At 36.7% G+C, this 72,089-nt stretch overlaps 1 protein-coding gene across 1 annotated transcript; it reads left to right on the top strand.

Annotated features, from left to right (window-relative positions):
* The first annotated feature begins 38,174 nt into the window (after positions 1 to 38,174).
* shox (shox homeobox) lies at positions 38,175 to 46,646 on the top strand. Its single transcript, XM_065251929.1, has 6 exons — positions 38,175 to 38,553; positions 39,924 to 40,132; positions 42,527 to 42,584; positions 42,752 to 42,840; positions 44,324 to 44,539; positions 44,831 to 46,646. Exons 1-6 carry the CDS (start codon positions 38,301 to 38,303, stop codon positions 44,918 to 44,920), a joined length of 915 nt encoding a protein of 304 aa, XP_065108001.1. The 5' UTR covers positions 38,175 to 38,300; the 3' UTR covers positions 44,921 to 46,646.
* The last annotated feature ends 25,443 nt before the right edge of the window (positions 46,647 to 72,089 follow it).

Below are 72,089 nucleotides of genomic sequence, written 5' to 3'. Positions count from 1 at the left end.
GAGGCCCATTCCCAAGGGTACAGGGGGGCTGGGGCTATCAGCAACAGCCCTGTCAACAGGGAGGCCAGGTAACTGGTGGCTGCCGCTGCGTGTCTTTGGTGGCTAATGGGGGAAGAGCCTTTTCTTGATCGTTTTTGCTGCAGCAAACCCTCCGTTCTCGGACAGAATAATTTGTTCCCAATTTGCATGGTCAGATGTTTCGGGGAAAGGCTCGGGGACTTGTTGGAGCAGGTGGCGTTCAGAACCTCTTCCAGATGCAGCTTGGTTTGGCCGAAGACTCGTTCTCTGTCCATGGTCTTAAACCACAACATTGCAGCTTAACAGGGAACAACAGAGAACTCGTCTTATGTTTTTCTGTAAAATGGGAATTGAAATCACTACTGGTTAGAGGTTTGGCAGCTGCCCCAGTCAGCGCTGCTGGTTAATATGCATGTAAAATTGATCAGGAAGACAAAACGAAATAGTGATTTTTTTCACAGCGGTTCCATTTTTTTATTGCAGTGGTTCCTTTTATTGATGTCGAAGAACATCTGGTAATGAATGAAAAAATATAAATATGCATTTGAATCTACCCTTTAGCAATTGAATAATGAACAAAGAAATAACACCATGCTATTAACTTTAAGACCCTGTAAATTTGCTTTTTATGTTAATGTTTTGTACGTTACAAAGACTTTGAACTATGTAGTATTGAGTAAGGTCATTAACAGTTATTCTCCATTTTTAAGTTCAGGATTTTTGGGCGGACCTAAAATGATGACTTGATGATGCACTGGAGCCACTAATTATGGCCCCACCCCTAACACAATCGCGAACATCTAGGTTGCACCTTTCTCACAAGTGGGCGTGGTTTCATCACAGATAGCAGACACCCCCTCAGCGTTTTTTCCAAGAATAACTTATTTTTTGTACTTGCCAGTTTTTATCATTCAATTTAGCTTCCCTGTAAAAACAAAATTTGGCACTTACATATTTTAAGTATTATCAACTTTTTATCTTGACTAGTGATAAAATAAAGTTGAAACAATCTAATTCAACTTTATTTCATAAGTTACAGTGTAGCAACTCATAATGCAATAACCGCACATAATGTAAAAGTAAAGTAATACATTATTATTGTAATGAAATGCTCATAGTGTAATAATTATCTCTAAAAAATATTACATTATAAGCCCACCAAAAACATTGTCATACTGTAATAGGCTTTTTAAACATTGCACACTTATTATTAGTGATGCTTGAATTTATGCAAAGCATCACTATTATTATACATCGTAGAGACATGCAATGGAATGCCAATTCTCTTCCTAGCAACCAAACAGAGAACCATAGCAACATTGTAGAGATCTGGGTAATCTTGTTTCATTGGTGGATGCCGATTTAATCCTTAGCAACCACCTCCGGTACCCTAGCAACTACATAGCAACAGCCTAGCAACCACCCAGGATACCCTAGCAACTGCATAGCAACCAAGCGTGCCACACAAGCTCTGAAAAGTGAAGCCAAAACGTCTAGATCGCCCCCCCAGTGACTGGTCCCAGTATAGGTCATAAACCCCGCCTCCCCCGTGTTATTCATTGGGACTTGAGATAAACGAAACAATTTAATTACACTTCATTTATCTTTTTTCCGAAGCTGGTTTCTGTCATTAACTGTAGTTTTTATCACGCTAATGTAAATTCAAATTTTTTTAAAAATAAGTTTGATTTTAGTTAGCGACACCCTAAAGCTATTTTGGGGATTTTCGCCTGGATTTGGACTACCCAATTTCAAAAGATTCCCATACCCACATGCAGAGGTTTACATACAAATGTTTGGTATCATTTTACAGGAAACCCTTTGAAATGACATAAAACACTGTTGAAAGTGCTAAACATGTTTGTATGTGATATCAGTCCTCTAATAAACACCAAAATAAATAGGCGCTTTTTGATGTTTTTTTTTTCCTAAAGTTTTTATTTGAAAGTATATAACTCTGGCCCTGGGTATCTCAGCTCCCTGCAGACAGTTTTGTTTGATTCAAGCAATTGTCAGCTTACAGAGAAAAAAGGAATTTTTTCTCTATCATAATCTATGCAAAGGTTATTTTACTCCAACTGAAGGGAGGAATAATACCCTTTTTGTATACAATTTCTCCTTAAAAACATTTGAAGTGCTCCCATAACCACATACAGTGGAATAAATGCAATTTCTTTATATCATTTTAAAGAAAACCCTTTGAAGTTACATAAAAAGCTGCTGTTTGTGACAAATATTTTTATTTATGTTGTTTTTCATATGATGAAACACCAAATTTTCTTTTTTATGTTGTAAATACTGTCTTTGATAGTGTATAACTCTGGTTCTGTGTGCTCTAGCAGACTGCAGACAGTTCTGGTTGTTAGCAGCAGCAGACAGTAAACACCCAAAAAAAGAATGAACTCTTTAGCATGTTGCATTCAAAAGTTATTCTCATTTTACTGAAGGGTGCGAAAATACATTTTTCATATAAATATTAATTTTTTGTTTTGCACATATAATAAATAGCAAGGGACTAATTATGCACACAACCAAAGAAAATGCTGTGAATGGACTCATTGTTTAGAGTAGGACCTAAAATAAAAGATGGTGTATCATTTGTGGCTATATGTGCTATCTGAGGCAGTTCACACTCAAGTTTCACATATGTTTGGAAAAGACCATTTTTTCCTTATTATTCATTCGATGATTGTTGGATATGGGGGGGTGATAGTGTAAATAAGTGTAAACAACTTTCTTACAGTAAAAGATATGTCAAAGTGATGCATATCTGCAGAAAGTAGAGACTCTAAGCTTTCAAACAATATCTCATATGTGTTACTGGGGTCCATGACGGAGCATTACAAATTTAAATAATTTTTTATATTAAGTCAAAATACGAAATTTTGGACCCGGGACAGGGTCCTCAGGGTTGAAGAGGTTAATTAATGATATAAAAATGGTGGTGTCACATCATGATTGACAGCTGTGATATGCGCATTCTGCGAGAGTGAGAATTTGATTGGGGCTTTGATTTCGCGGCTTTACTTCCAGCTCACTACTGCGCATGATATTGTCCTGAAATCACTACTGCGCAGACTCAAGACCCAAGATGTCAGCGCCGTATCTGGATACTGGCGGCTTTACTTTTCACCAATGGAAGAGAGCGAACGGGCGTCGTTTATCTTTTTTTTACAGTCTATGATAGCAACAAACTAGCAACCACCTAGCAACAGCTTAGCCACCACCCTGTGTACAATAGCAACTGCAGAGCAACAACTTAGAAACCAAATAAAATAACCTATAGCAATCGTTTAGCAGGACCTAATACAACTACCAAGTTTTATTATTATTATTGTACAAATACAAGCAAAAGACACAACTAAATATTTTATTTTCCACCTGCATACCACAGTAGGAAATGTAAAAAACAGGGATTAAAAATAAATAACAAGAAAATAAAAACTATAAGTATTATTAAGTTTGTGGAAATTCGTGACCAACCGGGAAAAAGTACACAAAGTCACTTATGGCTTTAAATGTATGAGCTTGAATGGCATGAATCCAAAAACCATGGGCGCAATGTAACATTTGTTTATTTATATTAAAAAAATAATTATAATATTGTAAACATTGTTTCAAGTTTTTTGCTGGTAATACTTAAAGGTGTAAACAGATTTTTCACTGGTGTAACAAACTGAGAACACATTTAATATATGACTTTAAACGGACTTTAAAGTAGGAAGTTTGCAAGTATGCTTTTTAAAAGGGATAGTTCACCCAGAAATAAAAATTCTGACATCATTCACACACTCTCATGTTGTTCTAAACTTGTATGAGTTTCTTTCGTCTGATGAATACAAAAGAAGATCATTTGAAAAATGATAGTAAGCACAGGTATGACTTCAATAGTAGGAATACCATGGAAGTCAAGAGGTACTGTCAACTGTGTGCTTACCATCATAGCTATAAGTCTTTAGTTACAGTAGATAATCCATGATTTGTTACTTGATCTGGTGGCAAGCAGTATACGGGTACATGTGATTAAACAAAAAATATGTGCAGTGCAAGATGTCATAAAAAATTTTGTCAGAAATATTTAAGTATATTTACCTCCTAAAAGCAAACTTTTTTAAGATTAAGGTGTACACATATTAATGGCCTTAAAGCTAATAGACATAGACTGACATTTGCAAAATGATTGTTTCAATTTTGTCTGTGTCTATGAAACAATCCTTAAATAGAGAGGACAGTGGTGTTCTTTCAAGACACAAAACCTTCAGACAGACTGCTTGAAACAGTGAATCATGTCTATAAAGTGCCTCATATATTAATCAGAGCTGTACCTCTGTCTGGACAGCCACAAATGGTTACATGACATCAAGCTCTCAAATCCTCAACAAGGTGCCCAATAACTTGTGAGCAGGAGCCAAATGACTACAGTATATGGCAGAAGAATAAACATTCTCTCCTTAGCCCGAGGTCCCACTTTTCATCTGTCAAGCATGCTTTAATAATTAATCTGTTTAATACACACTGAAGTATCTGCCGGAGATGACTTGAAGCCCTCCACACGAACCAGCAGCCTCCCACCGAGGCTGTTCCTGAGATGAAGCATACAGGCTGAATTCTGGCCCCCAAAACTGAATGAATCCTTACCATGTAGACACACATATGGATACCTCCCCTGTGTGTACTGTATGTGTCCAATGGATAGAGCATAAATTAAACGCGTTTCTTTCCCTGCAGCGCAAAAATGATGCGAGATTAAGCCCATGAATATATACATGGGCCAGCGGTGACCTGTCTGGAGATTGCTGATTTCCCAGCGGGCCCTGCTGACACGCCGGGGCTCGGGCCTTGACGGAGGTGGGGAAATCCAAGCGCGAGTCCAAATTGAACCTAATCTCATCACTCATTGTGCTAAGGAAGACATGAAATTACACAATAGCCTTAATCGACCAGGAGCCGTCGTTTATTCGACGTGGAGCTTTTGAGCTTCCCTCGAGTCACGTTTACGGTCTTCATGTTAAAAGAGAGATGATTCAGATTGCAATTTTTCTCTCAGGAAGCCTTTAATAATGTCTTCTTGAACAATCAGAGGGTTAATGTGGTAAGGAATGAAACAATCATAAACCAATAGAGCTCATCCGGCGTCCACGTTCTATGGTAATCCAGGAAGATCCCACTCCGGCGGGCCCGGGATGAGCAGGCATTGCGGTGAAGCGCGTCTCCACCGTCACAAGGAAGGATTCAATCAGTCCCCCGGGGTTGATTACAGCCATCTCAAAGTTTGGGCTCCCCCACTAACAGGTGCTTCTTATTACGTCGAGAGGAAGCCGTCGGTGAAACGGTCATTAGCCATGTGACTGACATGGGCCTTGCTGAGCTGGCTGTGCTGGGAAACCTCATCCTCTGTGATTGAATGCCCACGGGCGTCCGTCATAGACATCAGATTCACTATGCGCTCTGCCTCTCAAAAACACATTTAGAATTAAAATGACCACATTCACCAGTAGGAGTTATTTTCATCAGGAGTTAGGAATGCGGTGCCAAATCAATTCATGGCATAAAGACGTATTCTGATTTAGGAATCACAAAACACCTGGTGGCAAAACAATATTTGTATACAGTATTATAAGTTCACCATGAACAAAACACCCTTTGTTTTCTTTTTTTACACTCTAAAATGCTGGATTGTTTCAACACATGGTTGCGTAAAAAACATTGGCGTTAAGGATCTGCTTACATGACGTTTTCAACTGAAAACGGAAAAGTTTTATATGGTTTGGCTGTTTGTTTGACTGTCCTGAAAATGAAAACTATCAAAGATGTGATTCAAAGTGCAAACTGTCGAGAACGATGGCTTGTCGTCTCCCTGTAACTAAACACATACTGTATCTGTGGTAAGGGTGACGTCATGCGCATGTGTTAAAGGATTAGTCAATTTTCTTTAAAAAATCCAGATCATTTACTCACCACCATATCATCCAAAATGTTGATGTCTTTCTTTGTTCAGTCGAGAAGAAATTATGTTTTTTGAGGAAAACATTCCAGGATTTTTCTCATTTTAATGGACCCCAACACTTAACAGTTTTAGTGCAGTTTAAAATTGCAGTTGCAAAGGACTCTTAACGATCCCAAATGAGGCATAAGGGTCTTATCTAGCGAATGTCGAGTACGAGTCAAGACCAAGTCCTTAAACATCAAGTCCGAGTCCAAGTCCGAGTCCAAAAGGGTCCGAGTTGGACTCAAGTGCGAGTTCATAAAGGCCGAGTCCAAGTCGAGTCCGCCCGAGTCCAGAAAGTAATTAAATTGAAAAAATATACAAAATTTGTATTGTAAATGGTTACTTTCTATTAATACTTTAACCTTTCAACCCATTTAACCAATGGAAATATAAAAATTTAATAAAAATACCTCTATTACATCTTGTCCTTGCCATTGAACATTTTTATTCTATGTCAACTAGTTTCCTATCAAAACTGATTTCAAAGAAAAGAAAGGGATATAGAGGTATCTTCTTTTTACCAGATGTCTTGCAAATAAATTCTCTATGATTTTCGTAAGCAAAACAAATTATTGCTGACTTTGAGGACATCGTGCTAGCCACGCATTGATGTGTGTTATGTGTTTGTCTGCAAGTATGATGCGACTGGCTGCTGCCTGCCAGTGTGTTGCAGTAAAATATCAGGAGGGGAGACGGTCCCGTACACACTGCATATTAAATTGGGTTGTCACTTCACCTTTTAATGCTTAATCCTGTTCTGTACACACACACTTCAGTAATTTACGCTATTTACGTACAAAAAAGCCGAGGACCTGGCAACACTGCAAGACCGCGCGCTGTGAAGCAGCCTCACAAAAGAAGCGTACAATACACAACGCCCGGACGGAGGTTCATTGCAAAACACAATGCTGTTAGATTATTTTGGTCAAAGCTGTGAGTGATAAGCACGCGAGTCGGCAGAACGTTGCTATGGTTATCTCTGTGTCAATTATCACATTTTCGGGAGTGAGCCTTGTTCCATACAGACATGAAACAAACATTTAGGGGATTCACTCCCGCATTTAAATGCGGTTGTCACTCTCGAAAGTTTGCAGTGTGTACGAGACGAGACATTAATTAATTTCTCATCTCAAGTTAATGTTGCACATGACGTGGACTAGACTGTACTCGGGATATTTTCAGAGTCCAAAATGTCCAAGTCCGTGTCAAGTCCGAGTACAAATTCACCCGAGTGCGTGACAAGTCCGAGTTCATTCAAAATTGGACTCGAGTCCGGACTCGAGTCCGAGTCCAAGTTCGAGTACCCCAACTCTATGGATGACGTATGCGAAACTACGCCCCAGTGTTTACAAGTGTGAAGAAAGAGGACCACTCCGACGTTGTTGTATGTGGAATGATACTAATTAATGTCTTTGTGTCAGTTTATTGTTTACAATGGTACGCAAATGTGCATTTCATATATGTGACACGTGACCTTTCGACGTCAATACGCAATTACGTGAGGTCGCGCTGGCGCGTCACATGACCGGAGGAAGACGAGAAGTTGTGGTTTAAAAGTGCATATTTTTATTTTTCTTGCCAAAAATGACAATCGTTTCCCTAGATAAGACTCTTATGCCTCTTTTGGGATCATTTAGAGTCCTTTGAAACTGCAATTTTAAACTGCATTAAAACTGGTTAGTGTTGAGGTCCATTAAAGCAGTGGTTCTTAACGTTATTCCTGGAGGCCCACTGCCCTGCACATTTTGTATGTCTCCCTTATTTAACACACCTGATTCAAATCATCAGCTCATTAGAAGAGATCTCAATGAACTAAACTGAGTCTGCCAGATAAAAGAGACATACAAAACATGCAGGGCAGTGGGCCTCCAGGAATAACGTTAAGAACCACTGCATTAAAGTCCATTAAAATGAGAAAAATTCTGGAATGTTTCCTCAAAAAACATAATTTCTTCTCGACTGAAGAAAGAAAGACATCAACAATTTGATCCTGCCCATGCAAATCTTTTTGACGTTATTTTACCCTCATAATCTTTGTTGTGTAAACGTAGCCTAACTTAACCTAGAAATCTCCATTCATGGGTTGAAACAACTCAGCATACTGTACGTTATTATTAAATCCAGCAGTTTGATTTGTCCATATTTTACTCAACGATGGGCTAAAACAATCCATAATTTTTAAAAGTGTATCAAGTTTCAAAAAGTCACTATTAAAATATCATAAAAGCAGTATATAAAACGTGCCATACTTCTACTCATCAAAGTCATACAATTGCTCAATGGGAGTTACAGATGGACATTTCATTAAATGTCAATATTCACTAAAAACACTATGGCTTGATGTAACTGATGTCCTACCAATGTCATAAGAGCCATGTGTGATTAGAAAGCTATGGAAGAGGTGAATATTACCACTGAATAGCAACCCAGATGACTTGGAATGCAGTTTTATGGTGGACTTGGACTACTTTTATGATGCTTTTAAAGTGATTTAGTGACAGTTTTTGGAGTTGGATAGCTCATGATCACTGCGCTGTAAAAATACTGAGATGTTTTTAACCCATTTTTGTGTAAAATATGGACAAACCCAAAAGCTGGTTTAAATTAACCTATAGAAAATGTCCACATTTGACCCCAACAGTTTAGCATAGGTTAATTTAAACCCACTTATTTGGTTCGAGCATATCTTACCCAACCATGTGTTGAATATACTTTAACCATTTTTTGTACATATGAAGAGTTTGGTTCCAAAACGCACTAAATCCATTTGACTAATTTTGGTAAAAATGTGTTTTCTATACCAAGAAAGTGACAAGATGAAAACCACTATTTTCTGTTACAAACTTTTACATAGCATCTTTAGGTTATAATAACATTAAAAATTTAAATACATAATTTGATTTTCAAAGATTTATTATAAAAACTGATTATTTTGTCCGCAAAATGCAATAAATCCATGACAATTTTTTTTTAAAGTGCTATAAATCTATTGAATCAATATATAAATGTGCATTCATCAAAACACTTACTACACTGTCATTGCTGCTGTCATCCTTGGGATGTCGTCGCTGAACTTTTTTGACAGCGATCAGCTGTTAAATGTTTTGGTCCTGCTCGATTTTCGTTGACTTTGAGTAAAACAATGGAAAGTTTTTCATAAGATCCTCTGGGGTCAATGTGTTAACATGAAAGAAGCTTGATGCAGTCATGTGAGAACAAGCAACAGCCGGCATTTTTCCTTCACCCGAGTGCCTCTCAAGTAAATTATTCGATTTTTATGGCTTATGTTTCTTCCCTGCCACAGAAAACCACCACAGGTTTATCAATGCCATCAAAAGTATTATTTTGTTTTTGTTTGTTTGTTGATCACGAAGTACAAAGTAGATGAGGAAAACTAGGATTCTGTGTGTATTCAACGCGCCTCCATTGTTGTTTACAAGGCGTGGAATGGTGCGCTGTGATTTGTTGAACATTTATTGCATTCTGTAGAGGAGGAATGGCGTTTGTCGCAGTTTGGGAAAAAAGGGCGAAAAGATGACAGAATAACACGGCGGATATCGGATTTTGCGTAAAATGAAGAATTGACTTTTTAATACTGACCTGACACAATATTGTTTTGGTGGTAACAATTTTTTTTAATAGCATTTTTGTGTTTTGGAACCAAACTCTTTACACAAGGTGAAGTAGCCTATAGTAGTTTTTATTTCTGTTGAACTAAGAGATCATTCACAGGAAAAGAGATAATCAAAACCTACATTTTTTTAATGTAACCCTTTATTTAAACAGACTAGTTTCATTTCATTGCCACTGTGAATATGTCTTGTGTACCTTTAATTTGTCCAACACACAACAGGTGTGGCCTAATGTCTCAAAGCAACAAAGAAATGTTTGGAATTTAGAAAAACACATAGAGGCTTGGGTACACCAAAGCTTCTATAGGCGATCATGTACCAGGAATGTCCTCGTTATGGGTGGCAATTATGGGTTTGCTTACTGCCGTGCATCTTACACAAAACCAATGAAACCATTGTGACCTACAACGCGTTGGCCGCTACAAGCCTGTCAAGTCCAAAAATAATTAGGCATCAAGATGAGGCCTTTTTTATTCATGTCAAGAAGCTCAGGAGACTCTGTAATGTAGTTAACATTCACGCATCATGAATTTTCATCACAGAACATGGGTTCACGTGCACACAGCAGAACAGAGCAACAGAGCTACAGAGAGGGCACACAATTACATGTACACATTGTAGATATCCATGGCCCGAAAGGAGATGATTCCTGTTAATCCAGGAAATTCAATAGGCCCTTTGTTTCATAATTAACATGGTTGTTACAGAATGTAGTTTTAGGTTGTTTTACAGCTTCTCTGCATTTTTTTTCTTCTATGGTTATGACAGACAGGTGGGTCATTATGCATAAATCAAATTTCGCATCTGTCAGTTTTTTGATGTTGTGCACTTCTAATGAATAAAAATTTTTGCAGTAAGTGTTCATAAGGGTTCAGTGTCTCCAGTGCTTGTCACCTTTTTATTACAAAACTCAAAACACACAAGCCAACAGGGTTAGTCCAGTAACTGCTTTTTGAGATAATTATATACACATTTGACTTTCACAACCTTTTTATAGGTCATCTGTAATAATTAACACAAGCTTTAATGTGGCTGTAATAAGGAATGGTCAATGGTCAACAATAAATATTTTATTGTGTATTTTCCTACAACTAGTCTGGCCCTCACCTCCACTGACCCTGACATTCCATGCAGCAAAGTGTCTGATATTAAAAAAAGACTTAGGTCATGCCTACCTAAGTAATATCATATGCTTCACATCAGAGCATGCTTCGGCTAGCCCAATTCTCACTGTATGGCAACTCCACTGACTCACAGCATGCATGCCTGTGGTCCACACACAGAAACACACATATCAATCACTCCCACAATCACTCACAACACATTTCCATGAACAGATGTGGGGAATCTGGTCATTTGATTCCCACTTTTTTTTGCACTATTACAGTCATATTTGTTCTTTGTTTTTAGTAGATGATCCTGTTTGTATGTCATTGCACTATCCTTAGTTTTATTGATCTGTCACAAAATCAGTCAGTGTGCAGTTTTAGGATTTTTTTAAGTACTCCAATGCTAGATTTGAGTATCCCTCCACAGGCTCACATGGCCCACGGAGCTTAAAATACAGCAGCACCGATAGTTTTATCACCCTGTTAAGAGGTCTTTATATTGCTGCAGTGAACATGCTCAATTACCCAGACTCCCCTGGGGCGTGAGGAAAACACACATCAGCTGGGCCTGATTTATTTCACTGTCCCACTGCTACCCCAAATTAACAGACACCCTCTGTAAGCAACAATGGGTCGCAACCAAGGCGTACCGTTTGAGACAATGTCTTCATTATTTTTTTAATCAAATCTTGACGAGCATTTATATTTTTCATACACTTACAGTGCCGACTTGAATGATTTCTTATGTTAGATCCGATCTTCAATGCTCACTGCTTTTGTTTCCATCAGAGAACGATGCGTTTCATTTAAATTACATCCCTGAAATTGAAGTTTTGTGGCTTTTAGTCAATGTTTGTTACCATCATGGCCAGCTAGGTAACACCATGGATTGGTTTCCAAGCTCCAAATGCATAAAAATAAATTTATGACAAAATTATCTTTTAGTAAACATGCACATTACCATCTTTCTCTTTCAGACCCCCCCCAAATGCATGACTTATCCTGCACAACAAAATTTTTGTCCAATCAAATTGTTTCTAAAATGCCCTTTCCATATTAGACAAAAGGGACAGGCACTCTTTCCCAAGCCTAATGTTGTAGGAAATAAATTAACACAGGAAGAAAACTTTATGATTTCCACATTTATTGGAAGAAATACATTAACTTTATCAATCTCTTGCTGAAGACACATTAGACATCTTGACCTATCAAGAATCTCCCTTAAAATAGTCAAGGCGGTGTCACTTTCATTCATGTTTATATGCAAATTAGGGCTGCATCCAAATTCACATAATGTGACAGTAGGTACTGAATTGGATACTCATCGACCGTTAAAACAGTACTATATAGTATGAATATGGATAGTATGAATGAATTCAGACGTACTACATCTGCCATGTTGATACATCATGTGACATACTTTATCATAACAACAAGTTAGTAATTAAGTGCATTGACGTTAAACAAGCACAATTTAACCACAAGGGACAGCTGTTTAATATATGTATTTGGATTTAGGCTGCGTTACCGCTTTCGGGCATTTTTGAAAAAAAAAACAACACCAGGAAGTAGTAGGTCATCTGGATAAGCTTCGCCTACTGTTTTTTACATACTATGAATTTGGACTACGCACCTCACCTACTGCTTTTTGCCTACAATATAGTATTGAAGTAGGCGCTTCCTTCAGATACAGCCTAGGAGTTTTTTATACTCACAAACTTTTAGTTACAGTAGGTTAATTGTTTCTGCATTCGCTTTGTTTTCCTGATAATCATTTGTTTCAATGGTTACTAATCATCCAGTACCTGTTTATAGGTTAGTTAGTTCTCTTTAGACGTGTTTGACTTGATTACTTTTTTAAAAAATCATAAAGATTCTGCTTTTGAATCGCTCTCTTGATACTTTGATGTCATTCGCCTGTCGGTTCTTGCGGCTCCACATGAAGTCCAACACACCTTTTGTGTATATATAACCACACTTGCATTTATGTTTTGTCGGTTATTCGTTGCAATTGAAATCGCTTACTTCCAAACTACATAGTAAGCTAATATCGGTATGCGAGGCAATAGTACACTCTCAGAAAAAAGTAGAGAGACCTAATATGTACCATTTAGCTACATATACCTCTAATGGCTCTTTTCCATTGCATAGTACCCCACGGTTTGGTTTGGGTCAGGTGGGGTCAGCTCACCTCACTTTGGCTTGGTTAGCTTTTCCATCGAGTTTAGTAACACTTTGGAATGAGAGGGATTATAGGCGTGTTGTTATATTTGCGCTGCTGTGACATCATACAAGTGAGAGTGTCAATTCCCATACATTCATTTATTTCTCAGTCCGCCACAAAATTTAAATTGATCACCACAAATAGATGTTTGCACATTGCGTTTATCACTACCTCTGTCTCACATGACAGTTTCTGTACAAACACCGTGTCGTTGCGCTCTGCTGAGCGCCATTTAAGTTGCAGCATATATGCGGACATGCGCGTCGTGAATGTACCACCACAAACTGCAAGCCTGGAAAAAAAAACTTATGGTGGTGCTGATTCTCAACCTGTGGATGTTTTTCATCGCTAAAAGGGAGTTTGGGAACTTACAGCAAAGCACAGATGACAACGTTTACTCGAGACAGCGCAAGCTAGCATGAAGGTAAAGCTAATCTTTTACATTATAGTGATGACGCTGGTAGTGACGATTCTCTCAGACCAATCAGTGATCTGCAGTGTTTTCGCATCATGTTTTAGTATCAGCTCGGGTCGCTTGGAACCCCCGACAGAGGTGGTACTAAAAAAAAGTATCGGGTACTACGTACTGCACCCAGTGGAAAAGCTCTCAAAATTAAGCTTACCCGACCCAAACCATGGGGTACCATGCAATGGAAAAGCACCATAAGGTAACTTATAGGTACTAATATCTACCTTTTAGGCACAAAAGTGTCCTTTTTGAAAAGGTACCGCCCCCATTGACAACTTTTGTATGTTCATGTACCTTTTTTCTGAGAGCGTATGTTCGAATTCATACATAAATTATTATCATGGATGTTCTGATTACATCATAGTTCAAAGTAAATTCTGGTCACATGACAATGAAAACACGGCAGATGCAGTATGTCCAAAATGTAAACCTACATACTACACCCACACATGCTAGAACTGAATACGACCCACCTCTTCCTTTTCCTAAAACATGACAGTTGAAGTGTAGTAGACTCACAGGAAGCGAGTGGTGGAAGATCTCAGGATGTCTTCTGCAACGTGTGGCCGAAAAACGTGCACACACGGACCTTTGTGATGCACAATACATTTCTTAGCACTTCGTTAGCTTGGCAGGAACCTTCGGCTTCGTGCCATTCCTGCCTTCATTACAATGCTCCGGTGTCTGCTGTCATCTTCTGCATCTCTTATGGCATATTTATTGATTCTTATTAATAGACTCTTGACTTAAAGTGTGACCCCATTAGATCATTCTATCTAAAGGCAGTCATGAGACTGCTCTGGTTCCCAGGAGAGATGCCAGGACCCGTCAGTGCTAATCAGCTGAAGTCCACAGCCAACCAGCAGGGGAAGGGGCGAGAAAGCGAAGAGAGAGAGAGAGGAGAGATGGATCAATGAGACCTCAGTGAACGCAGGGCCCTGCAAAGCAAAGTTGAAAAATTAGACCTCTTTCATGATCACAACAGGACATAACACCTCGATCGCAAAGGTTACTCGTTTTAGAAATTGCTTAGTTTGCAGATTTCAGAAATTATGTCACTCCTTTGCCTTTATATTAGAATGTATTGTGTGAAGTGTTATATATCTTAAAATGCAACTTGATGCACATACATACATAAGTTACACTGTATACATTTCTACTACATACACATTAATATATTTCTCTGTTCTTCTGACTAAACTCACTTAAGACTAGCAGTAAAAATATGCTATTTAAAGGTATCTGGAAGGAATAGTTTTGTGCTCTTTTGTGAATGTGAGTGTGTGTGGGGTAAACTGACCTATAATGTGGCTCCTCAATGTAGTTGAGTGCCTTTGTTGAATCTCTCTGGTTAACGTGTCACATCAAATGCTTTCATTAGCTCCCTCTGTTGTTATTATTCAGCGCCGGTGCTTTAAAACACTGTGCGCTCTCTGTCAGTGGCTCAACAATATGGAATAACAATTCCTCCACTCTCATTCCTCTTCAAACGCTTTCCTTTTTAAATAACAGATGTCTCACCTGAAGGAGGACGAGAGAAGAAAGACTCTCGCAAGGCTAATGAATACCGTCATCATTTGTCAAGTGAGACAGACCACCTATAAAAAGCCTTACCTAAATAATTCTCACTTTTAAGTGTATTCTTCAACATCTTCGCCTGTCCACACATGTGACATTATGCAACATCTAGCCGACAGAAATGGATTTGGGGGATTTTCAGTAATGGGAAGTGAAGTCACGGACATACTGTAGGTTCAGAAGATACACTATAGGGCAGGGGTCTCCAACATTTTGTGGGCAAGGGCTACCACAATGGATAAAACAATTTGGAGGGATATTTTTTGATATAGGCTACTCAAAACTTTTTTGTTTTAATTGTCAATTTTATTTTATTTTACTTGTTTTAGTATTGTTTAAAATGTTAACATACGTAAACCAAGCCAAGCTAATATGAAAAATATGTAATAAATAAATATTATAATTGAGACTATCAATAGAATGTGCTTTGGCGTGCACCTCACAGACTCTGTGTGCACCACATTTGAGACCTGCTATAGGCAATAAACATATATATAATATATGTGGATTTCAAATACACAAAAGTATTTAATTAAATTGTAGATTGCATCACTGTTGAATGCTTCATTCTGATTGGTTGACAAACCTTCTAAGGGTGTGCATTATTTATCAGTAAAAGCACACCTATAAAGTAGTTCCAAGTCTGTTGACTGCATTACAGTTCCATATCACTACGCCAAGTTTAACCGAAATAATGAATTTATTTAATAAAAAATAAAAATAAAGAATGCACTGTAAAAAAATACTTTTCTGCCTTCATTTTTTTGTTAAATGAACTCAGATTTATAAGTCATGTCAACAGAGATAAGTTGTCACAACTTATAAAATATAGTTGAGAAAAGTCAAATTAATTTTATAAGTTGTAACAACTCACCTGAAGTTATAACAACTCTAGTCAAGATAAATAATAGTAAGTTGAAATGACTTGTAAATCCGAGTTGATTCAACAAAAAATATTAATGGAGTAGTCCACTTTATAGATGGGGCCCATTGACTTACCATAGTATTTTTTTTCCTACTATAAAAAGTCATTGGACCCCATCTTTAAAGTGGACTACTCCTTTAAGGCAGCAAAGTATTTTTTACAGTGTGTGGTAGCGAAATAAATAAATTGAATATATATATATATTTTTTTAATAAGTAAACTAGAACAAATTAATAAATAAATAGTGATGACTATAAATATTGATAGACCTTGCTCACATTGTTTTCACTCATGCAAACACAAGTGCATGTTCTCTCTCTCTTTCTCTCTCTCTATCTCAAGCTGTAAAGTGTCATTTAGATGACTTTAGATGAGATGCATAAAAATTAGAACTACTCAGAAAAGCATTTTAAGGACAAAAATGGCCAAATGTCTTAAAATAAAACACCTGAACGATGTCGGTAGCCATGGTAAAAGTGGAATAATTGACTCTGGTCCTTAAAATTATTCGAAAATAATGCTTCACACCATGGCACATTACCATGATTATTTTAAAAATAATTTAACGGTCCATTGTTAATTATTCCTTAAATAACATCAAAACTATATGCCACTTTAAGAATTATGTTGTGTCTAAAGACAATTTAAAATAATTCCAATTTATAAAAAATATTCTTGACATTATGATTTTATCAAGACATTTTATCAGTAGCTCTTGGCTGCTTTCCTTCATTATTCGGACCAAGGCATGCATTTCGAAAAATACTTTTTTTAAATTATGTAATTAATTTGCTATAAAAGAAATTAATGTGGTGTAACAATTTTATCTTTAAATAGAAAAAAGTTTTTTAGGTAAATTTTTTAGGTTAAATTTTTAGGTACAAATACATATACATACAGATATACCAGCATAATCTCGTGAGAATTCGTACACAGCAAAATCACAAGTGTTAAATGTACACTTTTGGTGTATTTATGGGTACCACCAGACCTAGTGGTACCCATTTAAACACCAGCAATGTAGATTTAACACTGGAGTTGGCTAATTCGTATGAATTCAATACAAAGTTAAAGCTCCCGTTCTTTCTGTGTTTTTGAAGCTTAGATTGTGTTTATAGTGGGCAATATAACATGTGCTCATGTTTCACTTGTAAAAAAACACGGTATTTTTCACACAATTTACTTATCTGCCCTAAAAACAGGCTGATGTCTTCCTTGTTTTATGAATTCCCTCCTTCAGAAATAACGAGTTCTGATTGTGTAGTTTGTTTAGTGTGTTGTGATTCGATAGCAGCTAAGCTTAGGAGAGCCATTTGAGCCAAAGCTGGCGACTGATGTATTCATGTGGGCGGAGTTTAGTAAAAAACTGTTTTACTATTAAAGCAGGAAATAGAAGGCTGTAGTCCAAACCGGCCGTTCGTTGTAGGCTTTTAAAGAGGAATTCTATTAAAGAAAATATATCGCCTGGCAGTGACCTTTGAGCTCCATCATTTACAGGTATTATTTATGCTATTATAGCAACATTACACACTAACTAGGGTTTAAAAAATGGCTTAAGGAAGAACGTAACCTTTAATCATGCAAAAATGTACGATTATCATTAAAAAAAAAACAACAACAACGAAACCAAACCCCTAACCCCGCACCCAACCCCAACGTCACAGGGGTCAAGGCAAATCGTACAAAAACTTACGAATGTGGTCGTATGAATTAATACGAATTGGCCAACTTGTAAAATATTTATGAATTCTTGTGAAACAGCGTTGGATATACATATACCTGTACATATAATAGCTATATAAATAGTCACTTTTTCCACAAGAAGGATATGATGACAGGTAATATGATGGTGGGATTAAACGACTCATCAGTTAGATTAAGAATATTCTTACCACAGCATTTTAGACAAACATAGACAATACAACATTACAACAATCGTAAAACAAAAAAAAGTATTATACAATACTCTTCTTCTCTAGCTCAACTACTGACCACTACAGAGTCACAGGCCATGACTCTTTCCTTATTAAAGGCCTGGTACAACTCTCTCTCTCTCTCTCTCTCTCTCTCTCTCACTCTCACACACACACAGACACTCTCACACACACAACCACAGCACATATTATCTGGAATCCAGGTGTCGAATACCACTTACAGATCTCAGCACCTGCATCAAATGCAGCTGTAGATGTTGAGAAGAACGACGCCATCTCAAGAGGAGGCAAACACCAGATTGCTCCCTCTAGAACCACAGCGTTTCGGAGCGGTACGTCTTACCCCTCCATTCCTTCAGCACGAAGGAGAAGCATTCTCCTCCCTCAATCGCTCCGAAAGGATAGAAATGTTGGCGGTGAAGGTGATAACCCTTTTGTTTTGTCTGTAATCCATCACACGAGCTGTCAGACTCAACAGCCACACCGGGCTCCACAACAGCCCTTAATCTGACAGCATCATGCAGCAGATAGCAAAGCGCTGAATTAGATCAAAGTGGAGGGAGTCAGCGGCGGATTGATGCGCTTTGCCATCTTGTTTGTATCTTCATACTGGCTGTGACGTGTGGCACGGCTGGAACTTTAAAAGTGAGGTGGCTATGGGGAGGCTGCTTCTGGGACTGCCTCTGACTGACGTTAATGCATGTTACCTTTGTAAAGGTAGAGGCTGAGTGACATGACAGATTAGGTAAAGAATATTTAACAGGGTGTGTTTACGTGTTTGTGTTCGGAGGGTTTAGGACATGACAGCTGCTCTCTACGTATATCTGGATGCATCGCGGGTAATTCGAGTGAAAGCGATTGGGATGCAGGGGGCATCAGATGAAAATCAAAAGTAATTCGGATTTTAGCTTGCATAGAGGAACGTATATGTGATGATTTTGTAAGTGCAGGAACCGAGATCATTGATTGGCTGGAAATTCATATTAGGTAAAAATGGTATTCAGAATACAGATCTTTTCACACTTGCACAGTTAAAAGTGCGTTTCTGTGTGTATCACTGGTTAAAAGAAAAGAGGTTTTCGATTAGCAATGATGATATAAAGTATGTACAGTATATGCACTACACAACACAAGATTCCTATGCGAGCTACAACACACATCTCCAGGATGATTACAACAATACCTTAATTCATTTAAAGCCATATGTCGACATTGCCAGACACACATATTGATACAATGAAATTACCCTCTAATTACAACTTAATACAAAACACATCCTGGCCCTCTGCCTCCAGGTCAGGCCAGCATGCCTGCGCGGCCGGTTAAAAATATTCAGAAAAGATTAATCTTAATCACAGGTTCGGGCCATGTGTGGCTCGGCATAACCCCCTCATTACCAGGCACGAATGGTTGCTACCTGACTCCTCAGACACAATGTTCCCTGCTCCCGCTTTCAAAGCGAAACACAGGCGCTACATTCGTAATAAAGCACAAACCTGTTATTCCAATTGACCTTCTTCACATCAAGCTGTCAATGATCTCAGTCCAGGACTCAAAGTTTCGCTCATTGAGGCAGACTTCATGGTAATGGGCATTTGTTTGAGTATATAGCCTTTAGGAAATGGCTGCAGCATTTGGCAAAAACGCAAATGATGTGACAGGGCATTTAGCCCAAGTGCATTTAAAAATAGTAATGGCGAGACAGCCGCGAGCGCTTATGGAAATGCTCGAATGCCGAGGCATCCGCCTGTGCCGCGACTGTTAAATCCCATTCAAACTTATAACAGCGGCTGATGGTCCGGCTCGTTCCCATTGCATGTCATTTGACCTTTAATTGCAATGAATGTTGCCGAACCTGTCAAATGTCTTGACATCCGTGTACGTGCATGCGGATACAAATGCAGCAAAAATGGTCCAATGAGGTACCCGTGCCGAATCCTACCAAACCAGGCCTAAACAAACAAGGATCAAAATACAATGTTTTGAAACAGCCTACGTGGCAAGAAAAATATATGTATTTTATAGAAAAGGCCTCTTGGGCTGATAAAGTGCATTTTGTGGTAATGTGGTATCTCCTGCAGCTCTCTCATTATGTTTATGTCTAATGTTGATGAGAGCTATACATGATTGACTTAACCATCTGTATACACTAAACTGCTTCAATACTGTAAAGACTTGCCAGTGTAGATTATTGAGACTGAAATGTTTATGTGCTAGATTGTGAATGTTTCAGTTTGTTTTATCCATAAGCACTCATTTAAGTAAAAGAGAGTGGGGCACAAAGTAATGCTTTTTGGCTTTGGCTCTATCGTTCAAAAGATATTTAAGTTAGATTAATAATTTTTACACAATCAACACACACACATCTATGCTACAAATGAACACTTTAAGTTGATTAGTGGGACCTACCATTATTGTACATTTACACTGAAACTGACAGGGGTGCAAACGTTACAACTTACCCTATAGGTGGGGTTAATTGTAACAGAAAGTGGGTTTGTTGCAACACCTGCTAGAAAATTTAGTTTAAACACAAATAATTCAATACAATTCTGTTTATATACTAAAGGTGGATATTTTTTATATATCTGCCTATAATAGATGGATATCCATACATTTATCCATCCATGATTCTTCATCTAACCATCCTTGTATAATGCATTAATGCATATGAATAGATTTTTTTTGAAAGGTCTGCACAATTAAGACAAAAAAAATCATAATTGTCAGTTATTTCCTCTGATATTGTATTAACAGTAATCATTTTGATTAATAGTATTTACATTATTTTCATTTCATTATCATTGTATACCTGAGCCTTAATTCTAACACTAAAGACCAAAAGCACAGATTGCTAGGCCTGGTATAAATATGTTTCCATTAACCCCGTGTTAATGGTCCCTATAGCTGTCACTGGGGCGGTACCTTTCAAAAAATACACCTTTGCACCTAAAGAGTTTATATTATTAACTCAGAATTACATATTTGTACCAAAGAGTGCATACTAGTACCTACAGTAAACGATACATATTGGTTCCAAATATACTTGTACCTAAAGGGTTCATATTAGGACCTTTCTAAAGGATTTAGAGTTAAAATTACATGTACAGTACCTTCAATGTAAGAATAGAGAAGATCAGGGGCGAAAATACCATTTTCAGATAAAATTAATTTAAATGATAATGTTATAGACAGAGATATATTTTTGCTGTGGTCAGTGACTCACAAGGGTGGTCTATCAATACCAGGTGGAATTTTGAAAAAATGTAAAACGACTTCTGTATAATTTCACTTTAAACATGAGTAGTGAATTGTTACTTTTGACCCTAACTGCAGGGACAAAAGTAACACACAAGTGGGTCAAAAGTAACACAACAAAACAAGATAGATTTTTGTGTTACACTTGTTTTTAGTAAATATACATGACTATGACCTCGTTAATATGTAACGGCAAACTTATTTTTGTCATTTATCTTTGTAAAAAATAATGAAATTACATTGTTATTTTAAATTTCAGTTTTATCAAATGTTTCAAAAGCAACCAACAGTACAAACTTAAATTGTTGATAATAAAACATTTTTCAACAGTTTGAACACTATGAAAATAAAATTAAATCAAATTAGAATAATATAAATTTTCAAAACAGTATTAGCAGCGGGACAAAAGTAACAAGTGTTACTTTTGTCTCTTCACATTTAAACTCGATTTACTTATATTTTGAAAAACTCTGAGAAGTCAAACTTCAGGATGTGATATAGAGCACTAAATAACCTGTAGATTGATCAGTATTGTAACACATAAAACGAGAAACACAACACATTAGAAGAAAAAAATGACCGCTTTTGAAATTTACTTATCATGGTTGAAAACACCTTTCTGGATCTACACGCAGATTAAATAACCCGATATTTGTCAGGTCTGTCAAGGGTTTGTGTGTTAAAGATGCTGTCACACTGTAGTTTGGGATGCAGATGTTATCAGGGCTCGGAGAAAATCGCTTTGTTACTTTCGTCCCATGTTCCTTTTGCCTCGGTTCTCCCCTACTTTCAAATTTAGGGCAGCTAAAAGTCTTAAAATTTTAGAGCTCTAGAGCTTTTCATTGATTCACACATCCACACAATCCGCAATCTAACGGTTAACACAATAAGTAAAAATGTAATCGTGTGAATTACTTTTTCACAATCTACACAGCACACGCAAACACCGTAATCTATCATTAGTCCTTGTTAACAGAGTGTTAATATTCCCGCTGTTTCAAGCGTTTGCTCACTCCATTTGGTAAAAACATTATGAAGGTATTCACTGTGTCCCTCTCAGAAAATCCTGTTTAAAGCCACAGCCAATAAATAAACCATACAGAAACCTCAGCTTACAGTTTCACAGCTTGAGCCAGAGGTGTTAAGCCTCCTCTCAAAAGTGTGAATCTGCTACAACTTTGTTGTTTTTCTTTATCACTTTAAACAGCACAGCTCAAGTTCTCCCTACACAAGAGCTAAACAGGGGCCCGAACTACCAGGGCCATCACAAGGCCCAAATCATGTAAAGCTGAACTTTCCCAAGATGAACAACCCCTTTAAATGGACAATAGCCCAAACCACTAGAAAATGCTGATATGGAAAGTAAAAAAATCTAAAAAGTATAAAAAGTTTTTAGAACTTTACTTTTAGAGACTATTTTGACCACCTAGCTGCACCAAGTGGAACTGCAAGGTCCGAACATAACATCATTTTTAAAATGTATTTATTTATCAGAAACCTGATGATATCACGTCAGATAGAATGAGTTTTTAAAACTTTACTTTGCATTATGTGCGGCAGTGGCGGCTCGTGACTGCTCTTCTGAGGGGCGCAAATTAAAACTATGTGTTTGTTGCGTCATGTGCACCACGTGTTTTGTCAAATTAAGTGCCTGCTGCACACGCATCAAAACCGTTTATGATAAAAGAGACGCTCACGTTCACAAAATACATGCAAGACACTCCCTTTACAGTAAACTCTGATTATGCATGAGATTACGCGAGCATCTGGCAAACGTGAGCGTCTCTTTAATCATAAACCCTTTAGATGCGTCTGCAGCAGGCACTTATTTTGACAAGACACATGATGCACATAGGATCACTCGACGCACCAAACACATATTTTGAAATTACGAACCACACACATGACGGGCTACATACATGTTGTGACGAACTTTGCATCATGCACCCTCGAAAAAAGAAATCACCGGCCGCCACTGATGTGCGGGACTTATTTTTCTTTCCACAAGATCGAACGCCAATGATCCGGCTTGATCCTGGTAAAAGTATAGATAATTGGAAGAGAAGGCAGATAGACAAGCACAAACAAAAGGTGCCAAACTTAAAGCCAAGCAGACAGTGCTCAGCTGGTGTGCCTTAGCGTCGCCACAGGTCATCGAGTCTTTATGAAATTTATGGAAGGCCACAAGAGTTCTTTGATAGTGAACTATGGCTTAAAAATATGTCAATCATCGTCTTTGCTATATGAGCTGAGCACCACACAGCACACACACGCAGCCAGTCACACACCCCACGTGTCGGAAGACAGGCTCATAGAGCTCCCTAGTGTCATTTCCAATTTCCTTGATCTAAATGTATAAGAATTGATGGTGCCTTCCACCAAATGCTGTTATAGGGAACCTGGTTTGTTTATTTAATGAAGACTGTGTCATTGCCAATCTGCGTCCTTGCGTTTGAAATGGTGGCAGGTGTTGGTGGCAGATTTATCTGAGACAGGGGCACTGAATTAACAAATTCAATTTACATAATACTTGCAAGGGAGGACTGGCCTCTTCCAGGGAAACTGTTTAGCTCTCTAGTGTTTGTGCGTGTGAGCGAGAGTGTATATGTGAATGTGTAACTATATCTTGCTGGGCCCAGATGTCCAGACCTCAGCAGGCTGAACCAACAGGCCAAAAGATTAAAAAAAGACATACCTTATTCTTTACAAGTGGGAAACAAATCTTTACGGAGTAAATGATGATGAATGAACACAATCTGGGTAGATTTCCTATGAAAACGAACAGAAACACGAAAATATTTTTTATAGCAAATTCTTTTTTAAAGGTCTGCACACTTTACACACCTAGATTCAAATGATGTCAGTATCAAATGATGTTAAAGAAACAGGTGAGACCGTGCACACTGCAAAAAAAGATTTTTAAGAAAAAAAATCTTAGTATTTTTGTCTTGTTTTCAGTAAAAATATCAAACAATTCTTAAATTAAGATGCTTTTTCTTGATGAGCAAAATGACCTAAGAAAATAAGTCTAGTTTTTAGATCAAAAATATCAAATTTAAGTGATTTTGTGCATAAAACAAGCAAAAAAATCTGCCAATGGGGTAAGCAATTTTTTCTTGAATTTTGTGTTTAAGAAAAATGTTCAAGATTTTTTGCTTACCCCATTGGCAGATTTTTTTGCTTGTTTTATGCACAAAATCATCTAAATGTGATATTTTTGGTCTAAAAACTAGATTTATTTTCTTGGGTTGTTTTGCTCATCAAGAAAAAGCATCTTAATTTAAGAATTTTTAAATATTTTTACTGAAAACATACGGAGCCCCTAAGGGGACATGGAGCAAAAATTACATAAAGTTTAGTTTAACGTGCGCACGTGAAACTATTGTGTGCGCACGTGAAACTATTGAGTTTAGTTTTGCGTGCTCACGTGAAACTATCGCGTGAAAGCGAAACTTTCACGTGCGTGCGCGAGCAATAGTTTCGCATGCGCGAGTGATAGTTCCACATGCGCGAGCGATAGTTCCACGTGAGCACACGAATCTAAACTTTAAAAAAAATTCTGCACATGAAGGTTTCACGTGAGCACATGAAACTAAACTTTACATTTTTTTACTCCAGTTTCACCTTAGGGGCTCTGTAAAAACAAGACAAAAATACAAAGAAATTTTTTCTTGAAAATCAGTGCAGGCCTATTTGTACAAAAACATTAAAAAGATAATAGCCCACATATTGCTGTCTGCATGATCTGTTTTCATAGTTTAATATACTGTATGTGCGAACATAAGCTCTCTTGCAAGCGTGCACACACACATACACACCCACATCAGCTGCTACACCAACTGCATGAAAGCCCTACTGTGTTCATTTCAAATGATTCAATCGGATGAATGAACATATGCTCACCCCTGAATCACAACTTAAATTATGCATGGCGTAATTTAATTTAATCCAGTTTATCGAGTTTGAAATAGAGCAAAACGCAATATGAAACAGACTTTTAATTTATGACCTTTCCTTCAGAATTTGTTTGCATTGGTCAATTAGGATGAATCATCTGTTCAAGTCAAAGCATTTTGAATTAAGCCAATGAAGCCTTCCAAAATCCCAGACAGTTTCTTGTTTCATCTGATGAATTATTTGCTTATTCTACGCGATGCACTTAATAGCTACAGCTCACCTGAACCGTAATCATACTGAATAAATGTTACATAAATCATAATCATAAATGAACACTTTAAGCACATAATGATATATGGCCATATGTTCCAACTACAAAATACATGACTAGAAACACTGTCAATCATTCACAGCAGTTCTATCACAACACGTCAAAGAGTCGTTGACAGATTTTTACCCACAATGCTTTGCCACACCGCCACATTGTGATGCACGTTTGTGATGTTTACTGCTAAATATTGATAGACATCTGGTGTTCCATTCATCCCCAATCAAAAACGGGCCACTCTGTAAAAAACCTCTCTCACCGCTCCTTTTTCTTTGCTATAAATCAACACACTGGCTACAACATACTTTTACTCTCATTTTCCAAGAATAAGTGCCTTGAAGGCATGCTAATTTGGCATGTCACTAGACACATACTGTATTAACTGGACTACTGGGAGAGGACGGATATGCGCTTGCCCGACATATTTGTTAATTCACAAGTGTGCAGAGAATGTTGGGGAGTGAAGTTCTCCAGGAGTCTAACAATAATGACCTTGTTTGGTCTACGGTCTAAAATAGCTAACACTCAACACCTCGCTTTTAGAGGAAAGGCTTTTGGAAAAAAAGTCAAGTGCCTGCCATCAAGAGACCAACCGCTTGAAAATAGAGAAGATAAAAGCACCATAAAAGTAGAATTTGGAATTTTTAAACACAAGATTCTTCAAGAACAAGATGAAAAAGCCCCCTTAATTTAAAGTTTATTTACAACAAACAAACAAGAGACACGAACGATGTACATTATCTGTTTGCTTATGTTTGGATCTCCGTTGTTTATTAACAGAAGTGCCTGAAAACTCGGGTTTTCCAGATGTAATTGATAAAACTTTGTCTCGCTAAATTAGCCATGGCGGCCATTGCGAGATGACATATTTATAAGCGAAATAAATAAAGACGGTGTGAGTGTGTATAGACATTTGTGCGAGTGACACAGCCCCAGCTGTGGAGCAGAAAGAAACAGTTTTTTTGCTGGGTGCAAATCAAAGTGACGGAGAGCACAATAACCCACAGGTTGGAAATGATGAGGCTCTTTAGATTGGGGGAAAAAAAACAACGGTGTATCCGCGACCCTGCACATGGCTCTAATCGCTTCAAATGAAGTAATGAAGGAGACACCGGCGTTGCCAGATCTCCTCTCCTGTTCTGCAAGGTGCAGTGCTTGTTTGTGTGAATGTCTGGCAATTAAAAATAATTGGGAAGCAGGTTTGCCTCTAAATCTTCCAAGAGTGCCAGTTATGATCTAATGAAGCTTCATTAGCCATGCTGAAAGCTGAGAGCTCTGTATGACAACGGCAATTAGACCGGATCATAGGCAAAATCATTAAAAAATACCCTGGCTAAGATTAGCTTTTCACTTAATGACCAATTCATTAGCTAATTGATTTCTTATTAGTTACAGGCAAAAAAGCCTGTTTGGGCTTCTGTACAGCTAATTAACAGCATTTTACACCATTAGTCAATTGCCTAATTTTCAGGAAAACAACTTTTGAAAGGAGCATGGCTGAAAGGCACTGGGCCATTTGCTTGAATGTTTTATTCTTCCAGTATTGCTGGGTAACTCATTAATGTTACAGATATTAAATGATATTATACATGTCCACGTGAACACACTTTCCGGTGGCTCAGTCCACAGAGAAGATGCCAATAATGAGAGTTTTTCCATTTCTACTAGCCAACATATTATTGCTTGCTTTTTATTCCAATATCCTACAAAGTACGTTATAAAAATATAGATTTTAAAGGTCTTGTTCTTTCTGTGTTTTTGAAGCTTTGATTGTGTTTACAGTGCGCAATATAACATGTGTTCATGTTTCATGTGTAAAAAACGCGGTATTTTTCACACAATTTACTTATCTGTATACCGCTGTTTTCACTGTCCTAAAAATGGGCTGATGTCTGTCTTCCTTGTCTTATGAAGTCCCTCCTTCAGAAATACGTAACGAGTTCTGATTGTGTAGTTTGTTTAGTGTGTTGTGATTCAATAGCATCTTAGCTTGCCATTAGCTCAGCTGGCGACTGACGTATTACTGTGGGCAGAGTTTTACTGACGTCATTAAAGCAGGAAGTAGAGCGCTGTAGTCTGAACCGCGCGTTCGCTGTAGGTTTTGAAAGACAAATTCTGTTAAAGAAAATTCAAGCGTGCCGCCCAAACCCTGAAAAGTGAAGCCAAAATGTCTTGATCGCCCCTAGTGACTGGTCCGAGGAAAGGTCATAAACTCCGCCTCCCCCATGTCATTCAATGGGACTTGAGACCAACTAAACAATTTAATTACACTTCAATTATCTTTTTTCTGAAGCTGGTTTCTGTCATTTACTGTAGTTTTTATCACGTTGATGTAAATTAAAGTATTTGTTTTTTAAAATAAGTTTGTTTTTAGTTAGTTATTTAATGCTATAAAAACAGTGGTGTCACGTCATGATTGACAGCTGTGATATGCGCATTCTGCAAGAGCGAGGGCAGGGCCTTGATTTTGCGGCTTTACTTCCTGGTCACTACTGCGCAGGACTGGTCCAGAAATCGCTACTGCGCAGACTCAAGACCCAAGACGTCAGCGCCGTATCAGGACACTGGCGGCTTCACTTTTCACCAATGGAAGAGAGCGAACAGGCGTCGTCCATCTTTTTTTACAGTCTATGGTTCGAACCCGTAATCGTTTGCACTGCTAACGCAATGCTCTACCACTGAGCTATACAGCAACTGACTCTGGGACTGAATCACTTTTTCTCTGCTTAAAAAATTAATATGTCAACTTTTGTTATGAGCACATGTAAAACGAATCACCATATATAAGAGTTTAAGTGTATGCTGCCTAAAGACAAAAACAGCATGTACATTGACAGGTGGTCTGATTGAATGACAGTGGTATCCTCTGTCACTTTACAAGGTTGTCCAATCTACATCACATTGATGTATAGAAAAGTGAAGCATTCACTGGTCTCTTACAGGTTGGGAGCTTTCTGAGTCATGCACTCTCAGAAAAAAGGTACAAAAGTTGTCACTGGGACGGTACAGATATGTAATGTGCAAGTATGTACATCTAATTTCCCAATGCGTATATTTAAGATACCAATACACTGCATGGAAATTATGTTTAAGTCATATTGGGTAAATATTGGACAAAACACACCGCTGGGTTGACATTGACAATGCTGGGTTGTTTTAAAGAAAAACACCACAGTTTTTTAGTATTTTACTATGTTCTTACCTCAACTTAGATGAATTAATACATACCTATCTTTTTTTAATACATGCACTTAATCTTTGTACAGCGCGTCATGAATGTGTTAGCATTTAGCCTAGCCCCATTCATTCCTTAGGATCCAAACAGGGATGAATTTAGAAGCCACCAAACACTTCCATGTTTTCCCTATTTAAAGACTGTTACATGAGTAATTACACAAGTAAGTATGGTAGCACAAAATGAAAGTGGTGATTTTTTAAGCGGATAAAAATGATAACTATATTGTATGGCGTAAGAGCACTTAGTTTGCAGCACTTCCACATTGGGTACAGTAATATCATCACTCCTGAATACTCCTTATACTTCCCCCTATAGCACTCCGACGTGGTCGAATTATTTTTATCCGGCCCGCCGGTCATATTTGTAATCAGTGTGGTTACTTGTACCTTTCCAATGTACATGACAATGATGGCCAATAAACTGAAAGGAGAGTCAGAAAGGGGCTGTGTGGGGTGTCAACTATCTGCTAGTGCATATTTATCAGAACCAAATTCGAGATTTGGATGCATAAAAAATAAACTTGTGCAACTTCAGAGCATGTGACACGTTGACTGGAAGTGAAGTATTTCATTGTGTTCCAATCAAAAGACTGCAAGGTGAAAATTATTAATCCTTTTTTGTTTAACTTTATCAGTAACAGTAAACGACAGATTACTGATAAGTAGATTATTAACTATAAATATATTCGTAGATTAAAGGCTCTTGAACTGGAATGAGCTTCTCTCCCATGCTGACACAGATTTACGATTAAACAGAAATATTATTACGACTGCCACTAGGGGGCGAACTCCGACAGTCGCATCCAAATGTAGTGTACAATGTAAAGTGTACCGTTTAGACTACATATCATTAAAATATTAAAAAAGAAAACATGAAGTGCAATTTTTGTCATTAGGCGAAGAGTGGATATATGTTGTGAATATTTAAATTGTAACAATCTATGAAAGTTAAACAGTTATAAACAAAATAAGTTTAAGAGCTCTGTATTACAAAAATACATGCGTTGATTATTTACACTTGCACTTTTGTGCAATGTTCATAGTTTAACTATTACATTTGGCTCTTGCAATGTTAAACTGCTTATAAAATATTAAAAAAGAATACACATGTTTAGAGTAATTAAAAGGCAAAATACTAGAAACAAGAAGTGTTTTTTTATTCTTTTTTTAATATATGATCTATATATATATATATGATCTATATATATATATATATATATATATATATATATATATATATATATATATATATATATATATATATATATATATATATATATATATATATATATATAATATATATATATATATATATATATATATATATATATATATATATATATATATATATATATATATATATATTAGCAAAGGTTCTTGCCACAGCTGTATAGCTCCAAAAATTGCAGAGATTCAGTGGCACAGCAGAAAGGAAGGTTCAAAACTAAACCCTACTGCATCACATGGCGGCTTCGAAGAACTTGAAATTTTTGTATGACCAACAGCCATGGTCACCATAGGCCAACCTTGTATGGAAAAAAGTTTAAAGATTTCTCCCTCTGTGGTCTAATGCCATGGTTACAAAATTCCCTGTGTTTATGGGCAGCAACCGGATATGATATCATGTGTTTAAGCATCATGAATTCTGATGTGCTTGCACCACTGCATTTGCTTTTATTATTACTACACGAAACAGGATTCAGAAAAGGTCATGCTGTGACGTTTCGATCATCTGGTCACACGTCTTCACGTAATACCAAGTTAAGGGTCAGAGTTCACCAAGCTTGAACTTCGAAACATGCAAAATGTGAAATTTCGGTCTGGCACATTCGCATGCATATAAATAGAAATGAATGGAAAAAGTCTAGTGTGACCGCGGCATAAGAAAAAAATGGCATACGTGTCTAGAATGACATGGTAATTAAATAATGACATTATTTTTATTTTAGAGGGCACTCTCCCTCTAATTTCCATTAGGTATAAATGCCTCAATTTTTTCCCTTTTTCCCAACCACAGGTCTGTTTTACTAAAGGGTCGATGTTTGTGAGCTGAAGAGCTCCTGATCTTTGTCCAGTGCTGGTTCTGTTAGTGGTTGAATAGCTTGGCCCAGGGGGACGGAGGGACACAGCGTGACAGATGGGGGTGACTGGTAACTCTGCTGAGGGACTTGTCTACAGATGGTGCGTTCCCCCCTTCTCTCTTTCCCTACACAATCCCTCCCCCTTCCATCAAAACCCGCAGGCTGCTGCAAAGAAGAGTGGGAAAGATAGAGACAGAGAAGCCCTAAGAGCTGCCTGCCTCACCTTGGCACCGCTGGCCTTCTCCATCTCCTCTTCATCAGCCACACCACACTGCATCCCGTCACTAATTAATCTTAATGAGTCTGCAGATCAGTGACTACTTCTTAAGATGAGTGCATAAATCACCTCCAACAAATGGACGCAGCACAAGTCTTTAGCTAAAGCCGGATGAAATTAAAAAACGCTGCCTTTTAATTGCATGATTGAGCAAGGGCAGAATGCAGTATAAAAGCTTGTCTGAATTCATGGTAAATGAGTCGGACCCAGTCTGGAATAATGATGCGGATGGCATGCATTTGACCGCCTATTTACTGTAAGCGCAATCCCGCCGGTCTACTTTGTAAGCATATCAGGGGGATGGTTGAGCAAGATGAAAATGATACATGTCCACATTAGGCAAATTAATGTGTGCTATCAGCAACTACAAGCATGCGAGGTCTTCAGCTTTGACCACAAGATGCACCCATCACTGGCTCCCCCCATAGATAATATTCTCAACACGTGCAATAAGGCCAGCTACTAAACTAGACTGCAGGCGGGATGACCTCATAAACAAGAAAAACAAATGTGTGATTTTCTTTGTCTGCCAGAAGTAACTGTGAGATCAGTTAGACTGAGCCTAATTAATACTGTTTACTCAGGGAATATGTATCTAGGGATTATGCCTTGCTGTTATGTTTCATTTAAAATGGTATATATAGATTAAACACAAATCTACAGGATTTTCAAGATCAGCTAATTAAGAATGTAGGGGTTTTCAGTCATTTCTGACCTAGGGAAACATGGTTTTACAAATGAATAAATATGCCAAAAACATGCTAAATACACTTGTATTACAATTATACCACACGGCTGCTGAATGCAAACATTCGAAGGGTGTGCATGCACACCTATGAAGTAGTTCCAGGTCTGTCGCATTACAGTTCCATATCACTATGCCAACTTTAACTGAAATAACAGATTTATTTAATTTTAATAAATAAAGCATAAATATTTATATGCATTGTGTGAGCATTATTTTCGAATAATTGAACAGCCTGTCGTTAATTATTCCTTACTTAAACCATGTTAAATTTTCAATAGGGGTACCCAGAGACCCTCAATATAAAAATGATGGATTTTCTTGGTGACACTGCAAATAATCAATTTCATTAATAACAATTTCAACAATAACATTAATAATACATTAATAATAACTACAGTCACCATGAAAAGAAAATGAAAAACTTGAGTTTCTATAGCAGGTGCAATGATATTACGCAGCGCCTGAAAATAGTTCCATTGGTAACTTTCAATAGCAGGGGACTATTTTCGGGCACTGCAGGAGGCGGAATATCATTGCGCCTCCTGCTGCCATGTTACGGCAACAAAGTCCTTGATTATTACGCCAGAATGAAAGTATAGTTCCTAGCCATATCTTCCTAGAAAATCGCAACTTTCAATTTTCCGTCGGTCTTAGTAGACGATGTAACTACAGAAGAGTCAAGTTTTAAAAAGGAAAAATATCAAAACTCTTTGGTTATTTTTTAGCGCAATGCTAATGGTCTAATCAGATTTAATGGATTATGCTAAGCTATGCTAAAAATGGTACCATCAGACCCAGAGATCTGCTGAATGGATTCCAAAACGGTCAAAATCAAATGTTTAACTTTAGGGAAGCTGGAAAATGAGCATATTTTCAACAAAAGTGTAGTGTCCCTTTAACATTAACCTTAATAACATAAACTTTCATTATTAACATTAACAATTATTTTTTATACCAAATTAGTGTTGGCTTAGTTTCTCAATTAGCCTATCCCACATTCCCCGTGGACTTATTTTGTCAATGTATTGCCCAACAGATAGATTTACATGTGTTTGTTGATGGTTTTCGCTCAGCCAAATCAATAAATGATCATTTTATGGTAATCAGTTTGTTAGTTATGCTGCAATTTACCTGCTTAAAAACCCTGCCACTACCATTAGGTGACTTGTTTAGTTTCTCTAAAATAACTACGGTAACTGGTGGACCTGGCTGACCTCAGTAAACATGCTGATTAAACCAAACACAACACATAGTGGTGAGAAGCTACAATTGTGTTTTCCGCAGTATCAGTATTCATTTCCCAGAATGTTAATCTCCAGACTTCCACATCTGAGCTTTCTCAGGTGACACTCAGCATGGCTCTTATCTGTGAATGCGCGGATGAAATACCACATTGTGCATCTTTCATAAATTATTTTTCATAGTATTGATTTGAGCTTATTGTGCCGAGGCATTTTATTTCCCATGAGCCCAGAGCTATTAACTCTGATATGATCAGGAAAGATCCTCTTACTCAAATTCCCCCGTCATATCTTGGCCAGCGTGCTACATGCACACTTGACCTCGGACAGATACAACATGGTTGTTGCTGTGTAGATCACGGTTAGCAAACACGTCTCATTACTGTAGCATACTTTGTGTGTGTACTTTGCTTTCCTCAGCATACTGACTGCAGTGTATCCCCAAGTTATCAAGTATTTGCCAAATAGCAGGGCAAATACTGTAAAGAGATAACAGTTCAAAGTTACATTACTTGCCAACATACAGTATTTTGTTAGTATTATATTATCAAAGCATTGCAGACTTTCTCTTGCTCTTTTTTTTTACATAAGGGTCATTCTGACAAATCATCTCAAACCCAGCTGTCCATTTAATCTTTGGTCTCTCGAGTAGATATGGTAACCCATTCCTTGCAGAAGTGCTTGCAAGTACTAAACGGCAACTGCAAAATGCCGCCGTCTGATATGAATAGAAATCTCCAGATATTCTCACATTTTTCACCCCCTCTCAGGTCTCCACAAGCTTTGGGGAGATGCAGGAATCAAATTTAAAACTGTATCTGACCTACAATGCAACCAGTTGTTTGGCCCCCTGTTAACAGCGAACAGCGATAAAAACCACACACCTTAACCCCGCTACAACAATCAGCTGTATCCAGAAAGAAAGAGTTTGTTCGAGGAGAGATTGGGGGTGGAGGGCTCGGGGCGGTAGGTTTGTCAGAGTACTCTGTGGATTATTATGTTTCAAGGATAAAGTCAATTTAATACCATCAGCCTATGGGAAGAAGGCAGCAGAGGGAAAAGGAGGAGAAGAATGTGGTCTCATGCTTCCGGGTTTTAACACTACGGACTTTTGGCTTTTAGGTATAATTTTGTTAATAATCAATACCCTTTTAGAGGTTTAAAAACATAAGAACTAGACTAGACTGAAATAAATCCTCATAAATTAAATCCATTATAAAAGAGATATATGAGACAGATCAGATCTAAAATTTGTGTTATTCTGTATATGATTTAAAATTTATACTACATAATATTTCACCATAGAGTACCAAGAGATATTACTACTGTACATAATTATTTTCACTATACAAAGAAACACAAGATACAAGAAGATAATGACGCAACACCTCCACATTTACATTCAATCTACATTTAACCTTGTAAATGTGTTCCTTCAAGGTTTAATGTAAAATACAGAAAATGTAACAAGAGACAGGAGGAAGATTGTTAGGGTTAACTATGCCTCATTATCTTTTCTACAGGCATGCCTGTGCATAACATTCAAAATTGTCTGCCACCGAGGGGTAGGCTGTTGTACTTAATTGGGGGTTTAAACCCTGCGGTGATCAGTATGGCTCAAAACAGCAAATAGCCACCATTTTAAATATGAATTAAGAAAGCATTGGTCTAGAAACATAAGGGATTAATCTGAGTGAACGAGCAAGTTCAAACGCTGTTATGGCATTTGTCAGAGTTAGCCTTGACTTCTTGCAAAAAAAAAAAAGGTCCCAGGTCTCTTTCCCCTTTACTTTATTAACAAGCTGCCTAACCCCAAGAATGAGTGCTGCTTGAAGTTTCACAAAACATATATGCATGGTCTGGTACTCCGGCTATTAAACTATTAAATGGCTTCCTGCCAACATAGACACCAACTCTACATTAGAGCTCTGTGTTGTACTGTTAAGAGGCCACATGGCCCCTCCCAAATGACATCAAACTTAATAAAGCTGTTAATTTGCTTATAATGTGCCAAAAGCTAATGAAAGGTAGGAAAGGAGGTTGAACTTTACCATCACACCATTATGAGCAGTAAGGCATAATTACATTTACATTTTGCATAACTTGAACAAGGATCCTGCCTGCTGTCTCTGATTAAGAGGATGCAAATAATCCAGATCAGTTCATTCTTAAAGAGACAGTATGCATGCCACCTGCATGTTTTAATAGGCTGCAAAAAGTAAAGTGTTAAATTAATTACATTTGACGAATAAAAATATAGGTGTAATTGTATGCCACATTCAATCGTATTTTAAACGGACACAAATAGATTATTTTATATGTGCGTGTTTGTGTGTTGATCCATATTTTTATTTATTTAGATATGAGCTATTTGTGTTTCTCAACAATCACAATCACTGTCGACGAGGACACCGATGTCATAAATTTTCATGCACATCGCCCGTGGCTTTAGATGTAAAATTGTTATCGACATTTCACTTGACGATTTATTTATTTCTTTACAGCCCAGATATAGACTGTAATCCATCAACCTGTCCGATCTTAATTCGGTCACTTCCAGTGAAACCTTTTAGAGCTTAATTGTGATTTGATTGTGTCTGCTTACCCCTTAAAGCCAAAACAGATAATATGTGGACAAGATAGCACATTCGAAATGTGCTTCATATTATGACATATGTGAGACGTGCAATTGTATGCTTTAAGTTTGAAACACACAAATTAATACTTCACCGAAGACATGAAAAATTTATAATAATGACTAATCAATAATGACCGACTGAATTTATTTATTTGCTCCACACATTAAGCATATTGATATTTTAATAATTGTTTATTTGTTAACACGATTTATCACTATATTAGGCTATGCCGCGTTGTACGTGTGCTACTTTATATTTTATTGTAAATTGTATTAATGCTGGTAGCAAAACAAATGAAACATTTGCTCGTCAGTAAAATCTTTCTTGGAGAATTTTGAAAAATGAGAGGGAATGGGAGAGGGAGAGAGAGAGAGAGAGAGAGAGAGAGAGAGAGAGAGAGAGAGAGAGAGAGAGAGAGAGAGAGAATTCATGTGTCTTTAAGAATTGATCGCCATTAAACTCCGGCGACACTATGAGTAACACTCTTAAAAATAAAGGTTCGTAAAATGTTCTTCGCCGGGCTTAATGGTTCCATACACAACCTTAAACATCTGTTCTGTTGGATTTTTTAATAGAAAGGTTTAACAGACAAGAAATATGTAAGAAATAAGTAGCCTTTTTTAGGAAACATTTGACTGAAGGGCTCTTTTGGGAACCAAAATGTTTTTCTGTAGTATCGCTACAAAGAATATACAGTTCATACAGACTTGGCCATTTAACCATATGTAGTCGATCCTATGGAGGCTGGGAACCACATGTGAATCTGCCGCATATAGCCTATATGATACTCGGTCAGCGCATTTCAAGACATCTGCAACAACCACTCTGGAGTCCCACAAGTGAACTACAATTTTAAAAAGAAATGCGTAAGGAAATCACAACACAAAGACTGAAAATATCAAGGCCTACACACCTGCTCTAAGCTATAATAAAAACACCTGAGGAACAAGTGATCCAACTTCATAACCAGCGGTTTAAGAGAGACCTACCGCTAACTCTCGAAATCTCCTGGTATCAAAGGTGCACCTGACACACTTTATCTTTTCCCTTACGTGCTGACTCTACAAATGTCACATAGTTTACAACCAGCAGCAGTGCTTAAATATAGCAAACACTATATAAAGGGGGTGATCGTGTTGAATTATGTGTTTTAACAGATGAAAAATTACTATAAGAACAATACAAATAAATCTATTGTTTAAGCCGCCGAAGTACGGTTATTTATAGAAGAATTAAGACAACATAAACCACATGGTCATGTTATAAAAATATTCAAATACGGGGCTGTAGTTTGTAAAGATGAATTTAATAAATAAAGCGCCTATCAAACACGTCATCTGTGAGGTTTACAAGAGCGATATTACACCATGGAGCTCAGTATACACAGGGGATCATAACATCCTTTTGATTCTGCCCTTTTTATGCTCGCCCTGCACTGATCTGTGCACGCAATCATATCATAGAGCCACATCCGAGCTTCTTATGCATTTTTAAATATGAAATAGAAATATTGGAAAATAAATGTCACTGATGGATTTATCGATTTTCTCTCCCACTAAAATAGTTCGAGAATCATTGTTATGCTGAAATGATTAAAGACTACAATTTAGTCTTTAATTGTTAAAATACTCTTCTAAATTGTTCAAATAAATTAACGCCATTCATAATTATGACAAAAAATTATATTACCGTGCTGCATGTAACAGTACAATTATTTTAAATCATTAATTTTAAAATCACATTTAAACATTTTAAATCATAACTAATGGTCTGGCAAACTCGTTCACTTACACTTAACGTGAAATAAGAAAGAACTGCATAGGCGTTTGGTCACATAATGTTTTTCTCCTTGTCAGAAATTAAATAGTAATATGGACAATATTTGACATCAATGCTATTAATTGTACTAGAACTTCGCCTATAATAAATAAAACTTCACTTTATTTAAAATATGCACAACAATAGGACACATTTTTATCCAACTGCAATATCAACTGTGCGAAACCGACCAATTTACTATACCGTGTAAACTAGTCCCTAATTTACTCGAAACATTATAATATTATAGAGATTATTTATTGAATATTAATTAAAATAAATACACATTTATTTTATTATGTGAACATGTTTTTATAAATATACTTTTAAATTACCTTAATTTTTCTTGAGACATAACAATACAAACTACTCAAAAAAACTCTCGTACAAAAAGTTGTGTATAAATTGGCTAATCTTGTATCGGCACAGTCCATTTAACACAAATACACATACACTAATAGAACTGATGGTAAACGTCAATATAACAGAATGCACAAAAACTGATAATGGCATTCTGTAATATTCATTTCCTCTAATTGCGTCAACGAAATTATCACAGAATTAATTAAACACGGTTCCCATTTCCAACTGACCACAGATCAGTGCAGGAATCCTAATTAATTATAATGAAATTAACGGGACTTTATCCAGTATAGCAGCATTGATTTGAGGAAAAGCCGCTGAAAGTTGAATTCAGAACCGCCTGTAATGACTCCAGACATGATGGCGATGGGGGCCGGGCTGAGGTGGCCGTGTATAAATAGTGTGATCTGAAAAACACAGACATAACAGCAGGAGTGATCTAAACCTACTACACGCCGATATATCGCCGAAAGCACTGTTGAGCAGACACAGATACGCGTTAGGGTAATTTTAAAGTGGATTTTTGTAATCAGCCATGGAAGAACTCACGGCGTTCGTGTCGAAATCCTTCGATCAGAAAACCAAGGAGAGCACCAAGGAGAGCATCACGTACAGGGAAGTTTTGGAGAGTGGTTTAGCCCGAGCCAGAGAGCTGGGAAACTCGGAGTCCAGCCTTCAGGAGATTACTGAAACCAACAACAACCATTGTGCGGTACACCTTTACAAAGAGCACGCAGAGCTGGAAAAGGAGAAATTGAAGGAGTTTAACGTGACACGGGCTAGTGACGGTAAGTTGCAGTTACGCAAAGTCTCATGTATCTATTGGACACGTTTATGCATTTAGGCGTGTAAAGTTACTGTTCGCGCAAGACCTGCTATACGTTTGACTGTTAAAATATCAATAACATCTGAATTTGTGTATTTTGAGGTAATTTTCATTATCTTACACAGTCTTTTCGATCGTCGTAAGAGGCTAAGAGGCATGTGTGTGTGTGTGTGTGTGGGTGTGTGTATGTGAAGAAATTCAGCTGTATTCATTTAATGCATTTGGCACATTTTCGTTGCTATACGTGCCTCATAGATACATTATTACTTTTGTAAAATTAAAGAAACGTGTGATAAGTTAAAACGATCACAATAAGAGAATTGTATAAGCTCGCATTTAAATAATTATAATCAAAACAACAGGCCCATTCTGCTGTCAAATATGAAAGTACTATCTATCAATTCATTTCTTTGCATGAGAATATAAAATTACTTTTAAATTAATACAAAAATTTAAAGTGCTATTTAAAATCAATCTGAAAGAGAGATGTTATTTATATTGAATGAAGCCGAATAGATTTTACTTCTAAAATTGCAAGAAAGGCGTTATACGCTCGTCAAACCTTACTTGTTTTAATCATAGCAGGCCCAGCTTGTTTTTAGAAAACATCACTGTAATAATAATAATGATGATAATAACCTTAAACAAAAGAATACTGGCGATAATACACATTTAAAGCAAACAAACAAAAAACAACAGATCATGTTTAGAGACAAAATTGTGGCAGTACAATGCTTTGCAAATATAATTGCTTTCAAACACTTGCAAATAACAAACTTATTTAACAAAGTAAAGCTGCTTGGATTAATTCCCCAGTTCACAATTTTTTGTATGAAACACAAGTTGTATTGAATCAATTTTTTAGTTTTTTGTATGTAATATTTTGATTGGTCTAGTTTCTATGTGCCCCTTGAACAAATCTGAGAATACATTTTATACAAACTTTGCAAGCCTTTGTTTTTATTTTTTAAAGTTAACCCAGTATTTGTATAGCACGTTTTACAATATTATAGCAGTTCTTTATTTATATCCCATTGTACAAGCCAAATTTTACACAGGCCTAACAAATATTGTAAATCATACCAGCAAGGTTTTTCAGGTTTTGAGAGACTTTGAAACAGTGTAGGCTGTGTTGACATGCATTATGTGTTAAAATGCTATATTTCGTCGTTTGACTATTTAGCTTTATTTAGTGGTTTGGTCATAAATAATGTTGAGTTTTCATTTAGATCGATCATTTAAAAACCCGAGTATTAAATCCATTTGAATGAAAAAGATTTAAACGAAAGACTTCGTAAATTTTTAATGTTGACGTGTTGTGTTTCCACAAAGGTATTTATGACTGCAAAGACAAGAAGGAGGACGTGAAATCAGAGGACGAGGACGCACAGAGTAAACTGAAGCAGAGACGGAGCAGAACAAATTTTACCTTAGAGCAGCTGAATGAACTCGAGCGGTTATTTGACGAGACGCATTACCCAGACGCTTTCATGCGGGAGGAGTTGAGTCAAAGACTGGGCTTGTCTGAGGCCCGTGTGCAGGTAAACCTTAAATCTAACATACAAAGCATATTTAGGATTTTCCCCAAATAATCTGAAAAGACAAATACAACGTAACAAAGATTTTGAGTGCAATTGTAGCCACATGGCAAATATAAAATACTACGACTAGAAATAATAATAATGTGACAATATTGGCAAATGCAAACGAATTTACGCACCACTGCGCATCCTTTTAGTGCAATACAAACAACCTGGATGCTAAAAGGTTCATTCGTTTTCATTGTTTTGCCTACATTCTCTTAATGTGGTTTAAAGTGGGCATATGTGTGAAAACACAACAGCAACACAGTACCTTATCAGTGTAGCATGACGTAAAAAGGTTACTTTTGTTTATTACTGTTATAATATTGCCATTAGCAGTACAAGAAATATTGGGCCTGTAAAACGGTGGTTGTTGTAGTGTTTGGTTTAATTAGCTTACAGAAGGTTAGGCTATAACTTAACGTTAATAACTTAATTTACATGTAAAATTAAAGGTGTTTTGATGGTAGTTTATAAGGTTGGAAATAAAGGCTAAATCAATTTACAAAACATTTTTAAACCCCTCTTAGGAAGAAAAGTATTTATAAAGATGTTTACTGGTAAAATAAAAAAAAGATTAAATAACAGAAATCAGCAGGCCTGCATTTACTCTCATCGTTTAGTTAAGTATGCAGGATAAAATTGGAAAATCATATCATATGCGCTACAGAGATGTTAAACATTTTTAGACAGTTGTTGGTCTATTCACGTGTACACCAATAATTTATTTTATATCTAGCCATTTACAAGGGATCACTTTCAGTAGTGGGTGTGTATGAAAAATCCTTTTAGGTCCTGCAGCAGCTATATTCAAAGGAAAACTTGCTTATGTGCTGCAGAAAGATCTAACCACATCATTAAAATTAATGAAGAGATTGAACCGCTGCTGCAGGGGATACCTTCTTATGTCACTCACCTCATTTTCTGCAACCTTATCTTTGTAATATCTGCCATTGGCTTGATATACTGTTCCTATAAAAATGTATTAGGAATAATTCAATTCTGTCTTAACTCCTACAGACACATACCCCGCGTTATACAATTTAATGGGAAAATAAGTAACATTGTTTGCCGGCGTGACAGCTTGCAAGCACGACATTTTTAATGTTTCAGAGGCGGAGGCGAAATCCGATTAAAGAGAAGAACAAAGAATAGGTCGTTTTGCAAAAGCTGTGATTTGATGTAGCCTAGCCAAAAAATGAAAAAAGCATGCTGCGTAAAATCTGTATGAAAAGAGTACAGTAGGCGCATTATGGCATTTTATCACTGGTATCAATTTTTTATTTTTCATACAAGTCAGATTTAAATGTTATAGACGTGAGGTAGACTAGCAGATATTAACCTGTTACTATAGTGTTTTACAGAAACCCCACACCGACCAGCTGTCAAGAATCTAATTGAAAGTTATGAGACCTCAGCGAGGAGAAGGCAGTAATTCAATTACGACTAATATCTTTCGGTTTTTTGGTGCAGGGCTAAATTAAATGTCATTATTCACTGTCTCTAATAAAAATCAAAAGGAAATCAGATTAGGGTATTTGTGAACCGCATCATTGAGTGGTCCTTAATGAAGAAATAACTGTCGAAACCAGTGTAGCTCACATTCCCTATAGCTGGTAGCTGGATAATTACAATCGATCAAAGATTGAAAAATGATCCATTAATTTGGCATACTACAAGTCGTATATTGAACAACAACATAATAATACTACTACTAATAATAATAGCATAACAATACTATTTTTGATAGTGAAAACAACGTGTCTGACACAGATCTTTTGCTTTTAATTTTTAATGAGCGATTTCATTGTATTGTTATTACTGGGAGCGTTTAAATAGCAACGTTAATAGCCTGATCTAACTGATCAACGCGGGTATGCGCAACTGTAAACCAATTGCACATTGTTTACAATTTATGTGACACCTTTGGTAAGCACTCTGACTAATCTATTGAATGAATTTAAAACGTGAGAAAAATGAAATAAACAGATGAAACATTTGCTAAGACTTGTACACGACTGTATAAAAAACAATATGCATTTATTTAGACCAAGCCGCAAAATAGATATCGAATTCATTTTTGCATTGCGTCTTCAATAATTAATTCATATTTGTGGAACAATGGATATCAGGACTTGTTTATCCAATTCAAGTGTCTCATAAAATAATAAAAAGTTAAACTGATGATCAGAGGCACAGTAACAGCAACTCTAAATGATTTTGTGATGTATGTTTTGTAATATCGATTGGAAATTAAATTAGAAAATAAGAATGAAAAAAAAAATGAAAGAAGTTAATGGTCCGTGGAGAATATAAAACAAAGAGTTACCATGACTTATTTCTGTGTTTTAGGTATGGTTTCAGAACAGAAGGGCGAAATGCCGAAAACAGGAAAATCAAATGCACAAAGGTAAAAATGTTTAAATGGTCTTTTAATAAATGTGGCAGATATATTTTTAAGATACGTTTATTTTGTTTAATGTGCAATCTTTCGTTTAAAATATAATATTTTACATAGCAATTAAACTTAAATCTGCAACATTAATAATTTTGTCGATTATTATTTTGCTCTTTCAGGCGTTATTTTGGGCACCGCGAGTCATCTGGACGCATGCAGGGTCGCTCCTTACGTGAACATGGGCGCACTCAGAATGCCATTTCAACAGGTAAGACAAAAACGAAAAACTCAAACTTTTCATTTTTAAACTTTTCTTTCGGTGTGATATTACTAAAACGCGACTATTAAAACGGTCAAGTTTAAATCCTAAGTAAATGTCTCATCTCACAATATCCCCGAACTAAAACGTCGCCGCTGTATTATGTGTAAGCTTGACCAACAATCTGATTTGACGCTAGTCGAGATGCATTATGGGAATTGGGGAACCTTTCACCTCTGGGTTCCGATGAGAGACGAGTGAGATGAGAGAGACCGAGAGACATTTCATCTGGTGTCCGTTTCAGAAAGAAGCACAGTCTGCATCAGCCAGACGAGAGAGAGAGAGTGAGTAGCAATAATGAAGCTAATAGCACAGCAAGAGGAAGGCAGATAAAAGAGATTATGAAAGAGAGAAATAACTCACTGATGGTTATTGGCACTGAGAGGCATTGGCAGGGCCGAGGCGTGAGCACTGCATACTGAACACACAAATGTCCACCACCTGTTGTTCTGACTGGCCCGTTGCACAGTCCAATCTGACTGATCTGTGGAGACTAGGAGGCAATGGGCTCCTCTAATTTTGATGAATATTTTTACACAGTGTTAATTAAAATGAGATGAAGTGCCAAAGATTAAGAAAGAAGGCCTGTGGTTCGAACTTGTGAGCACCAAAGCAATTCAGACGAGACAGGCTGTATTCATACCTTATTATTTTCCAAAAATAACAGACTACCAAGTTTGACAATATTTATCCTCTTTTCAAAGTAATCTCCCTATGCTTCGTATGCTGGTGGAAAACAGAAAAAGAAACATTGGTTAAACATTCTTTCCCTGTGTCAAAAACTTGTGCAGCTTGTCAGATGTTGTATTTTGGTTGGACTGCGAAATGTAAAGCTTTGAAATATTTATGATCCCTGCGCAGAGTAAGATACATGAGAAGAATACTAGCAAAGAAAATAAAAAATAAGTCACTTTTAAAGTCAGCAGATGTCTAATTTTCACCTCATCTTACTGAAATAATTGCTAAGAATCTGCAACCTGATATTTTATGCTGCCTGCTTACATCTTTTTCCCTTAGGAAATATCCGAATAAATATTTATATATATGAGAATGAATATTTTGGGTGCGAAATAGTTTATTTATGCCATTGAATATATAATTAAGATTACATGATGTTGCAGCTTAAAAGGTTGCATGGAAAGTTTCTGTGCGGATCAAACTAATATGCTGAGATTTTCAACTGATGGAACTTCTTTGGCTATTAAGCTGTCGGTGCACACTGCATAATTCAGCCAAAGATCAGATGAAAAGAATGCAACGAGTGAGCTGGCACTCAACTATTTTCATTGAAAACATACAGTTAGGAGAACCGAAGGGGGGGGGGGGGGGTACCGAACGTCGTCCGAGTCCTGAAACCAGATCCCTGGCACTCCCCGAGCTGACCCCCACGGCCGGTGACTAACTCTTGTGTTTGTTTTTGCTCGACCCACAGGTCCAAGCACAGTTACAGTTGGAGGGGGTTGGAGCGCACTCTCATCCTCACCTGCACCCACACCTCGCAGCCCACGCTCCCTATCTGATGTTCCCGCCCCCACCCTTTGGATTACCAATCGCGTCGCTGGCAGACTCAGCCTCCGCGGCCGCCGCCGTTGTAGCGGCTGCCAAGAGCAATAGCAAGAACTCCAGCATCGCTGACCTGCGACTCAAGGCAAGAAAACACGCCGAGGCGCTGGGACTCTGACCCCCATGGGCTTCTCTGCTGCTCTGAACTGATAATTGCTTCTAACACAAGACTAAAGCCTGTGAAAGGGCTGTGACACTCACAGTTAAAACAAAACAAAATAAAAACAAAAGAGAAAAAAGTGTACTGACGAGGGGTGTAAGGGGAGAGAATGAATGAAAGACAAAAAAGTCACAAAAAACCAGCTGCCAAAACAAACCACTTGTAGAGAAAGGTAATTAAATACCAATGAATCACCTTTTACTTTTCGCCCAACAGGCAGGACTTCTTGGAGGCCACTGGCTCAGCCCTTTCCAGGCACAGATCACAGCCCCAGGACCATACAAAAATGTCTGGATGTCTGTCTGAAAACCAGCGTTTAGGAGAGAAGACTTTTTAAAAAAAGCAAAGGCAGACACAAAGTGAGGCTAGAGGTCGAACAAGTGTGTTTTATGGACAGACACTGAGACTTTGGAATTTCAACCTCAGAGCAAAGAAAAAGACGGCCATATTTGCCTCCTCCTACCACTGTGCCACTGCCTAGTGCACATGTTCAATTGAAGATAGACCTATTGGGGCTGGCCTCCATTGTAACTGACATACTCATCTATGTTGATCACTGCCATGATAACCCACCACTACCATTCATATCTAAAGCCGTCGTTTGCATTTTTGACTTTTTCGTTCTGCTGTGGACAAAGACTGGAAACAGCAATAACATCAATGGTACAATCGCCTGGTTTTTAGTGGAATTCTTATGATTATTTCTTGTTTTGGGAGGAAATTTTGCATTGCTGTTATTTCCTCCGGGCATGTGTATGGACTTTAGCTTTCATTCCCATATTTTGTGCTCTATATGTGATGTGTCCGGGATTAGAAGTGAACCTAGCTTTTGCACTTCAGGTCTTGTATTAAAGGAAGGCGTTTACTATCCTTAATGCAAGATATACTACTTTTACGTAAGGGGGAAACTATTGAAATAATTTGGCTCAATGAAATGACTTTTTTTTTCAAAAGGATAAACAGTAACTGCAATTTTGTAATTTAAAAATGTAAGAAGCATCAGTTAAACTGAAATGCAATTATGTGCAGTTAAGTGCAATACTGTAAATATGGAAAACTTAATATAGCGGTTGATGTTTGCTAATTAAACAAACGATGATTTTAACTTGTTGGATTTTTTTGGCACTGATGTTGACGTGCTGAAGCTCTACAAACACATCTTTAAAAGCTGTGTAAGGGATAATTTGCTAATTCATTTGCAATGTGCCATAACTCCCAGAGGTACAATGGTATTCGAATATAGTTTTGTACACATAAAGAGAGATAAATTGATATCACCCTAAGGCACACAAGGAAAACTCATTTGACGCTCTACAAATATAATACAAATCCTCTAGGTTCGTGGGTCATAAATATGTCTGGTTTTCAGTACTGTATAAAAATCCACCAAAGACGGCAATTAAATATCATGTATCGAGGTAGTAAAACTGCACCGAAAGTATTTTTCCCAATATAGAAAAGTTATTATCTACGGTTTGCTGAAATTTAATATAATACGCTCAAAAATTTCTTACCAAAACATTATTTTCATGACTACAGTACGAAACCGATTGCCTTCGAACTAACAGATCTTGCATGGTCAGGTCCACCTCTAACAATAAATGCGTGCGTTGTTTTGTTGTTCGCCATTTTTGGTAATGTTTCTGTTTCTTTAATTGAGGTCATAGGTGCTTTTATTTATTATTTTATCTGAAAGTTTATAATTGTTAAATAGTCAAATTTCAAGTGTACATATTTACATGGCTTTGCATTTATTTTTATATATTTTTTAAATGTTAACATTTGCAACAGTTTTAAGCGAACGTGTGACTGCAGTACATTTGTTTGACTAAAATGTAGCGTGTTTGAGTTTACAAACATTTCAGGGATGGTGGATGAAACCATAATACTTTGTGTTGAGATTTTGTTGTATCCCATTATTGCATATGCAAGCATGCCCAAACATGATTCGCCATCGAGTTTTTTTCTGTTGTTTCACAAAAAAGAATGTACATCCTGTACAAGTAATCTATCAATAAAAGTTATAAATATTTGTAATAGAGTTTGTAAAGCTTTGTGGCCCTCAGACATTTTATAAATAAAGGTTCCAGAACGAGAACTGGGTATGATTTAAAATATTATGCAACAATTTCATCTATTTTTCAAAAACTTTATAGAGGTGCCACGTTTGATTAAATGTAAAATATTATTACACTGGTAGAAGAAAATGGTCAAAATATGTACCACATGTTTCACTAGTCCTAAAATATACCATTAGGTACAGATATGTATACACTTTGTAACAATATGTACCAATAAGCAACTTTGAGGTACTAATACAATAAGCGCTCTTTGTTACCAATATGTACCACTGAGGTACTAATATGAACTCTCTAGATGTGCTTTTGAAAGGGTACAGCCCCAGTGACACCTGGGGTACAGTTTTTGACCATTTTGCCTAAGACTGAATACAGAATTCAGCAAATACAAATTTAAGCATGATCTCTTTTAACATTACCTTAAACTTAAAATGGTTTGCCATCCAAATTGGCTTGGATGTAATTAGTTTGTGCTCACTGACATTTTTGGGTTGCAAGTGTAATAAAAAAAACACGGCTCTTTGTTGAATATAACAATATAAGTGTATAAGGTGCAGTTGTGCCCTAACTAAACTAACATCACAGCCACATGTGACCCAGACATTAGCAAGTCTTTTTTTGGATGGCTTGTTGCATCTGTTAACCCAAACCCAGATGTGTGTACACAAAGTAATTACAGCAGGCAACATAGTGGCTTTTGTCTGAATCACATAGAGAAATTAGTCCAAATGGCGTCCTGTTGAGCAAGTTCCCCCTTAAAAGATTGGAGCAAGTTTAATTTGTAGCTTAGTGCTCATACATCAAGATGAAGTGATATAGGCCGAGGTTGATACCCCCAAATTTAGGGACTGACCTCTAGCCAGGGTCTGCTGGATAGAGCAGAAAATAACAGCATCCTTTTACATGCTCTAATAATTGGCAAAATAGTAGCGCCATCAATCAACTTTCACCACGTTGTGATTTTGTTTTCAACATGCGCGAACACACAAAGGTATTTGTGTTGGCCGCAAGTCACACATAAAGAAAAAAGGCAATCAAGTGGCCTATGAAAAGGCTTAATTAAAGTAAACCAAACTTTTTATTGAATCAAACGTTATTGCTTGCATTAAAAGTTACTTGCAGTTTATTGCGTTCATATGGTTGGGGCTACAACCGATAATACCAAAGTAAACATACACTGTAAAAAAATGCAGCATGAAGTTAAAAACTTGATTATGCAAGTCAATTCAACCTAGTATTTTAAGTTTGACTTGTTTTTATAAGTTATGTCAACTTATCACAAGTTAAAATTGTTTTACTTAATTTGTTAAGTTAAAGTAACTAAAATATATGCTGATTTAATATATTTTTTTAAAGTGTACCTTTAATTTTTGTAGAATTTAATTATAAAAGTCAAAAAAAATAAATTATTTACCGTAAGGAACGTCTTAAAGTAGAGCATTAGACAAAGCAATGCAAGAGTATTTCAGCATAAGCTTCTTAAAAACATTTCAATTAGATTAAATGAAAGTCGATTTGTATTCTCTGTTTACAGTATATCCTTCTGAATTAGGAAAAAAATAAAATAGTCTAAATTCCAGCCCAGCCATTTTTGTGCCATGCATATTAAATTAAGCGAAAATTTATCAAATATTTTCCTCTGCAAGAAAATTAGCAATAACTACAAAGTATGTTTTGGTACACTTCAAAAGAAAAAACAGGAAATATTAAAGGTGTTTAGACTGGTTTGAGAAGTTCTTCTTCACTTCTGGTCTTTGGGAGCTTGAGTGCATTTTTAATTTTAAAACGTATAAAATCAGTCTTTAACATCCTCTTTCATCAGCAATTGGCAAAAAATGAACAAGATGTTGGGCTAGAAAACATTATCTGTCATTATTCTATTTTGAAAAATTAATGAGAATGAAAAGTAGGGATAGTGGTTTAGGATTTTTTTTAAAGCTTTAATATTTACAATTGCTCATTCGAAAAATGTTGTACTGAATTCAGGGAGAAAACAATAGGCTATAACAAACACTGCCATCTCTGGGGTGGGACAGCAGCAGTGGGGTTAGATACAATATGCTACATATACAAACTCAACACGCTGAATACTTAGAATCACTAGATCTGATAAACATCTGAGACAAATCTGATCAGATCACTTGAAAGAAACATAAAAACCATGGTCACTAGAGCTATTTATTTAAATCTATTCAAAGTTACCAAAGGTTTAAAGTAAAACTAAAATTTTTAAAGCAAAAGCTGGCAACAATTTCTCAATCTGGAACTATTTTTGTTTTTTTCAGCCATTAAATCTCAACCAATAAGCTAACTGCTTTCTTACTTGCTATTGCCTTTTCAGTGTAGGTCAGTTGCATTCTGAAGCATCAAATCAAGAGACTTGGATCTAACAGAATAGTAAAGTAGCAAGACCCTTTAAGTGCCATTTCTCTTGAAGCAAAAAAGTTACAATTCAAACTCTGTTAGCCTCCACTTTGAAAGACACGTTACAGCACCTAGTGGTTTACCTGTATGAAGTAAGCAACCGTTTGAAAAGTTCAAGAACCTTATCTTCTCAAATCAGTAAGTGTTCAAAAAAGGCCTTTGGTAAAATTTGACTTTTTTAAAGAGATATAAAGTGATTTATTGTATATTGTATCGTGAGAATACACACAAAACAGACAAATTCATACCTCAGATAAAAATTGCTGTAGCAGTTTAGCCATTGATGGTTACTCAAAACCTAATGCTATGTTAAAATGTTTTTAAACTTAACCATTGCTTGTTTTGTTGGCTATTAGAGAAAATAAATCTGCAAAGCAAAATGACATTAAAGGATGAGTACATTTAAATAAAATCCAGATAATTTACTCACCACCATGACTTTAATGGACACCAACATGTAACAGTTTTAATGCAGTTTAAAATTGCAGTTTCAAACGAGGCATAAGGGTCTTATCTAGCAAAACGATTGTCATTTTTGACAAGAAAAATAAAAAATATGCACTTTTAAACCACAACTTCTCGCCTATCTCCAGTCCTGTGACGCACCTGGGCAACCTCACATAATTGCGTAATGCAGTTGAAAGGTCACGTGTTACTTATATGAAACCTACATTTGCAGACCATTTTTTTTTTAAGCATACAGTAGGTGTCATTTACACTGGGGACATGTCCCCACCACTTTTTGAAAGTGCGACTTACACTGCAAAAATGACTTTTTTACTTAGTATTTTTGTCTTGTTTTCAGTAAAAATATCTTAAAATTCTAAAATTAAGATGCTTTTTCTTGATGAGCAAAATGACCAATGAAAATAGGTCTAGTTTTTAGACAAAAAATATACAATTTGTGCTTAAAACAATCAAAAATATCTGCCAATGGGGTGAGAAAAAAAATCTAAAAATAACATTTCTTTTTTCTTAAACACTTAATTTAAGCAAAATTTTCTCACCACCATTAGCAGACATTTTTGCTTGTTTTAAGCACAAATTCACTCATCAAGAAAATACATCTTGATTTAAGAATTTTAGGTATTTCTACTGAAAACAAGAAAAAAATACTAAGAAAGAAAGTCAGATTTTCAAGAATTGTTTTTTGTATTTTTGTCTTTTCAGTAAAAATATCAAAAAAATCTTAAATTAAGATGCTTTTTCTTGATGAGCAAAAATCTATTTTTTGGACCAAAACGATCAAATTTAAGTGATTTTGTGCATAAAACAAGCAAAGAAATCTGCCAATGGGGTAAGCAATTTTTCTTGAATTTTTCTTGAATTTAGCGTTTAAGAAAAATGTTCAAGATTTTTTTGTTTACCCCATTGGCAGATTTTTTTGCTTGTTTTATGCACAAAACCACTTACATTTGGTATTATTGGTCTACAAACTAGACTTATTTTCTTAGGGCATTTTGCTCATCAAGAAAAAGTATCTTAATTTAAGAATTTTTAGATATTTTTACTGAAAACAAGACAAAAATACAAAGAAAATTTTTTGCAGTGTTCGACTGGTTTTGTGGTCCAGGGTCACATGTTGCGTTGTGTGCGTTGTGTACTCCTCAACTTGGCTCATCTTTGTTTTCACCATCACAACGGAAATACCAATGACGCAGTTTTTTTACCTGATGGGAGGGGTTCTGGTGGACCAATCACAGCGCTTGCGGTCCGCGTAGATCTGACGCGCTGTTAAAATTTTTGCGAGGTGCGCGTCAGGCTATGCAGAGCTACGCACAGGCTACGGTGTAGAATCTACGCACGACTATGAATCGCCCTTTACATGTGCAGTTGACATTGTTGAGCGTTTTATGCTGAGTATTTTTGTGTTGTTGACCGGCCTTCACTATGCCCATTTTTGATGCGCCGTTATTCAATATTTTCCCATCCTGCTGTAATGTTTTTTTTTCATTTGATCTTTTGTCCCCACCACTTTTCAACACAAACTGACGCCCCTGTTTTTAAGTTTATATTTTTGGGCTTTTGTGCCTTTATTTTTGACAGAATAGTGGAGAGTAGACAGGAAAGTGTTGGGTGGAGATAGGGGAGCAGGATCGGCATAGGACCACAGAGACGGGAATCGAGCTTGGGTCGCCATGAGCACACTGGTGCTATGTGTCGGCGCACTAACCACAAGACTATTGGCGCCAACATTTGTGGACCATTTTAAACAATAAACTGACACAAAGACATTAATTAGTATCATTCAACATACAACAACGTCAGAACGGTTCTCTTTCTCCACACTTGTAAACACTGGGGCGTATTTCGCATATGTCATCCGTGACCTCTTGAAGTGAAGATGTATTGCGTGAGGTTGCGCTGGCGCGTCACATAACAGGAGATAGATGAGAAATTGTGGTTTAAAAGTGCATATTTTTCTTGTCAAAAATGACAATCGTTTCGCTAGATAAGACCCTTATGCCTCGTTTGGGATCATTTAGAGTCCTTTGAAACTGCAATTTTAAACTGCATTAAAACTGTTAAGTGTTGGGGTCCATTAAAGTCCATTAAAATGAGAAAAATCCTGAAATGTTTTCCTCAAAAAACATAAATTGTTCTCAACTGAACAAAGAAAGACATCATCATTTTGGATGACATGGTGGTGAGTAAATTATCTGGTTTTTTAATTTTTTTTAAAGAAAATGGACTAATCCTTTAAACCACACATCCCATAACAAAAACTTTCTTATTGTTTAAAGAAAAACATATTCAATCTACTTTCACAACAAATGAATACATTGCTGTATACACTCTGTGAAAGCTTTCATTGAATAAATTAAATCATGCCTTCGGTTCTACATATACAGTAACTAAAACATATCGATTCTGAGATCATGACCTTCCAGACAGAAAATCCAACTCTTGATGAGTGTGATCATTTCATAATGTTGATTATTGTAAAATATTATACTTGCTGAAATTTAAGTGACAATCTATTTTAGGAGTTATGGGAATCCTTTGATTGGAATTACTGTTAACCCTCGTCATCCCAGACACTAGTTTACTCTTTTGGCTCGTGGCCAGCGTTGCTTTCATTGCTGGGTACAAGAAGCAATAAACATAAACAATCAGAGTTTTTCTGGTATTCCCATGGCTTTCTGACAAGCTTTACGAGCGAATAGCCGGCGACAAAGTGAAAATCTTTTCAAATGATTGCGAATCTTATACTGTTGGAAATCAAAGTCAGATGTTTCAGAAAGCTCCTCGTCTATCTCCCTCTATTGGGAGGTAAAAATATTATTCTCAACTGAATGGCAGCAATGCAATATTGAATGATGAAAATTTTCGAAACCCATTTCACTATTTACAACATTTGTGTCACAACATTTGACCAAAGTTTAGAAATCATTTATGTTTCACATTCTCTGCACATTAACTATTTGTCATTTAAGATGTAAATAAAGCTTCATACAGCTGAGGCTTGTTACAAAAACGCCAATTACAAGACCAGTGTGTTTTCTCAAACACTTTGGAAAAAGTACAAATTATTTGGTCCAGCTATAACTATAACAAAGAAGCACAGCGGCTTTAAAGCCAACCGATTTGTAATGCACTTTGATCAATAGACGCCTACTTTTTGCAACAGCAGGAGTTGTTTAATGTCCATTTTCAAAGCTTGTTTGTGTACACAAAGACTCATAATAATGGAATTAATACACGAAATTGATCTGAACTGTTTTATAACCTTTATCATAACCCTATTTTTTATTTTACAAGTATTGGAAAACTGTTGAGACAAATCTACTGTTTCCAACTGTTTGTTCATATACAGGCCAAACTATGTTTGTCCAACAGTTTTTGATAATCTATCATGACTTTCTGCTGTTTATAATCTAAACCACACTCTAAGCTTTTTGTAAACCATGCATGGCCCGGTTCCTTTAGTTTCTCAGTTCTCACTGTCAATTTGACTCAAAACCCCAAATGTGGACAACTGCAAACCACATGTAAATATAGAATACACAAGAGGATCAAAATTAAACTGAATTCACCAGTTTTACTATAGTAATATTTTTCACAGAGAGCTAATTTATATACTGATTTAAGCAATGTGTAATGTATAAAAACGTGCATGCATAAACAATTTTACAAGCAATATTCTATCCAATAGACATTTGTTTAACTTAATTTGCTAAGTTAAAGTAAAACAAAAACTAAATTTGATAACAAGGCAAGGATGCTAAGTTACAATTTATCAATGTATAGTACATGACGTTCTCAGCATATAATGTAAATGTTTAAAAAAAGATTACACCCTATCTTGGCAGTTACATGGGAGTATATTTAGACTATGATCATATGCCAATTCGTACCAAAAGTCAAATCCATTTTAATGTAGACGAAAACATTTTTGTAAACATCAAAATGTTAATGAGGGCAGTGCCTGAAACGATAAGATCTGATTAATATGAGTCGAAAGTTTAACAAATAAAGCAGAAATTGTTATTCATGCTTTCACGTGACATGAAGCTAATGTGAAATTTCACATTTAGATTGTGGGTATTGTCAAGGCGTCAAAGGATTTCTTACGGGATTACCACAGGGCTACCGGGCTAAGCCACAGTTTCACACCCTACATTCTAAGTGCAGGGGGTCAAAGTGGGCTGAATACATTTCAGTGCTGTCCTGAGGGGAGCATTAAAATCAAGCATTCAAAAAAATGCTTTATAAACAGTATATTGTTTTAGCTATCGCATAAATGACTGACATTGTTCATCAAAACGCTGCTTTTAAAATTAGTGTCATATTAGACATAAGATATGTGACCCTGTCTGTGAAATCCAGCCTAAAGTCTCAATCTAATTATGAGATTAGTAGCATCAAATATGGAAGAAAAATAATGACAAAAGTTTTTGAATTAAAATAGCCTGTTGAATTGTACTACCTGAAAAAAAATGCATTGTATTAACCGTACTTGAATTTAAATGCATTGTATTTTTATGTTTTTGAATTAAAACAGCCTGTTGAATTGTACTACCTGAAAAAAAATGCATTGTATTAACCGTGCTTGAATTTTAATGCATTGTATTTTTAGGTTTTGCATTTTTAAGGGCTGAAATTCAACATGCGTGTATATTTTCTGTATTAAAAATTCAATAGTCCACATTCACCTTTTAGATTTCACTTTAAAATATTCGGTCTGTTTAAAAATACAACGTAAAATATTCAGCAGGCAAGTTTCAGTCCATTTAAATTCGCGTCCAAAAATTCAAGTCCAAAAATTCAGTCGTACAGATTTCAACATTTAACATCCGGGAACTGCAGGAAAAGCAGTAGAGTACCGAGTATAATCTCATCTGCTGTTAATCGATCTGGCCAGCAGGTGGTGCACGTGTTCGCCAAAACTTTGTACATGTAAGATGATTTATCCACTGCAGTGATGAATGTTGGCTTTTATGTTCAGTTTTAGTAGAACAACTGTAATACACTCATACAGAGAGTGTATTGTTTGGTTATGTTATTGACAGGATACTAAACGGTTTTTAAATGCCATATAAATTAAATAGGGCCTTTCTGCCTGCTATTGGCTTCGTTTCTCAAAAGCTAAGTTGATTGTAGATTTTATTGGTGGCAATCTACCATCTTCTTATGCCTACGAGAAACGGACACGTTTTTGTAATTCGTCACCTCAGTTTATAAACCATACTCGGATTATTGAACTGTTCAAGTTACAAATTGTGCGCGCGGATTAATAAACCATACGCACAATTAAACAATCAGTGCTCTCAGATTTTCAATCCATATCCACAAATTCATAAACAATAAATAAACAGTGCACACGCTTTCGCAATGGTTTTGCAAACTGAGTCCACTACCGCAGAGGTCCCCAACCACGGGTCGTGGACAAGTTGCCACCGGTCGCAAGAACATCCTGAAAAAATGTGTATAATAGCTACGTTATAGTTTAATCAGGTGTTTTGTCCTTTACGAGCCGACTTCAAATAACATATCAATCCACTTCTATACAGGGCCGCGCTCTCTCTTTTTCTTTCTCTCTCTCTCTCTCTCTCTCTCTCTCTCTCTCTCTCTCTCTCTCTCTCTCTTTTTTTTCTTTCTCTCTCTCTCTCTCTCTCTCTCTCTCTCTCTCTCTCTACCAGCGCATCGGCGATCACATTGCTGTCATTAGAGTTCAAGCATACAGTACTTCTAAAACACAATCGATCAAAGAATTGCAAAGGTATGACTTTATGAATAAAATGAAGACATTCATTTGATATCGCAAATGAAACTAATTGCAGGCAGGCGCGGAGCTAGATTGACAGCTGGCCCGCCCAATCAGAAATGAAAAATAAATAATACTCGGGACGTCGGGGGTAGCGATTTTGCGAGCCCTGCATAGGTTTGTTTTGTAGAAAGACTTTCTTTAAAGTGAATTTCGTTTTGTATAAATTGTATCTTAATATTAATCAATGTTTAATCAAACAATTGCCTCGATTTAATAAATAAGAAGCAAACCAAGAACGTCTGTGGTGTGGATTGACGTGAACCCACTATATTTCCGCAGCCTATTACTGCTTTTAATGCATTTCTTAAATGAATGTCTCAATTACACAGTAGGCTTATAGGTTGTTATGATAGGCTATTTGTTGCTAAAAGCAATAGACTATATTGTATAAAGTGTAGCAATAAACATGGCGTGACTTAGTGCTGAGTTAGAGAGCTGGTAGGCTATCAAACAACATCACTGTGATCAGATGTTTCCTTTCTATTTTTTACCCCGCTGTCATATTTGTTGTGTGTTTATGTTATTGAGAGGAAAGCGCGCAGCACATATTTATAACGTATTGTTATTCAAAATACGTTTTCCACTTGCTTGCAAAAAAAGTTCTCAAAGTGATCATGGCTGAAAGCTGCTCGGGAATATTTTTTTCATTAGAACCATATAACGCAACATTCAACTTCTTTATAATAGTTTTTAAATAGTTATCAGGCTTACTTATAATTTTACTGTTTTTAACATAACATGCAATAGGTAAAATACACCATATGAAGTTGTATCCATGTCTAACTGTCCCGGGGCTATGGCGAATTCCTGTCGGGCTACAAAGATGTATCTGCGCCCTGCCCGTCGGAGGAAAAAATATTGTAATGGGTTTGCATTCTCTCAGATTTAGTTAGGTAATTATATTGTATGTAATTCGGTGTCATCTTGTTAGTTATTACTATCCCCACTAACAAGTGAAACTGTCAGGAAATGAAGTGAAAGCATAACTAAACCCATCTCCTTTCGTGTTCACGTCTGAAATGCGCGCTCCTCGGCTCCGCTCTTTACGAGTACCCGCTTCTTATGGTCATCAAAAAGTATATTAAATGTTTATTTATTTGTCATTTCGTTTAACCTCAGAGTCAAACATTATTCTAGCAATTCCCTTTTTCTTTCTTTATTTAGTAAGTTAACTTAAATATCTGAGAACGAAAATATATTTTTAGTGATTTGTATGAAGAGAATATGATGTTAGAAGCTTTATTTTATAACACAAAATAGTGATTGCACACTCACTTGCAAAAATTATTTATTATAACCAACGTATCGGCAAATAGCCTTCGTCAAGGTATGTGTTCGCTCAGAGTGAAGCTTCATTTTAAGCATTTAGTAGCTTAATTTATTTAAACAGTTTTAATAGGCTATTTTAAAAAGTATTAGGTTTTTTGTGTTCATTTATATTTCTTGTCACTGTGTGCAGGTTCTTTTTTGTAGGCTATATGACAGCCCAATAATTTTTTTAACCAAAAAGGCTTAATTGTCATGTTGCATTACAATTTAAAGTATATCAATAATGTCAAAAATGTGACGTGCAGTTCGGGTGTTCTCACCAATACGCTTGTGATTCCTGAAGTTTTGACGAATTTTATAGACTTGTTATAGTTTCTTATTCAAAAGTGACACCCATAGATTCAGGTCCACCCGGACTTAATCCATGCCCACCCATATGTCACGTTCTGCATCCGCCACTGAAAGGGTGACTTCAGATGATGAAATGTAACCATTGATTTTTTTGGATGCTATTAGTCACCAACAAAAATTCTCACAGACACAGTTACATTTGTGCTGTTGTAGTTTGGACGTGTTTATTATTATTCTGTAATATGGAAAAAATATAAATAATAAAAAAAAAATGTAGGGGTTGTCCTCGGTATTTGAAAAATCCTGGCTACGGCCTTAATGACAGCAATGTGATCGCCGATGCGCTGGTAGAGAGAGAGAGAGAGAGAGAGAGAGAGAGACAAAGAAAAAGAGTGAGCACGGCCCTGTATAGAAGTGGATTGATATGTTATTTGAAGTCGGCTCGTAGAGGACAAAACACCTGATTAAACTATAACGTAGCTATTATACACATTTTTTCAGGATGTTCTTGCGACCGGTGGCAACTTGTCCACGACCCGGTGGTTGGGGACCTCTGCGGTAGTGGACTCAGTTTGCAAAACCATTGCGAAAGCGTGTGCACTGTTTATTTATTGTTTATGAATTTGTGGATATGGATTGAAAATCTGAGAGCACTGATTGTTTAATTGTGCGTATGGTTTATTAATCCGCGCGCACGATTTGTAACTTGAACAGTTCAATAATCCGAGTATGGTTTATAAACTGAGGTGAAGAATTACAAAAACGTGTCCGTTTCTCGTAGGCATAAGAAGATGGTAGATTGCCACCAATAAAATCTACAATCAACTTAGCTTTTGAGAAACGAAGCCAATAGCAGGCAGAAAGGCCCTATTTAATTTATATGGCATTTAAAAACCGTTTAGTATCCTGTCAATAACATAACCAAACAATACACTTTCTGTATGAGTGTATTACAGTTGTTCTACTAAAACTGAACATAAAAGCCAACATTCATCACTGCAGTGGATAAATCATCTTACATGTACAAAGTTTTGGCGAACACGTGCACCACCTGCTGGCCAGATCGATTAACAGCAGATGAGATTATACTCGGTACTCTACTGCTTTTCCTGCAGTTCCCGGATGTTAAATGTTGAAATCTGTACGACTGAATTTTTGGACTTGAATTTTTGGACGCGAATTTAAATGGACTGAAACTTGCCTGCTGAATATTTTACGTTGTATTTTTAAACAGACCGAATATTTTAAAGTGAAATCTAAAAGGTGAATGTGGACTTTTGAATTTTTAATACAGAAAATATACACGCATGTTGAATTTCAGCCCTTAAAAATGCAAAACCTAAAAATACAATGCATTAAAATTCAAGCACGGTTAATACAATGCATTTTTTTTCAGGTAGTACAATTCAACAGGCTGTTTTAATTCAAAAACATAAAAATACAATGCATTAAAATTCAAGTACGGTTAATACAATGCATTTTTTTCAGGTAGTACAATTCAACAGGCTATTTTAATTCAAAAACTTTTGTCATTATTTTTCTTCCATAATCAAAGTTTGATCTCATTTTAATTTCAAATTTTGATATGACTTTACTCAGTCAATATTAAAGATATCAAGGTATATTTTCACAGAATGTACATTATATGGTATGATTTTATGAATAAAACATTAAATCACAAAAAATAGCTGGGTTTTTACAGACTGTATCATATATTCCAATAATTAAGTCAATAACAATGAAACAATGAAATCCTTTCTTGTCTAAAGCAACCTCATTCCCCTCATCAGAACTAGTTATGGTTATGACTGATGATTTACTATAGTTGCATAATTTGCATTGGTAGTACAGTGTACATAGAGTTACTGCACTGTAAAAAAAAAATGCAGCATGAAGTTAAAGGTGCCATAGAATAAAAAAAACTGATGAATAATAAAGAGTTTAAAAAATGGTAATGACACATCATGAGCCTCAAACGTGTGTGTTTCCTCATTTTTATGTAAACCTTGTGCAAAAGACTGCTGGAAAGCTGGCCAATCTTAACATAACACCGACTGTGATGTCACAGTTGAGATGTACGCCCCCAACATTAATTACAGTTGTTAAAATGCTAAAAACAAAGTTGTGACTGCTGAGTTAGCGCTACATGCTAATGAATGCTATATGCTAACGTTTAGGCTGAAGTTCTACTATTGAATTTAGAGTTACGTTTTGCAGGTCTGCACCACTCAGAAATGTCCTTTAACAATCTCCAAACAATTAGTTTCTCTAAATAATTTTTTTACAGGCTCAAACATATAAGGTCTGTTTACTAATGTGAGCTACAGAACAGAGCTCAATATTATTATTCATGACCCTTCCAAATAGGGCAAAAATAGACCATTTCATTCAAAGGACAAATCCTATGGTTGTAAATGGACATGTAAAAATGTTTTTTGGATAATTTTGCACTTAATAAAGTCTAAATATCAAAGAACAGTTTAACATATATCATTTCAATGCATTCTTTGGCACCTTTAACCTCATAATGCTGGGATGTCCACATACATGGATATCACATTTTCTTTGTTGTTTGCACAGCACCATAATAATTCATTCATAACTGGAAACTGTTGTACACAAACATGGACAATTACACATGGACAATATTTGGTTATTATATTTATTGGTTCTTCCTAACCCTTAAAATAGCTGGAAGAAATATAAAAAAGACAAACCAAAGTTCGGGTCTTAGGAGGTTAAAACAACTTGGTCATGCAAGTCAATTCAACCTACTATTTTATGTTTTGATAAGTTATGTTGACATAACTTATAAAAACAAGTTGAAATTGCTTAACTTAATTTGTGAAGTTAATAAAACAAAAATAATATATGTTGATTTGATATCATTTTTTACAGTGTGCATAATTCAGGAGAAATATGAAATTACGGGTTTTAACCAAACAAAAAAGTATACATAACAAAAAACAATATAAACTTTTTATGGAAAAATGTTGGCCACTAATGTTGCTGCAATATCGATAAGGTTCATAATAAAACAATGCAATAAACCAAACCAAAGCACTCACAATTAATCATAGTTAGCTGGGGGCTCTTCCAAGAAAAATGATTTCATTTCTAGGGGCAGTCTCAAGCGCTCTCTAATGAGATTGACTTCTCAAGCTGTTCATTTTGCTGTAAGTTGGCCATTTCGATCAGCTTGGACGTTTATGAGTACTGTGAGAAAATGGCTGATGAAAGACAAAACAAGATTTCAGATTCTGCTAACATTAGCCGCCAGTTCGGCTTCTTAGCCACAGCTCGACCGCATCAATTTAGACCAAAACCAATTCACTAGCGCATCATTCTCTGTTTCAACCTAACACGATTTCTGCAAATATCCTAAACATTATGTTGCATTATGAAGTAATATATAATATAAAAGCAAAGATTCCATGACAAAAGACGGCCTTAACAATATTCAATTCTGTCAGATTACAAAACCCTGCATTGCGAGTCAACTGAACGGATGATCTTTGGCCAGTCAATGTGAAAAGCGCCGCTTTGCAGCACCCTGATGGTGCCCACCAGCTCACATTTACTGTAGAGCTCAGAGATGCTTCAGAGGTAGAAATGTTAACTTTCTTAAGGCTGAGGGCACTTGGGTCTGTAAATAGCCTGAGGGAATGTACCATAGCCTGATTATAGCCCATCTCTCCATTTCCCATATGTTTTACAGTTCCTGACCATTAATCAATAACACAAAAAAGCTGCTCCAGCTAGTGCTACTGCGGTGGTGGTTTTCTAAGAGTTGTTAAAAGTTCAAGATCTAACCGTGACCGATTCAAGACTTCAGAATGCAACTGTATAATATTTCACAATGAAACAGTTTGTGTGCCATTAGAGCAGCTATAATCACACATTATCAATTAATCAGATTAGACCGTGTTATAAATTATTATGCACATGCCATTTTTGTTTATTTTCCAATGCAGTCAGGAAGTTTACAAATACAGACAGTGTGGATGTTATTCTATTTAAATGAAATATACATTTCAAAAGATACTTTAATACTTAATATGCACAATATGCTGTTCCAAATTATTATGCAGAATGCACTTTAACTAAATTTATAATGATATAATGGATTATAAAGATCTTAAAACAGATATCTGTCAAATGTGCTGCATAGACACAAAACAAACATTGTCCAAAAACACACACACAATGTAAAATAAGTAATGTATTTACACAAGTTACATAATAATATATGATGATATCTTTGACATGGCTTTAAATCTCCCAATCATTAAACTTGTAAGTATACAAGTATATATTTTGTCTTTATTTCACTTGAAGACGCTAGTATTCCTTCACTAAGTTTATGTTTTGAATTATAGTGCTGTCCACCTCACAGATCTTTTATATAATGATGCATCACAGGCTCTTTAATAGGACTAAGGTCAGAGGATGATGATGGTCACACCTTGATTTCTTTCTTATTTTATGCCCATATGAATTAATATAGTCAGTGATGCTTTTTGCAGCATGGGATGGTGTATTATCCTCCATGAAAGTTCATTTATTTTAGAAGACATGATTCCCTTTATATCTCATTGTTAAAAAACATCTTTTTAGGAACTCTGCATATCTTCTTGATGTCCTTTTGACCCCCTCAGGGAACCACCATCTAACTTCCCAATATTCTAGCCCAAATCATTACTCTGCCACCTCTCCCTAATGTTACAGTCTTGTTTGAACATAGTGGCTATTTACCAGCAATCCAGAATGGCATTCATCTACATTATTCAGTGTATTATATTTTTCAGTGTATTATGGCATAACAATGAATAAAACTGTGTGAAAATAGTCTTGTTGTATTCTGAGCTCACAGCAAATATTTTAGTTTTACAAGTTTTGGTTTGGGGGAGGGGTAGAAATACAGCTTTTTGCACTGAAGGATCCTGTATTGAGGGGTTCTTGGGATTCCAGAGACACCAGCAGGTTTAAATACATGTTTGTTTCTTACCTATGGCTTTTTATTACCGTTTTTTCCTAATATTTTCCTTAAAAAAAATTAAAAAGTCAAATCTTTCTATACTGTGAATCACTCATAAATCTTATAATAATTCAGTAATTTAGATCCACCAAATACAAATTGTTATAGGGAGTAATTTGCTTTTTTAAGATAATGCACACTTTTTGTCTTAAGAAAGATCTTTTGCATACCCATATTGTAGGAAAACTACAACTTGCTTAAAGCGATAGTTCACCCAAAAATTACTCCCTCTCATGTTGTTACAAACCTGTATACATTTCCTTGTTCTGATGAACAGAAAAGTAAGATATTTTGAGAAATGTTTGTAACCAAACCGTTTGTGGACCCCATTTACTTCCATAGTATTCTTTTTTCATATTATGGAAGAAAATGGGGTCCACAAACAGTTTGATTACAAACATTCCTCAAAATATCTTCCTTCGTGTTCATCAGAACAAAGAAATTGATACGGGTTTGTAACAACATGAGAGGGAGTAAATGATGACAGAATTTTCATTTTTGGGTGAACTATCCCTTTAATAATTTGGAACAGAATATTTTTCATATTTTTTAAACTATTAAAGTATCTTTTAACATTTTAAATTTATTTAAATAGACTAAAATCCACACTGTCATATAAGTGTTGAGGGTAAAATAGAATTTCTAAACTTACTGACCACTCTAAAAAAACAAACGGTGCTATATAGCACCAAAACTGTTGCTTTGGATCGTAACCATAGAATAACCATTTTTAGTGCCATATAGCACCGGTGAAGCACCTGTGTAGAACCATATAGGGGCCATATAGCACCACATATGGTTCTACAAAGCACTATATGGTTCTACACAGGTGCTTCACTGGTGCTTCACAGATGCTATATGGCACTAAAAATGGTTCTTCTATGATTACGAGCAAAGAACCACTTTTGGTGCTATATAGCACCGTTTGTTTTTAGAGTGTTGGAAAACTAAACTAAAATGGCATTTGCACAATAATTTGGAACACGGTGTATACCCATGTAAGTCTGAAACAATATTAAAGAGAAAAATCTGATAACTTGCTAAATACGATTCACTCTAAAAACAAACACTCTAAAAAAAAAGTGGTTCTTTGCTCGTAATCTTGTTGTGTGAAGGTATATATAGCACCTGTGAAGCACCTGTGAAGCACCCGTGTAGAACCATATAGTGCTATGTAGAACCATGTGGTGCTATATGGCCCCTATATGGTTCTACACAGGTGCTTCACTGGTGATTCACCGGTGCTATATGGCACTAAAAATGGTTCTTCTATGATTACGAGCAAAGAACCACTTTTGGTGCTATATAGCACCGTTTGTTTTTAGAGTGTACGATAATCCTTTACATTTGTAAAATAGATTCAAAAATAAAAAACTGAAAATTATATTAACAAGATACATGTTTCACATTTTTTCTAGGAAAAGAAAGCATCACTTTCTCCGTCTTGCCAGTCTCTCTGCTGTCTGCATCAACTAACTTTTTGAAGTATTAAAATAATGAACTTATTACAATATGCCAATTTCGATACTTCAATATATCTTACAAGCCAACCGTGTAAAATAAATAGCTTGTGATTGTTTTAATTTGTAAGCCTCTTTGGTTAAAAAATATACTACTGTGAATGACTGAATGTGAATATAGACTTTAAAGCAAATATCTTTGAAACTCCCCTTAATTACAGTCTTAATAAGACAAATTAAATACAAATCACAAACCTTCACACAACAAATTCATTTGGCCATCAGTTAGCCGTTAATAATAAATCGCACCTTTCCAAGATCCAATTAAATCAAATAAGAGTGTCTTGTGTTATAGTAACTTTTAATGAAAGGAAGACAGCCCGACCCTTTGAAGCTTAGCCTCCGAAGTCTATTGTGTTCTGAGCGAATTGACAAAGTAGAAAAATATTGATGCCTTTAAACCCACGGGGATGACAAGAAAAGGCGAATCTTCACAGGGCATAATAAACATTAGCTCACAGCAAAGTCTCGACCAGAGATTCCCATGCATAACATGAGTTAGTGTACTGTACACGCGCTAAAAGACTCTCTGCTTTAGCAGCCTCGTAGTAAAGCTAATAAATGTCATAGGTACATAATCCCCTACATGTTTATGGAAACAGATCTCTCGTGTTAAGTTCTTTTACACTCTGTCCCCGGGGGCCAGATATGCTATATTGATGAACAGATTAAGAAAGCGTGATTTGACTAGAGAAACGCCTGTATTAGATGAAGCCGTGAAAGATGAATTCAATTGCAATTTGAATAACGCAGCCGGGACCAGATTACTCAAAATAGGTGGCAGGGAATCATCCGCTCGGAAATTGAGTTGCGCTTGTTAAGTCGAGCGCTCATCACCGAAAATAGCATTTGCTATCATATCTAGTGTTAATACAAAGACTCATTGATAAACCACTTTAGAGGCAAATCCTGTTTGCATGGCTAACCTCTTTAAACCCTCTTAATTTCATCCTCTCATTTATCATCGTGCCACCGAGCACATTTTCAATAAGTTTGTCAGATAGCTCATAAGAGCCTTTGTAGCTCACCGCTGAAGGGCTACATACGATATCTCGGTTAGCATTCAAAATTGCATCCTAATGAACACGCGCTTGCTTTCCAAGGCGTCTGGCCTCACCGAGTTTCTGACAGCTGTTTTCAGCATGCGTATCTGTATTAAATCCCATATTATGGTGTAGACGTTGAAAAGACAACGCTGTCAAAATGTCTGAAGGAATTTATGGCATACACACAACAGATGCACCAATATGGCTGACAAACTGGATTTTAAAAGCCACGGCTGGTCCTCATCCAAGATGGCTGATTAATGGTGGTCTGCCTCGTGTAATATGAACGGGGGTCTGATCGCCCTTACTGCCCGGCAGGACACTGAATCTTTTTATCGCATAATTATCGCATAAGGAGGAGCAATCTGACCTAAACGTTGCATGCAAAATGTGTTTTAACCCTTGATGCATAAAAGTACGCCCAGCATATTGCGGTACTGATATTGATAGTCTCTTCATAATGGTTCTTGTCACTTTAACTGCCTGCGCCTTTCAGATACACGCTAACTTTCCTATTGTGCAACTTTCCCGGTCCTGCCTAGCATCCAATTATAGAGCCGTTCTGTTCTCCATGCCAAAGTTGAGGGTCAAAAAGCCCATCTATATCTACAGCAGAAGTGTGTGGGAGAAAATACCGTCTACTGCACCAACCCCTCACTGTTCATTTCAATATACAGACACAGAATACTAGCTCCAGGTATTCTTCACATCTGAGGAAGATCAGTGCAAAGGTTGTTTCATCTTTTTATGGATCCTGTTTGAAATAAGAAATTGCCTCGGAAAGTGCGAACGGAGGAAGGGAGGTTTAGGGAGCGGGAGAGGCGGCGGCCGCCGAGCAGCGCTGCTCGCTATGAGGCACGGCTCTTTTGAAAATGTTTATATGGGAATAGATCCCCATGGCCGGCTAATCATATGGTTTTAGCAATCCCTGCGGAGGCCTGGGCTTTGTGAAGCTTCTCTTGTTTGCGATAGCCTCCTGTGATATTGCCCAAAAGGCTTGAGAACTGAGGAGTAATTTTCTGGATAGATGGTGTCATAACAGCAAACAATTATCAGCCAGCCAGTGAGGTCTCTTAGGGTTATGGTTTTAGTCAGATTATTTGTTTTTGAAGCATTAGCTTTTTAGTTAAACAGCTCAAGGGTCCCGTCTTTCTTTTTGCACACGCTGCGGGGGGAAAAACGTTACTATAATCATTAGCTGTTTGTGGGCACTTACAAACTGCTTTTTTACTCATGACACAGATTTGGAGGTTTTTTCCGTGCCCGTATGCGCAAACAAAGACTATCGCTGCACTACAAGCCAACAAACACAACCGAAGAGAGCAGGCAGAACAAAGGAGATGCTCCAGAATCTTCATTAGGAAGCATCAAGGGAATCGAGCGCCTGCCCTGGCTGGTGACTGTTGTCGATCAATAGAACAACAAGTCCTCAGGAAGAGACTGGAACAGATATTGTTGCTTAAGGACTTTCCATAAATCAAACTCACTAATAACTGTCAGCCGAATTAGGCGGTGGTGAAACAAAATGCTACTTCATTGTCAAAAATAAGCTCCATAGACCGTTGCCAGTCTGATTGGGCTAATTTGCACAGATTCATCCCTGGCTCGGATAAAGGCGCCTGCCAAATGCAAACATGCAATTAAAGATATTTAGCAGTAAATATATCAAAATTTAAAAATGTATCGCAAAAGTCTCTTCGCAATGCATTCTGTGCCTACTGACCACCTTCTAGCCACTGGAACATTGTGCAAATTATGGGCTAAAGAGTTTTTGATGGTCTGTTAAAAGAGTGAGTTCCTCTGGGCACTTTAATGTCAATGAAAGTCAGTTGTACAATGTTACATTTTGTTTTTTAAGTTATGTCAACTTATCACAAGTCAAAATTTAAAATAGTAGGTTGAATTGACTTTAAGGTATTTTAACTTCTTGCTGCATTTTCTTTTACAGTGCACAATAAGTTGCTCTTTTTTGTTTTAAAACTGAAGAGCTCAGATGCAAAACTTGCAAAGAGCACCTGGCATGATTTCTTGTTCATTAGCATTTTTATCAGACTCTAAATTGATTTTGCCTAAAAAAACAGTATTTCTGAATGGCCTGAAAGCAGGATTAAGTGGAAAGTATTTGAAAAGTTTTGTTCCAAAACGCAATAAATCCATTTTGATTAATTTGAGAAAAAATGTGTTTTCTATACCAAGAAAGTGACAAGATGAAAAGGATTATTTTCTGTTACAAACTTTCACATAGCGGGCCCTATCATACACCCGGCGCAATGCACGACGCACGTGTCTTTTGCTAGTTCCAACCTTGCGCAATGATAATTTTCACGTTTAGCGCCACATTGTTTAAATAGCAAATGCATTTGCGCCCAATTTTGCGCCCATGGGCGTTCTGGTCTGAAAACGAGGTGTGTTTAGGCGCATTGTTGGTGCGTTGCTATTTTGAGGCAACTAAAGTAGACTACGCCATTGACCTGGTCTACAGTCCAAAGTCAATGGCGCAATATGTTATTTAAAAAGCACTTTATTAATATAAGCTTATAAACGGGAAGACAACGCGGGTTTGCTTAGCACATACATGGATGTGCAGCAGCAGAAAAACTATAAATCTATTGAATCAATATAAAAGTTATTTTTTAAGCAACAAAGTAAGTTGATCAACATATGACAGCCTCTGAACTTGGTCAAAACTAATACTAATACCATATATGCAGGCACTGGACCAAAAATACATTGAAAATGTCATCAAGAACATGAACAACAATATCACATTAGATCACAGAATGTCCAAAATGACATTTCCCTTACATTTAACTTCCAAATGTGCATTCATCTTTGCCATGTTATATTCATTTAGTTGACTAGTTGTATACACTGATTAGAAAAAAACAAAACATTAATGGCATTAATCAAAACACTTACTTGTCATATTAATAACACTGTCATTGCTGCTGTCATCGCAAAACTTTTTTGACAGCGATCAGCTGTAAAATGTTTTGGTCCTGCTTAACTTTCGTTGACTTTGTGTAAAATAATGGAAAGTTTTTCATAAGATCCCCTGGGGTCAATGTGTTAGCATGACAGAAGCTTGATGCTGTCGTGTGAGAACAAGCAACAGCCGGCATCTTTCCTTTGCCCAAGTGCCTGTCACATAAATTATTCGATTTTGATGGCTTACATTTCTTCCCCGCTACAGAAAACCATTGAGTTTATCAATGCCATCAAAAGTATTATTTTGTTTTTGTTTGTTTGTTGATCACGAAGTACAAAGTAGATAAGGAAAACTAGGATCCTGTGTGTATTCAATGCGCCGCCCTTATTGTTTACAATGCGTGGAATGGTTCGCTGTGATTTGTTGAGCAGATGTATTGCATTTTACAGAGTAGGAAGAGTGGCGTTTGTCGAAGTTTGGAAAAGACGGGAGAAAAGATGACAGAATAGCATGGCGGATATCGGATTTTGCTTAAAATTAATAATTGACTTTTTAATACTGACCAGATACAATACTGATTTGGGGGTAACTAGCTTTTTTTTAAAATGGCGTTTATCGCATTTTGGAACCATACTTTTCATTTGATGTCGTAAGCATACGGTTACAATCATTATCTCGGCTCTTCATATCTAGTACTGCATTAAGAAGCAACATGACAAAAATATTTCAAATATATTTAAGTAAAAAAAAATGAATCGCTTAAACATCAGGAATAATTGCAGCTCAGGATGAGTTTACATTTACTGCTTTGTTTTAGGCCGTAATCGATTTGCAACGCGTAGATGCAGTAATTAGTAAAAATGGTCAATGAAATCGTTTCCGTTACTGCCTGAAGGCCAAAGAAGGCCGGTTTTGGTTTACGCAGTAAAGTGTGGCTTGAAGCAAAACAGCAGAACTTTATTGATTATGAAAATGCATTTATTTCTTTGAACTACAAAAACTGATGATACGCAGTGTGACCCTTGTGAAGTCAGAGACTATAGAGTTATTCCGCTCACTCGAGTAAATGAATGATATAATTTACCACAATCACGCAGGAGGAAAAATCAATCAATCTAGGTAATTATATTCAAATTGTGGCCCTCTGGATCTTGTATGGATTTAATATGTTTTTTTGGGCTGGGTGGATTCTTAATAAATGCAGTGACTTGCTTCCAGTTAAGCTTTGGGAATAATAACATTTCCTGTGCAATCAGCATAGTAACTTTCTCAGTGAGTGCCTGATGTCTGCCGCAATTACTGTGTCTCTCTATAATATGCATTTCCACAGAAATGGAATCAAGCTGAATAATTCGTCGGAGATGCAGAAAAATGAAGAAATATAATGGGGGAAATCCAGTTTGTTTCGACATTTTTTAACGGCAGACAGCCATGAGCAACGCTTCCCAGCATTGTTGTGCCCAGATAATGATATTTACCAACTGCTGTGCATATGAAGAGCAAGCTAAACTGCAACAAAAAGATGATAATGACAATCTCGAACATTAATCCGATTGTAGTAATTCATTCTCGGAGGCACGCGTTTTACATCTGGACTGCTGAGTACCTGTGACGGCGCCCTAAATTAGATTTATTCAAAATCAAGACTTCTCCACACGGCTGCCATTGCCATTCCTTACATAAACATAAACCCAACCCAATTAAACACCCCGTTCGCTTAAGCACGCACGTATAGGTAAATAATTAGAATCATATGGTGAAATAATCGGTTTTATTCCCCTCAAAACATTCCTCGGCTCGGGGCTGTGCCGTGATCTGACAGGCTCTGTTCTCAAATTGAGTTTGTACTAGTGCTTACTAACTGAAATGCCCCATCAGTCTTTTCCTTTAAAGCCCTAGGGATGACTAAACAGGCCTACTGAAACATGAGTGCTAATTTAAATCTGATACAAAGGATTTATGAATGACCAGATTTATAGACAAGCAACCCTCAATCCGTAAATATTTCACTAAATAGTTTTACAGACAGAGACCTACTTTCATTATTCAATGACCTTTCATACTACAACATGCTAGGCTAGTAAAAATGATACAACAGTTGTGGCGGTGATGATGGATTGTGCATGTTATTTTTGGATTAGTACAACAACAGGTTATGAAAGCCCAATAATGAGCCTAACGGTACATTCGGCTGCATGGGAAATTGCTCATGTTGTACACAATTTATTCCCCTAAAGTGTTTTGTAAGCCATGCGATCTAACACGGCTCTATCGGCATAGCAATGTGCACCTTTGCCATGCACTAATGCTAGATCTGTCAACAAAGCATGGCCTGTAGGATAATGACCACATCGCTTCTAAACGCAAACTTGTCTTTGCTATTGCATTCAAGTGCGAGGAAAACATCATTTACGACAGATTGTGCTAGCGGCGGCATCGCAAGCACATTGACAGTGTATCGGCAAATATTATTTGCCCCATTAATAAGCAAATCAATTTAATGGAAAGAAATATAACAAGGCACCAGGGGAGCGAGGAAGGGGGGTGAGCATGCCAAGGGTGTGACGGACATTTTGTACAAAACAACCCAATAGTCCTCGCAATGTTTCCTAGCACACTTGTGATCTTGTCCCTGGAAGTACATAATTACAGTCTGTTAGTGCTGACTGCTGCTTTCTGAAATGATAACAGGACATTCATGCTCACTTTCTGGGCATCACAAGAGACATCAGTGTGCTTAGGAACAGAGCATGGAGAAAAGCATGTTGGGAAATGCTAATTATTCTGCCACATCCGAGATGTTTATCAAAACCCTGCACCTACTGTAATATATATATAAAAAGACCAACCAGACACCAAGCTCACTCTTTGTAAATTCAAAGGTAATGTAAAAGGCTTCTGCCTTGTTATCATAACATATGGATGACATAAACGTTCATTTATTTAGCCATTAACCATGTGGCATTTTGCTGTGAAGAAAATAATGGTGTATAAGGGAGATGAAGCAAAAAGCGACTCCATGAGGACCACGGCATGGCGGATATGAGCGTGCTTCCACCGCCATACAAACATGGAGACAGAGACTCCCCCAATATTTCTCATGCTAATGCCTTCGCAAATGCTCTTGAGACAGAATAAAAAAATCCCAGTGAATATTCAATAGCAGACAATTCTCAGTTATATGACAACAGATCTAAGAAAGATCCCTGAGAAGAGAATGTTGAAGGCTTCTAATATCTTTGATAGTCTAGTTATGGTAATGACAAGAGGTAATGTAAAATTCATGAAGTGTACCAAGCAATACATAGTTAGTAATTGTTAGGCAGGCACATGGAGGAGGGGAATACAGCTGTGTTCCTAAACCTAGTGAGCTGTCTTGCTGCCTACATAGGCAGCTGCCTTCAAAAATGACAACTCTGCCCAAACAAAGTGCTTCACAAATTCAAATAATTGTAAAAAATACATAGGTTTACAGTGTGATATTCTTAGAAGCATAAAAATACAAATAAATAAATATAATACTTTTTACAAACCTAAACATTCTTTTATCAATACATTAAGTAAGTTTTAAAGTATTAAAGAGCCCATATGATGTTGTTAAAAAGAATGTTATTTTGTATATTTGGTGTAATGCAGTGTGTTTACATGGTTTATGGTTAAAAACACATTTATTTTAACACATGCTGTACATGCCATGCCTTTCTGAAAAGCGTAGATTTGAAAAAAAACCGTGGTGTGCTCTGATTTTTCCAGCTATCCTGTGTGTTGTGATTGGCCAAATACCTTAGGCATGTGGCGGAAATGTGACGCAGCTCACAACAGGAGATAAAATCGCTTTTACTATCTTATCAATTTGAGCCTGAATCTGATCCAACTTTGCCAGCACGGCTTGAGCAGTACGTAAGAGATTGGTATAGGTAACGATACTAAAACATAAAACCATCAGGGCTCAACGCAAATAATTTTTTATACTGGCCCAGTTCGTGCCAGTGGTTCGAATTTTCACTGGCCCCAACAAAAAATGTCAGTGTTACATATTTAAAAATATTTATTCAAACGTTAAATATAATTATATACATATACAACAGACATGTTCCAACGAAAAAAGGCTCCCAACTTTTCTGCTTTACCTGTAAAGTGACAGCAAACTGTGCAAAATATTGCATAATTTCTTTTGTCGTGTTTTACCCAAGTAAATGTCTGCTTCCAAGATGTTAAATAATATACATTGATATAAATATATTTAAGTGACTAAGGGTGAAGCAAAAGTGATAATACTTTTTACTGGCCTGAACGTCTCTCACGCTTGCCCCGGGCCACCGGGCAGTCCTTTATGTTGAGCCCTGCCATGTCTGCATCTGAAATCGTGGAAAAATAAACAACAAGTGCAACACAAACCATAGGTTTGTAAAGAGCTTTCTGAAGCCAATAATTGGCGGAGTCTGCCGTCGCCATCTTGGCAGCGCGTCACAGTGTATAAGGGATAACCGCAAATGGGTAAAGAGGAGGGACGTGGGTCAAGCTGAGGTGGCTGGTTGCTAAATCATGC

Source organism: Paramisgurnus dabryanus, chromosome 15 (assembly GCF_030506205.2).
Source record: "Paramisgurnus dabryanus chromosome 15, PD_genome_1.1, whole genome shotgun sequence".
NCBI classification, from domain to species: domain Eukaryota; kingdom Metazoa; phylum Chordata; class Actinopteri; order Cypriniformes; family Cobitidae; genus Paramisgurnus; species Paramisgurnus dabryanus.
The sequence above is the reverse complement of the archived record's forward strand: the minus strand, read 5'-3'. Positions and strand labels throughout refer to the sequence as shown.

Coding starts and splice junctions, on each gene's coding strand:
- shox (XM_065251929.1), top strand. CDS start 38,301: ATGGAAGAACTCACGGCGTTCGTGTCGAAATCCTTCGATCAGAAAACC. Junction 38,554..39,923: donor CGTGACACGGGCTAGTGACG/GTAAGTTGCAGT, acceptor GTTTCCACAAAG/GTATTTATGACTGCAAAGAC. Junction 42,841..44,323: donor TCAGAATGCCATTTCAACAG/GTAAGACAAAAA, acceptor CTCGACCCACAG/GTCCAAGCACAGTTACAGTT.